The sequence below is a fragment of the Nicotiana tomentosiformis genome, chromosome 4 (genome assembly GCF_000390325.3).
Source record: "Nicotiana tomentosiformis chromosome 4, ASM39032v3, whole genome shotgun sequence".
NCBI lineage: Eukaryota > Viridiplantae > Streptophyta > Magnoliopsida > Solanales > Solanaceae > Nicotiana > Nicotiana tomentosiformis.
In genome coordinates, this window is record NC_090815.1 from 42378465 (window position 1) to 42450553 (window position 72089).

The 72089-nt window shown below is 40.6% G+C and overlaps 3 protein-coding genes, 1 long non-coding RNA gene and 1 other non-coding gene across 5 annotated transcripts; 3 read left to right on the forward strand and 2 right to left on the reverse strand.

Annotated features, from left to right (window-relative positions):
- Nucleotides 1-13739: 13739 nt before the first annotated feature.
- Nucleotides 13740-17670, reverse strand: LOC104119034 (transcription termination factor MTERF4, chloroplastic). The gene is made up of 2 exons (XM_009630428.4): nt 17524-17670; nt 13740-15499 (listed from the first exon to the last, which is right to left on the reverse strand). Exon 2 carries the CDS (start codon nt 15484-15486, stop codon nt 13906-13908), a length of 1581 nt encoding a protein of 526 aa, XP_009628723.1. The 5' UTR covers nt 15487-15499; nt 17524-17670; the 3' UTR covers nt 13740-13905.
- LOC117273149 (U6 spliceosomal RNA) lies at nt 15823-15926 on the forward strand. Its single transcript, XR_004503107.1, has one exon. It is a non-coding gene; the product is annotated as a U6 spliceosomal RNA (small nuclear RNA).
- A 1125-nt stretch (nt 17671-18795) lies between the features above and the next one.
- LOC117273148 (uncharacterized) lies at nt 18796-19423 on the forward strand. The gene is made up of 2 exons (XR_004503106.2): nt 18796-19060; nt 19166-19423. It is a non-coding gene; the product is annotated as an uncharacterized lncRNA (long non-coding RNA).
- Nucleotides 19424-21768: 2345 nt separating this feature from the next.
- On the forward strand, nt 21769-22263 carry LOC138909567 (uncharacterized). The gene has a single exon (XM_070200773.1). The coding sequence runs from the start codon at nt 21769-21771 to the stop codon at nt 22261-22263; it is 495 nt and encodes a 164-aa protein (XP_070056874.1).
- A 39833-nt stretch (nt 22264-62096) lies between these two features.
- On the reverse strand, nt 62097-65342 carry LOC104119035 (cyclic dof factor 1-like). Its single transcript, XM_009630429.4, has 2 exons — nt 64922-65342; nt 62097-63758 (listed from the first exon to the last, which is right to left on the reverse strand). The coding sequence occupies exons 1-2, from the start codon at nt 65036-65038 to the stop codon at nt 62487-62489; spliced, it is 1389 nt and encodes a 462-aa protein (XP_009628724.1). The 5' UTR covers nt 65039-65342; the 3' UTR covers nt 62097-62486.
- Between the last annotated feature and the right edge of the window lie 6747 nt (nt 65343-72089).

Consider the following 72089-nt stretch of genomic DNA (forward strand, 5'->3'; position numbering starts at 1 on the left):
CAGTGAATGAGAAACAAAATACACAGAAACCAATATAGGGAATCGTACTCAACATCTCACTGTTGCGGCGTACAACCCGATCCGACATGACACTGTTGCGGCGCGCAACCCGATCCAAATAGTATATACCCGAATATCGACCACAAGCACGCCAAGTGTATAATACAAATACCGGGGAGACGGATAGCGCCACACGCTACGAAACTCAAGCACAACTAAGGCGCGATAATGACCTGCATCTCGAGAGCCATTCTGCTCACATTACACTATAAGTTCCACGAAACCTCATACCGATTCTGATCGTATCATACTGTGCCAATATCCGTCCAAATATCCACAATAACCTTTTTCCATGACACACAATAACAGCCATTAAATCTGGAACAAACACCATGCAGTCCACAACCCAAGGAATAGAAAGCCTCTCTGGCATAAACTCACACGTTAGGGGCATCACCAAAATCTCCATACTTAGTTTCAATCTATAACAATCAAGTGACTTCCATGCCACTCCGATACAAATCTCCCAGTGGGGTATGCTCCCATAACCATTCTGCACCATGTGGCAACGACTGCATTCCCATACCATCGATCGTGTTAATCTGTAAGGTAAATCACAATCCGTAAACCAATACACAATGTCTCTCCCACCGAACACCATTCTCAGGCGACACTAAGATAACGCATGCTTACTCTAAACATCTGAATTCTTCCCTACTCATCTGAGCCTATGACATTTTTGACAACACCGGATCGCGACCTTGATCCCTAACTCAATTTTTCCATGTCACTCCTTGCACTTAAAATGCCGCTATGCGAAAATACCAGAATTCATCATAACTCCTGAACTACTAGTAGAATGAACATTTCGTTGTCTAGAAAACCCTTCGTTCATCTCATTTTAGAAGGATCAATGCAACACGCAGCTGGACCCCAACCCGCAGAAAATACAAACCTCAAGTTGTGGTCTAAACCATCGCAACTCTTCCAGAGATCCATTACACCTCAAAGCCATTTGAATCAAATACTCTCCTAATTCAAACAAGTTGTGGTGACGCTCAAACCCATGCATACAACCACAAACCACTTATATGGCTTCACGTTGAAGGGGCTAATCACTGTCACAGTCATGCAGATTCAACCATTACTAACCGACCCAATTCCTTTAAATTTACTCTTGACTTGCCTTGGAAATAATAACAGCTCCAATCAAAGCATAATGAACTAAATCCGCCCTCAACTCATCCTGAGTAACTCGAATCACGAGACTACATCATCTCAATACCCATAAATCACCTTATACCTTCATCATGTGCACAATGGCGTCTCCAACTGGTATACCCATGCCACAAGACTTCCCACAATTTTCGAAACTGTTTATTCCTTTTCCCTAATACTGCACCGCTTACAAAGTAACAACATAGAACAATTTAAGTCCCATTTGCAATCCACTGCAGAACTCAATCCTTAACCATACAACAGACCCGAAATCCTTAAGTACCTGACTTAAATTCTTGAAATCACTAAATCGTTGTGAAGAGTCACCCACTCTGACCTGGTCTCGAATGTAACCAACTTCAACGCTCTGCTAACACATGAACACACTCTCCAATAAGCAACCAGCTGAATTTGTTTCCTTGTACATTACATCCGCAAGAAGCATAAACTCAGAGTCTTCCCAAATCCTGCACCTCAATCGATAAGGCGGAATATAGAACACATTTATCAATTTCTCTACTCGAATTACCCCCTGATGTTTCCTTTTATTAGTCACAAATAATCCACCAATGCACCGATAACCAGAAGCAGCATAAGCTGACAACCACTCGATCCAATCGTGGACGGTGGGGCTCCCCCACTTAGCTTTAAGCTAATATTGAGCCCACAATGATTCCTTCTTCTCGATTACCATGATCTCGCTCTGTTGTCCCGCCAAATTTCTCTAAGTGTTTTGTTAAATCTCATCATGAACATTCTGAATCATCAGCCACAATCTCCTATCCGACCTCTTTCTACGATGTTGTATAGGTCTGTTCCTTCCTCACTAACATCAATTGAGAGTTCAACAATATCATCCGAACTTAAGTCATACTGCATCTGTAATGATAGTCAAATCTTCACACCCCTCTTCATCCCAAGCAAACTCCTTTCTGCCTTATTCACTCTTTCTCCTTACGGTAACCATCATTCTAAGAAAATACGTATACCAAATCAACTTCCATCACGATTCCCAAACTATTCTACACTTTCTTAAGGTACGTGGATATTCCACCACCGAATCCATATGCTACTCTGCCTCTCCCACTTCAGTCAAACCATCTCCTTTAAGCAACTTCCCAACTTCCGCTTCTCATACTTGGCCTACTAGTAAGTTAACCACCGCAAAACACCTCCCCGTGTCCTTCCTCATTCTTCATTACCCAAATGTTGTATCAAATCAAAATCCATCTTTGTAGAACTTGAACTAACAAATTACTACCAATTCTAAGTCTCCTAAGATATCATCTTTTTCGAGCCATCAACATTGGAATTACCCATTCGATCTTGAACCGCTGCACACCGTTATTTTCGCTGCACACTGCTATCTGACAACCGTCCCTCAAGAACAATTTCACAACACCCTGCTACGAAGGCAAAATCAAAGAAGATCATAACACCGACAAACCATAATGCGTTCAAATAAGGACGACGTCGCCGCATAACAATGAAAATTCCACCACGCTCAAAAATACCAAGTCTCGTTACTCTACCAACCCAACCTGTACATTCGTAGTCCGATTGCTTTTCCTTTGCTGGAATCAAATATTGAACCTCTGAAGTACACACTGAGATAAATCTCCATTCAAGTCATTCATTGCGTCGACACATAAATGAGCACCTTACCATTACACCAACATCGTGCATAGCCTCAAAACCGTAGGAATTACCAATACTGAGCTGAAATGACAAAACCTCCTTTCGCAAGAAGATGACAATAACTTGTTTGAATGCGCATGGAGAAACATCCTGCTCCACGTCTGTAGTACCACTGAAACTCTTCGATTCCCAATTGACACGAGTGCTCAACATCGTATAAGAATGAGTAGAAGGGAAATAAAGGCACAAGCCTTAAGGGAATCAAACCGCACGATAAAAGAATCAAGAAGGGAAATGCTCCTAACAGCCCTGTAGCCTCTCAAAGATACGTACATATGTCTCTGTACCGATCCACAAGACTCTACTAGACTTGCTCATGACATGTGAGACCAAAGTGAACCTAGGGCTCTGATACCATATTGTCACGACCCAAAATCCATTAAGGGTCGTGGTGGCGCCTTACGCTGCTGCCAGGCAAGCCAACAATTAAATAATTAACTTCATTACTCATTTTAGTACTTTTGAAATCATAATTTCCTTCGATTAATAAGTAAGAGATGAAATTTACAAGTGAGTGGCAATATTTTTACAACTTTAATAAAGAACAACTCAAAAGCATCCCCAAAACCCGGTGTCATGAGTGCATAAGCATCAACTAGGAAGTAAAATAAAATACAGCATCTGTCCGGAATACAAATAGGACAGAAAAAAATACAAATAACTCTGGAGGAGACTATACTGGCTGCGGATCGTAACCTGAAATGCAGCTCACGGCAAGTCCCCCGCATCATCCGTGCCTCCGTGCCCAAAGGACCACCGGACATAAAGGTACCTGCACCAAAATGTGCAGCAAGTGTAGTATGAGTACGAAAATCCACGTGTACCCAGTAAGTATCTAGCCTAACCCCGGAGGAGTAGTGACGAGGGGTCGACATCGACATTCACTAGTGGTCCAATAGTATTAGGTACAGTAAGGAGGTGAACAAATATGAGGCAGAGTAAATAAATAAAATAAACAAGTGTAAACATGTGATACAATTATCCTCCTTACAATAAACTCAAGCTCTTAATTAGCAAACTCCTCCTCAACCGAAGCATATATATATATATATATATATATATATATATATATATATATATATATATATATATATATATATATATATATATATATATATGTATGTATGTATGTATGTATAATGGACCTCACCAAATAGGTTATTATAATTCAAATCAGGAAAAAACTCACAGATACTCTGGCTTCTTGTCAATTATTACGCACGATTCCATGAGAATATTTTTATAAAAATGTTGAGGCGTACGGCCCGATCCAACATAAGAATTTAAATCGTGCACTGCCGAAAGTCGAACGGCACGAACCATAGATGCATCTATTAAACTGTCGAGGCGAACGGCCCGCTCCCATGAGAGTGTGGTACATAAGTCCTGCCGAGGCGAATGGCCCAATCCCATAAGAAGTAAAATACATAATCCTGCCGAGGCGAACGGCCCGATCCCATTAGAATAAGAGGCTTTGACGGGTCCTTGACCCCACTCACAAATAAACGTGTGAGTTATAATTTCTTTAATAAAAATCTTTCAATGAAACATATATATATATATCCCGAAAATATGCCGTAAGAGGAGTAACATTATTCGGTGACTAATCATGAACTCGTGAAGTCTCTACAAAAGCAATTCTAGTCTCAAGTAGTAATGTAAAACAGAGCAATTTAATAGGCGAGAAACTGCTCAAATAGTACAGTTATAGCATGATGTGAACCTATGTCTACCCGGACAATAACATGAATCTAACTACGTACGGACTCTCGTTACCTCGTGCGTACGTAGTCCCCACAATAAGTTGCACACATTAAATATATCACCTAGGGGTAGTTTTCCCCTCACAGAGCTAGACAGGAGACTTACCTCGCTTAAAATTTACATAACCGGCTCCAAAGCCCTCTAACACCTCAAACCGATGCCCGTCCCTCCAAAACTAGTCAAACAATGTGCAAATCAATAAAGATATACTCTAATACTCATAACAAATCAATTTCGACAAATTCCCAACTCCGTTCGATAAGCCGATAAAGCAACCCTCGGGCCCACGTGCCTGAATTCTGAAACTTTTCGAAGATAAACATTACCCATAATATTACGAACTCAAATATATGATTTATTCTCAATTCCATGCCCAATTCGTGGTCAAAATCCAAGAATATCAATTTTTAGGTTTTCTACCAAAACCCCAAATTTTCCACAATTTTTCCATGAATTTCCATGTTAAAATCTATATAAAATTCAAGTATTTAACTTGCAATAGGTAGGAATCACTTACCTTGATATAGATGATGAAGATGGAGCTCCAAAATTTCTCCAAGGTCAGCTCCTATGGTGGAAATGAGATGAAATGAGCCAAACCCATTTTTCCAAACTTATACAGTGCCCAGACGACCCTTCTTCGCGTTTGCGAGCCCCCCCATCGTGTTCGCAATTAAAAAAATTCTCAAAAGCCATTTTCAAACTCTTCTCAGACAACCTCTAGTATAATAGTCATAACAGATTCTACAAAACTCCAAATTACAAAAGGTTTGACTTTCTAGATACTAGACATCAAGGACTATGACTTTCATATGTTGATCATCTCCCAATTTATTGTATATTGCGAGATATAAGCTTCCAAAGTAAGCCATGTGCAATAGAGATTTCCAAACTCTTCCCAAACAGTCTGTAGTATATCCACCATAACCTTTTATACACAAATCAAAATGATAAATGGTTTATTTTTATGAAAACTAGACACCAAGGTATACAACTTTCATTTTTAGATCATCTCCAGATTCATTATAGATTGAGAGATATAAGCTTCCGAAGTCTGACGACGGACAATAGAAATTCCCTCTTCGCGAACGCGAGAGCCTATTAGCGAACGCGAAGAACAAAGTCCCAGCAGCAAAATCCTTCTTCGAGAACGCGAGAGGCTCCTCGCGAACGCGAAGAACAACACCAGAACCAGCAACCAGTAGCATCAAAACACCCAAACTTGGTCCGGAACTACCCCAAATCACACCTGAGGCCCCCGGGACCCCGTTCAATCGTACCAACCAGTCCCAATACATAACACGAACCTGCTCGAGGCCTCAAATCACATCAAACAACAACAAAACCACGAATCTCACCCCAATTCAAGCTTTTATGAACTTTAAACTTTAAACTTCTACATTCGATGCCGAAACCTATCAAATCAAATCCGATTGACCTCGAATTTTGCACACAAGTCATAATTGACATTACAGACCTACTCCCACTTCCGGAATCAGAATCTGACCCCGATATCAAAAAGTCCACTCCCGGTCAAACTTCCCCAAAACCTTCAATTTTTCAACTTTCGCCAAATGACCCCGAAATGACCTACGGACCTCCAAATCCACATCAAGATGTGCCCCTAAGACCAGAATCACTATGCGGAGATATTTCCAGGCTCGGAATCCCAAACGGACATCGATAATATCAAAATACACTTCAACCCAAAATTAGAAAATTCTTAAACTTTTAAAAATGCCAACCTTCAGTAATAGGCGTTGAAATACTCCCGGGCCACCCGATACTCGATCCGAATATACGCCCAAGTCCTAAATCATCATACGGGCCTATTGGAACCTTCAAATCCCGATTCTGAGGTCGTTTACTAAAACTCCAAACCTTAGTCAATTCTTCCAACTTAAAGCTTCTGAATTTAGAATTTTCTTCCCAAATCAATTCCAAACCTCCCGAAATTTGATTCCGGCCACATGTACAAGTCATAATACCTGAAGTGAAGTTACTCAAGGCCTAAACCCGCCGATGACGCGCTAGGCTCAAAACAACTGGTCGGGTCGTTACAAGAAGAGTCCAAAATTACATGCTCACTTAGCTGAGTCCCCTGAGCCGTAGCTGCAGTCCATACCTGGAAACGAGTCCTAAAACTGGCCTACACCCATTCATGGGAGAACATCTCGCATCCCATAGACAACAACATCACAAGCAGTCAGTGCCTAACTGATAACGTGTTCTCATCAACGCATATGAACGAATAGAAAAAAATTAAAGATTTAGACTTCTAGCTGAAATAAAGTCGCACAATAAGGAAAGAAAGAGAAATTTCCTAGATGCATTGTAGACTCTCGAAGATAAGTATAAACATCATTATACCAATTTTCAAGACTCAACTGGTATTTGCTCAGGACTCATAGAACCTATAAACCTATAGCTCTAATATTAATTTGTCACAATCCAAATCCTACCATGATCGTGATGGTGCATAACCGATGTTGGGACCAAGGCACACGTAAGTATACGCAGTCGACAAGTAATAAAGTGATAAAAGGTATCGTTCCCATGAGGACTTATGATCAATTATCATCTAAAATAATTAATAACGAGTTATTTGCTCGAGTGATTTTTCGGAAGATGATTGTCATTTTATTTAACTAAAATTAATACAAAAACCAATAAGCAAGAAGGAGAACAAGAATGCACATAAAGCACACGAACAACTTAGAAGCAGCTTCAATAAGATGGGGATATTCCGGGGTTATGGGATTAAAGAATCTTATTGAGCTTTCTGATTGATTTAACTACTTGATATATCTAATTTGTTGATTAACAAGTTTTATGTAACGACCCGACCGATCGTTTTGAGAATTAGCGTTCCATTCGATGGCTTAAGGTCTCGAGCAGTTTCGTATTGTGTATATTGACTTGCGTGTGTGGCCGGGTTCGGTTTTCGAATAATTCGGGATTGATTTGGAAGAATGATTCTTGTTTTAGAAGCTTAAGTAGCAAGAGTTGACTGGAGTTTGACCTTTATATAAACGACTCCGAAATGGTGTTTTGATGATTCCAGTAGCTAGACCCATATCAGAATGGGTGTTCGGATTTTGTGACATTTGTCGGGTTTCGAGGTGCGATCCCCGGGTTGAACTTTTGGGTTGACCTTTTAGTTTTCATTAAAGATCGAAGCTTTATTATCCAGAATTATTTCCTATGATTTTTATTTATGATATTGAGTTATTTTGGCTAGATTTGAGCCGTCCGGAGGTTTGTTTCACACTAGAAGGTCATTTTAGAGTATTGATTTGGCTTCTTTGAAGTAAATACCTTGCCTAACTTTGCATGGGGGAACTACTCCTTAGGATTTGAGTTGTTTGTGTTATTTGTGTTATGATAAAGCTGTATACGCGAGGTGACGAGTGCGTACTCGGGCTTATATGTGAAAATTGACCGGTTTAGATTCTTAGGCTTCTTTCATATATTTGTTTGAAATTGTTAGCACATGTTATATCTTTTATTTATGGTGTTTACTCTCACATGATTTATTTGAAGTTGTTAGCACATGTCATATTCTTTACTTAGCAGGTTTACTCTTATATGCTTATTTGAAGTTGCTACCTCTTTTATCATTACGTGACTTCCTTTATTGTTGAGTTCTTCTTAATTGAAATTGTTGTTACATGATAGCCTTTTGGTGTCGGGTTACTCTCATGTATTTAGACGTAGTTTCTAGTCCATGCCATCTCTTTCATTGTTAAGCTTATGTCATACACTAGAAACAAAAGTTTGCCATTTCAGGGAAATACCTTCATTATCGAGTTTATCCTTAAGCAATTAATTGAAGTTGAAATTATTGAAAGTCATTAATCTATTTGAATTGAAGTTGTGTTTAAAGGGGGTGTTGTTCATTGTTGAATTACTTTCCCGTTCATTTTGTTGATACTGAGATTCTATACACATTATGTTTGAGCCGTGGGCTAATTATTTTGGAAATATTAATATTGTTAGTTCTTTTGGAAAGGGCCTATGGGCACTTATGGTACGAGTTGATATGTTGTGTTGTTGTGATGTTAGCACATGTGAATTATTGTGTGGATTGGTTGTTGTTATGCGGAGCAAAAGGGTGACACCTTGCTGTTGTTGATTATGCAAAGTGATACAGGTGACTATCGGAGTGATACGGGTGGCTAATGATATTGTCATGGCAGAGTAATACGGGTGGCTATCGGAGAGATAGGGGTGGCAATGTCAGGGATGATGTGTGATGGCCTAGGGGCATTATGTTGATGATATTCATGTGATAGTGTAATTCTCTTTGTGAATGGCATGCACCTTACATGATTTGTTGTGTTTCTTTCAATGAGCTACTCGATGTCTTTGATATTACTTGTTGACTTGGGATGTAATAGCACACTCGCACAAGCATACACGTAGCATGCCACTTATACTCGTTCAGGAGTACGAAACTTAATATTTATTGATCATGCCCATGTATTCTTGTATTATATGCTTTCATGTTGATATTGAGCATGTGACCATGCGGGGCGCATTGCGATATTGAGCATGTGACCATGCTGGGCGGATTGTGATAGTGAGCATGTGACCGCGCCGGGCGGATTGATATATTGGCACGTGAGTTGTCCGTGCGGTTGTGATTAGAAATATGGGCATAAGGTGCCGTGAGCATATGATTTGTGGGTTGAGACTCGTGACTTGTGATTATGAGATGAGGTATCTCGGAGTAATTTCATTGCAAAACATGTGTTAGAACAGCTTGATTAATTGGTTGTTATTTATCTTCCTTATTTGGTTTCAATGGTACTTTCACATTGTTCTTATTACTTTACTGTTTATATCACATGTTGATTATTGTTGCCACTTACTGATTTCTGCTTTCATTATTAGCTTTATACTTCTTTATGGAACAAGTTATTTTGACTAGTAGGTGTCTTGACTTGTACCTCGTCACTACTCCACCGAGGTTAGTCTTGATACTTACTGGGTATCGACCGTGGTGTACTCATAGTACACTTCTGTACATTTTTGTGCAGATTCAGGTATTGGAGATATCGGACCCAGGCATAGTTATCTTATTGATCGCGAGAATTCAAGGTAGAGCTTCTTGGTCATCACAGTCCGTTGGATTCCTTTCCTTACATTGTACTGTCAGCTTGTTATTTGAACATTATTGTATTTCGATCTTTGAGATCTTTCCATTTATTCAGCTAGAGTTCGTGACTTTGTATAACCTAGTCTTGGGAGGTTGTTATGATTATTGTCGCATAGGCTCGTTTCGCTTTTGTTTCGGTAATCATATTAAACTCTGTTTTAAATTATCATTGTCAAACTGGCTTAATTATTGAAAGTAATCGGCTTACCTAGTCTTAGAGACTAGGTTCCATCACGACGCCTATGGTGGGATATTGGGTCGTGACAGTTTATTTTGCTCGCGAGGTTCTTTTGACGCCTTGCTCGCCTATTCAACCCAACCTAATACTATACGTCTATAAAATCAAGTTAATTATAATGCATGTATGTCTCTTGCGATTGTAGTCAAGTAAGGTAGTTAGAATATGTCTATCCGAATCACAAATCTATTCTCCGATGCCTGGATTCAAGAACTTACTCTATTTAATCTTATATGCAATCTTTAGTTCCCAATTTTGAGTGCAACTAAAGATTTGCAGATAGTATTCTACTGTTAGCTGCAGTAAAATAATTAAGCACAGGATTGAATAAACAAATCAATATGATTAAATCAAGTAATCTCAACAACCGCCCAACATCAATATTCAAGAACAACCCATAACCCCATAAACAAGAGGGGTTTTAGCCACTCATGATCATATAAACAATCAAAATATTGTTGTGAATCATAAGAACTACAAATACTACATTAAGGATAATATGAGATGATTTCGTGCTCCGTTTGTGTTCCTTAGACCTCCTTTCCTTCAAAAAAATGTCCAACCCCCTCTTAGACACGTTTACGGGGTATTTATAGGTTAGGGCAGAAGTCTCCAAGTTCAAAATCAATAGGGAAACAATCTTCTCTCTGACAGGACACCCACATAAGGCCTGGTGTGGGGTGAGGCTGGACTCCTCGCGAGGCCAAGTGAGAGGCGAGGTCCTACACCTCGCGAGGCCAGGTCAAACGCGAGCTTGAACTCGCCCTAGGCCAAGTGGGGAGCAGTTCAGGGCCTGGTCTCCTCCGTGTCTTGCACTGATTTTCCTTTCGCGCTCTTTCATTGTATTTTCAACATCATTATGTGAAATTTTCTTTCGACTTTGTGTTCAAATGGTCCTACACATAAAATCAACCCAATTAAGCTTAAACGTTGCACAATTTATCATTAAAATACCAAAATATAAGGTAAATAATGTAATAAAAATATAGCATGATTGTTCCATCTCCGGAATAATAGAATGTAGAACAAAATTGATGAATTTACATTCAGCTTTCCTTAGAGAAAAATATGAGGAACTTCTAATAAATATATATATTTGAAAAGCAAAAGACCAAACAATTAAAGAGCTGTAACTGAAATAGTAGTACTTCAAGTCTAACTTAGTTCGGTGAATGAGGGATTTTGTGAAAAAGAAAGGAAAGTTTTCGTGCAAGATTAGGATCTGAAGGCACTATTTTGTTTTTTATTTTATTTTTTCAAAAGTCCACCGTTGGTGGATTGTGAGGTTTAGGCTTGACCCCGACATGTAGATTATCAAAAAATATTAGTACATGGAGGAGGACATATACCATAACCTCCAAACTACACTGAAGAGTGATATTAATCACACTTATGATCATCTGAAAGTAAGAAGATTTCCTAACTTGGGAGATTATCTTCATTAAATTGTGATTGCAATAAGCTTCACAAAGGATGCTATTATACATACAGTTACCACCACTATACATTTGTCAGAACTATCTATTGTTAGCATCATTAAAAATAAAAATGGTTCTTCCTTGGTTTTATTTTGAAATTTGGAATGCCCTCTTTATCCAATCTTACTATTGACTTCACTATTTCCGGTAAAAATCAACTTCCATCAAAAGTAAATTGATCTTTCATGCATTTCCCATAATTAACGAGGTGATCAGCAGCCATATGCCTTCTCTGTAAATATGGACAAACTCAAAGTTAGCAGTACTAGAGAGCTGGATAATCTGATCAATAATATTCTAGATCTGCCAAGGTGATTTCATTTTGTTGTTAATCACGTCGATAATCAATTGGGAGTCAGATTCCACAACCACATAGAGAAAACCTCTGCTACTGCACAACCATACCATATAACAAGGCTTTTGCCTCAACCAAGTTGTTACTCTCATGGCCATAATATTCAGCATAAGCCAGAACACAAACTCCACCCCCTCCTTTAGAACTTCCCGGATTGCCTTTACAACAACCATCAATATTCAACTTCAACCATCCAATATCAGGCTTCTTCCATATAACAATTTATGATTGATTGCTTTGCATTTTCAACTGCATAACAAAGCTCATTCCAAGCTAGAGGTAATTCCAGTCTAGGGAATTTGATATTTAGTAATATTCTCATGACCTTACAAACCTGTTGTATGATTATTCTACCAGACATACGAATATTCTCATATCTTGCTGCACACCTACTCTTCCAAATTTTCCAACATATAATTTATTGAAAGGCACTGAAATACCACAGCATGGACACCATTTTTAGCCTTAGTTAACCACCAAAACATAAGAGTCTGCGTAATGTTACCATGTCTAATAACAATAGCACAGCTTTGAACAAAAAAAGACCATACATGTACCGCAATTCGGCTTTGACAAAAGAAGTGCAAAATAGTCTCATCCTGAAGGTTAGAGCAACAAGAACACCAGGAAGGCATCATTATATTAAATTTTTGAATAGCTTCATTAACTGGTAGATATCGATATTTTATGAACTATATATCTATATGTTGTTCTATTTATGTAACGTTTGCACCATTTTTGATAATTATTCTAATTAAACTGAAAAAAATCAATGACATAATAATTAAGGACTAACTGAACAGGTGATAAATGAACGAAAAAATAAAAACAAGAGTTCCAATTTGCTATTTAAGTAACTGTTCAGTATCTTGAGTTTGCTGTTTAGTGATCTTAAATCAGAAGTAAAACAGTTGCACATTATTAATCAGAAACACAAGAAAATCACGAATTTAGATATTGTCATTTCATTTTTCCACCAATTATACTCTTTCTATTATTTCTTTCATTGGCGTTTGGACCAATAATTGGTTGAAATTGAAAGAAATAGTATTTTAAGTTGAGTTGAAAAGAATATTTGGAAGTTGAGCGTGTTTGACCAAATTTTTAAAACGCTTATTTTGAAAAATATTTTGGTCAAAAATATCTTTTCAAAGAAGTAGTTTTGAAGATAAGTTAAACCAATTCATTTGAAAGGTACTTTTTAAGTATTTCATAAACGGTTAAGTGACAAAGGAACTTGGACAAATGTCTAGCATGATTAGAAGCCACTCCCATTCCTATAAATAGGCTAGTCATGACACCATCAAGAAAATATCAAAAACATTTAATAATATCTCTCCGTGAAATTTCGCTACTATTCTCTTATTTCACTAACTATTCTGTTATTTTATAACGTGTTATCAGCAAAGCAAAGAGCCTCTAATTTTCAGTCCTAACATCAAATTTAGTTCAGTTTCATTCTCTCATCAGGTATATTATCATTGTCTCTTAGGCAGTGCAAAATAGTATTAACTGCCACGGTGCTACAGGAAGGTTTTTCTTCAACATCTTAGTGTAATATTATTCTGAAACGTAATTCTGATTTCTTGCCACTTATATTGTTTAAGTTACACTGACGCCCCTATACATGAAGACGGCTAATGGCTATGATAAAAAAAAGATGGTTAAGTGCCAAATCAGGAGGTAATGGTTAAATTCTTCTGTTGCTTTCCTATCACCTTAATATGATTGGGTTGTGAAGACCTTTTTTAAACTTCTTGGTCTTTTGTTGTACATAATCACTACTGTCTTTTGTTAAATTCTTCTGTTACCGTTTCGAAGAAAAAGTGAAATTGTGCATCACTGTTGGCTACTAGAGTTCTAAGGTTCATTTCAGAAATTATATGGGCCAATTAATACCTCTTGTAGTAAAGCTCTCCTTCCTATATTCAATCTGATAAAGCATTTACATACTCTTGGGGTGAGCCGTGAGGAGACAATCTACTGCAATAGTCTATAGATTATCGTCTTCACTGTAATCTTCGTCGTAATCAGAGGCCGATTCATCATTTCTGGGCTCCAGTAGAGTATTCATGTCAAAGGACGATTCACCTGCTTCCATTTCTTCCATGTCAATAAAGTCATAACTCATCCGCTGATTAAATTTCTCATCGGTACAATTAAGAAGCCATGCAAGGGAACACTTTAAGCCCTTTTCTGCAATCCTTTTATGTCTTGGTTTTATTGTGGACTCCAGACCATAAGTGAAGAAAGCTGGGAAAGCCACCAAATCTTCTAACGGTCTTGCCATTGTGGTTTTGAAATACTCAAAACTCTGCTTCATAATGTCTAGATTTAGAGCAAGCACCTGAGGACATCCCACAACCATTTCTCGCACTTGTTCAGAGGAAAATCCACATCCCTTGAGGAAATCAACATGCTTCACTACAGGTGCTTTACTGAGGCTGATGATCTGCGGCATCTTTTCCACAACTCTGCCAAAATCTTCAGGACTTGATTCGATTACTGAATTGAGAAATCCTTGTTGACTTGGAAGTCTTGCCTCCAGGTCCATTCCTAACATCTCTGGGTATTGTGCAATTACTGAAGGAAGTGCAGTTTCCCGCACGTTAAACTGTAAAAGAGATGTTATATTTGGTTTCACCCTTTCTTTCAGTCCAAATCCAAGAATGTGCGGATGCTTTTCGATCAATCTGGCCACAGCTAGCCGCGGAATTCCCAAGATTTCCAGATATTCTACGAATGGTTTAATTACCCGACCTACCCGCATCCCTAATATCTCAGGATATCTAGTCAGAACCCCACCAATTTCTCTTCTTGCCACCCCAATTCCTACCAAATAAGCAACTGAAGTACTCATTGTGCCCTCAAGCTTGAATCCCAGTACTTCAGGATACTTCTCCACTACTCGAGGGATATCATTTGGTTTAATATCCATGCCTTGAAGATATTTCACAACCGGAGCAAGGTCTACCACCACACTTGCATGGAGAACTTGTGGGTAACGCCGCAAAAAGTCTGTCAAAGTGGATTTTCTAACACCCAAGTTGCCCAGATAATCAAGCACAGGGATCATGTTTTTCTTCACACTGCATCCTAGAATAAGAGGATAGTTGTTAATATCTTCAATTGTGAGTCCCAATTTGTGAAGAAAGTTCACCCGTTCTCTCATGACCTCCACAGTTACAGGAAGCTCTAATCCATCGAGCTCGTCAGGTACAATGCCGATGCCCCTCAAGAATTCATAAACACGTTCACGGATGGCTGCCTTCTCATTCCTCATCTCTAATAAACTAGGATGAGTGTAGAAAGATGATCTCTTTTCTTTCCTACTGCCACTGTAAGTGTCCGTCATAACTGAAGATGAATCCAAAGAGCTTGATGAAAGAGCAGCTCTCATAGCAAAGCAACAGGGTAATCTCATTATCAGGTCCTTTTTCTTCTCATTGAAACTCGAAATACTTGGAGCTGAAGCAGATATTAACCGGGGTCGATGGAAAGTGTTGGAGGGCAAGTCGTGATTTATGAGCAAAAAACTGGGATTAATGATGCGATTATGACTAATGATCTTCATATTCTTAAGATACCTGCACCAGACAAAGATGTAATTGTCAAAATAAAGCCTTCAGACTCACAATGTCATCAGGAAATAAGTTGAACAATTAATATCATTCTTTCTCTCCTGTTTTTAGTACATAATGAGTTAAGGATGATGTGGAAAGTAAGTCCTTTCAAGTATAGTAATGTTGCACAAAAAAAAAAGAGTAAGGCTTGGGAAAGTTGATTAGTAAGTGGGCAACATTAAACCATTGGATTTAAAACATGAAGTAGAAATGGCAGAAGTAGGCAAGTGACCTTCCTTCTCAACCACAAAGCAGAACCAAGTAGTAATAATTTTAAGCTTTAATTGATTCAGTTATAAGAGAAGAATCTAAAATTGGAACGATACCAAGAAGATTGGCATGGCCCCTCGCAAGGATGACATGCAGAAATCAAGAAATGGTTCAAAAAAGTAATAAAAGAAGAGTCTAATGTGTAGAAAACTTGTTTACTAGACTGAGAAAGTATGATAATTTCTCTCATGCTTAAAGGGCACAAGGACACGTTACCACAGCAGTACTGTTAGTCTCTGGATGTAAAGTTATAAACCTTCCAATTGAGATTGATTAATAGGTAATGGGATAGCAATAGCCAGCCTCCTTTATGTTCAACAATCCAAGCACCCATGAGAAACTACTCCTAGTGTTTTCTTTTTCCTGTATTCAGTACACCAATCCCACCCTTATCCCACTCCCCAAATTGACTCTTTTATGAAACTTTTTTTTTTTAAATGATTAACACTTCCATAAGTTTTTTATGAAAGATGTTACAGATCATTAAACAGCTCTACAGGGAGTAGACCTTAAGAAAGTAAAATATTTGGGCAAAGGTCCGCACTGTACACATGTTAGTTTGGGAATTACAAACAGAGATGAAAATTTTAGAAAGATTTTTTGATAAGGATCATTAATCTTTTGAAGGGAAGCCTTGGAGCAACGGTCAAGTTGTCTTTGTGTGACCTATAGGGTCACGGGTTCGAGCCATGAAATTAGAGCTTGCATTAGGGTAGGCTACCTACATCACACCCCTTTTGAGGTGCGGCCCTTCCCCGGACCCTGCCTGAATGCGGGATGATTTTTGCACCGGGCTGCCCTTTTCTTCGATCATTAATCTTTTGAAATTCTTAAAAAGACAAGGACATAAACTATAAAACAAAAGAGACTTGTAAAGTTCGCCGAGTTACTCTTTTAACATTCCCAATTCGGACATTGTTGAAAGAGTGCCATGTCTAGTTTTCTTCCAGGGAACTCTGCTTCTCAAATCAAATAGGCATAGCCATACACAATCTGCTACACCACCTAACTGGGTTACTTATTTTCAGTAAGAAGAAGGGTGCCCAGATATTTCCCCCTAACTACACATACCAAGTGAATCACCAAGCCTTCCCAATAGCAGATGTATCATTTGTACCTTCTAAGCTGCTTAATTGACGACAAAACAATCAAAATAGTCACTTCTTTCAAGAACTGAACACATCGCACTAGTTATGAACAGGTAGCATCTATCAGTGAACCCTATAAAAAGATTAACTTGACGCCAGCATAGCCAGGTCAACCATTACCTAATTGAAACACTAAATAGGGACTCTACAAATGTTTCATACTTAGCTACATTTCCAGGTAAAGAATTACCCAAAGAAGAGAATGTCTCCAGTAGACATTTCTTATCGCTCCTAGGGCTTTATAGATCATGGTAAAGAAACTACAAAGGGAGATAATGTTACTCTTTTTGGAAAATTATAATTCTCGTCAGTTGTCAGTAGCCATCTATATAATCGCAATGAGATCTTACTCTTAAGCACTAAAAGGATCTACTCTACAGTTCATTATCTTCGTTCACTGAGTTGCTGACAAGGTTTAACTACAATGAGTCTACACTTTAAAAATAGCTTCTCCAGACTCCAATTAACTGTATCTTACAGTATAGGAAATGAAAGCTAAGAGGGACGAAACAATTACTACTCTAAAGGAAACATACACCAAAATCAAATGGGGTATCTGAATAAACTTACCAGAAAAGAAAAATAAAAGGAATAAAGCCGACGGATTTTTCCTCCAGGTGAAGAACTAGAAGGGCGCAAGTCAGGTGTGTAAAAAGAGAAAACAGAGAAGATAATGGAATAGAATGAGCACAAACAAAAGCAAAGGAATGAGTTTGGGCTTTTTCTTGCTGGGCATGTGTGGGCTACAAGAGTGGATATTAGGTCTGGTTATCATAGGCCGTAAATCGTGGGCATTGCTTGGGAACTTTACATAACTACGCAATTTTAAGGGTAATTTGCACAAAAAGGATTTTTTTGCGCTGCAAGCCTGCAACTTATATATTATCCATACTTGTGCGAAAATTGGCCTTAAGAAGTATAATAAAAGGAATTCTGAATTAGAATACCCTAAGTTGAGCGTGAATGTGAAATACACAAATTGGTAGGACTTTATACTATACTTAACCTAGCTATTCTATTGGATAGCTCACAAAATTACCGGATTGGTATGACTTTCTTGTTCAATTGTTCACCAAATTCTACTAGACTAACATCACTTTTTGTTATCTTCATTTGATCTTTCATATAAATTATTCACAAATTAATTTGCATGATTTGTTTGTGTCATTCCATAAGGAATTTTGTTAATTTTACAATTAAATTTCGATCAAACCACCCCAAATCTACTCCAAATAATCTTAAATTTGAAAGAAAGTCTCCAAATACCACCACAAAACAATCATCAATCACCATTTTAGTCAAACAACGCTAAATCAAGAAGACCTATTTTGTCCTCTTTAACACTTTGTGAAGATTAACGATGGAGTTTTGGAAATTTTTAAGGCAAATCATAAAATCCGTGTTTGAACTAAAAATTTAAGTACAAAATAATCAATATTTCAATACTTTTAATTATCAACCGTCAACTTTGAAATTTCATCTCTAAATAAGAATTTCAAGTTGTTTTCAAAATTGAAGAACTATAATATTCGTGGTCAAGAAGAAGGCATGGATAAAAAGCGCAAGAGTGGAAAGACAAAAGGTTATTAAAACACATGAACAAAAACAGGAACACTCCGTGTTATGATTTTAAAAGACTCGTTACAAAATTTTAGCATTAATATTCTCTCATTTACATTCCATCGCATATCCCAATCAATAAAAGGAATCTCAGCTGGTACCACACCAATCCTTTCCTTTTTTCTAGCTAAAAGAATATTCTCCTCCTAGATTTTCTTCCTACTAAATTAGCTATAACGGTAAAAAAAAAAAAGCCCCTTAATCAATTTTTCTTTTATTTTTCATATTCCTAATGGCTATTCTTTCATTTCTTCCTCTTTATAAGTTCCTCCATTGAAGCGTAACAATTGTTCTTTCTTTTTGTATGATTCTAGATTTTCTTCTTTAATTGTTAAAGTCCTTAGTCATATTCTTGGTTTCCTTCCTAGTTTTCTCCAAGATATTGAAGATGAACCCACTTTGTAAATGTGGGTATCCATCACATTTGAAAATTTCATGCTCAAATGACAATCCTGGAAGAAGATTTTTTGGTTGTAAAACATATAAGGTATGATAAAGTAATGTGTAGAAGATTTAAATTGATTATAATTTATGTTGGGTTTGTTCTAGGTTTTTTCATAAAAACAAATTGATAGTTGTGCTTTTTGTACAGGTTAAAGATCGTAAGGTTTGTAATTGTTTTGAGTAGTACGAACCGAAATTTCCAAAACAAGCTAATGTTGTCATTTTGGGTTTGTTGAAAAAGAGAAATAAAAAAGAGCAAGAGCTGAAGTGGAGAAGAAATAGAAGATTTCTATGTAAATACAAGTGAAATTGGGAGCGACATTTGAGAGATTTTTTAATAGAGTTCTGCTGGACATAGAGAGAGAAATGTTTAGAGAAAAATGAAATATTTATGTTTTACTTCTAACGTTTTGCCTTTTACCTTTTCTTCATTTTTTTCTTTAGTAATTAGTATAAAAATTTAATATCATTTTATTTTGCCTATGTGGAGTACAAATCAGATAAATTGTCCAAATGTATCTGTATGGGAAAAAATCTACCCAAGAATATTTAGGGTAATATAACATTAAGGGAAGAGTCAGCCGAGGTCGGCCAGGGAGCAGCAAGATTCGTGGTCGAGACGTCAATAATGACCGAGGTCGAGCACCACTGACAGAGCAGTAACGGCTAATTTTTGAAATAGGATATTAAAGAGAATATTCTAGTGAATATCACTTGTACCATTAGGGTTTTGTTAGAGATATGTCTCAAATAAATAAGAAAAAAGAAGGAAAAAAGGCAGGTAATATTCACTTGATAAGAACACTTTTCAGAAGAAGATTCCTTATCTTGTAAAGATATAAAGATTACCTTTTTATCAAGATTCTTGCCCATATTATTCCACACTTTTCCACCAGATCCGAGAATAGTTCAAACAAACCTTGGATTTATATGTCATTCATCATTGTCAGGAGGAACATTCGTCCAATCCATCCTTTATTGGGTAAATCATTCCTCTTATTTACTTAAATGCCATTTATTGTTATTATTGCTAGTTACACCTCCATTATTGCTCATTCTTTATGAACATTTTGTGCCTACCATTGTCAACATCCCACTGGATTTACCCCATCTCACGCACGTTTTTAAGATTCGCATATAGAGTTATTATCTTTAACTAGATTTAACCCATTATTACATATATTTAATAGTTTAGTCGAAAGTTACACTTTTTGGTCAAATAATTTGGCGCTGTATGTGGGGATTATCTAGTTAACTCTTTTAGTTTCTTCTAGATCTACAACTGACACATGTTACTAACGTTAAAAAAAACAAGAACAAGAATATTTTTCCCCTCTGCATACATAGATCTAATATGGCAGGTAACAGAGAAGAAAGAATGAGAATAATAAGTGACCTCTCAAACAACCTTATGAACATTATCTATGAGAGCTCTGAAGCAGTGGACGAGGACACAACACTCAATGCCTCCCCCAAGCGAGGTGGGTCACCCTCTCCCCATTGCAATATCACAAAATCTCTTGGTAAGACAGCCTCCACATCCGCGGTGGAGGAGGCGCCGCCAGCAATAAAGAATCTCCTTGAGGCCTGGCTAACTGATACGCTGACTAGTGTCCTCCATAAGCCCGTTTGGGTATACGGCTACAGAAAACGCAAGAACCTGTGTTGTACCACCAGTGGACGGGCAACATGATCAACCTCATCCTCCTCCTCCTCCTCCTCCTCCTCCTCATGATCAGTGGATGGGCACCATAACGACAAGTATTACTCATAATGTTGTTAGCAATACAGGTGACGACGCTCTCACCTCCATTCTGAAAAGGATGGAGGAAATGGATAATGAGAACAAGGTACTTCAAGACCAAATGAGAGAACACCAAGAAAGGGTCGATAAAATATCGAGCGCTCCTAAGCTCTTGCCGAAAAAAGATGTCGGTCGATTCGTCGAGCAGCTGTACAATGACAGTACTTCCCCACATGCCATACCAAAGACCTTTAAAATGCCGCCATATCTGAAAATATACGATGGTACAACCGACCCTGAAGATCACGTGACTCACTACGTCACCGCCATAAAAGGCAATGACCTCACCAAGGAACAAGTGTCCTCCATTATACTAAAAAAACTCGGCGAGACCCTCACAAGAGACGCGTTGACCGGGTATTCACAACTGCATGCACGTTCCATTGAACCTTCAAGGAAATGATCGATAAGTTCGTAACGGCCCATGTCGGGGCCAAGAAGGTTGCTATTAAACAGTCTCCGGGAGAAGGGATGAGGGACTTCCTCGCCCGTTTTAACCGATTAAGAATGACCTTACCAAACGTATCGGAAGGAATAGCGGGGCAGCTTTTCAAAATGAGCTGAGCAGAAATGGTTCAAGGGCGACAAGAAAGTTATTAAGTCGGCTTATGAAGTATCCTCCAATGACTTGAGACGAAATACATAACGCATATTACGCCGAAGTTCGAGCAGACGAGGACTATCTTAATGAGCCGACCTATCTACTGACCTCGGAGCAAGCATAATCCAGGAAAGATAGAAGAAATGATGTTACAAGAAATCCCGCGACCTCACGACCAAACCGGGAACGACATCTCCCATATGTTAGAACCACCGTTGCGTCCTCATCCCGCCATGAAGAAGGCCCACCCCGATCAAGAACAGGGACTCATCAGAACGAGAGAGGTATGCCCATTTTACTATCCGCTCACAATTTTTGTGTGTCGCCTACAGAGATAGTCTAAAAGATGAGGTCAGACCCAAATACCAGAAAATCAGATGCCCTCTACGAGTTCCATCAAGAGCGGGGACACAAAACTGAAGATTGCATCCCCCTAAGACAGGAGGTCATAAACATGCTGCGACAGGGACACCTTAAAGAATTGCTGAGCGATCGGGGAAGGACCAACTTTGCTAGAGGACGTGAACAATATCAAGGACTGCCGAAACTGCCCTCGCCAGCCTGCAACATCCACATGATCATCAGTGGTGGGGACGACGCTTCCAACAACAGTGTGAAGTTCACCACAACCCACAAGCTCAAACGGTCGATCACCCACGAACGGTATGATGAACTCAAAGAAAGTATCATCTTCGATAAGTCAGATACCAACGGTTTGGCTTTACCTCACTATGATGCTCTTGTTATCACTTTACAAATTTTCGATACCGACGTGAGACGGATTATAGTAGACGATGGGAGGGGCCATGTATTATCCATCCTCGAGTACTTGCACAAATGAAACTCGAGGACAAGATAGCGCCATGCTGCATCACACTAACAGGTTTTAACAATGCAGTTGAGCGAACATCTAGCGAGATCACACTCCCCGTCCTAGCAGGTGGCGTCACTCTGGAAACCACATTCTATATCATGGACCAGGACACAACATACAACACCATAATATGGCGACCATGGATACACACCATGAGAGCTATCCTTTCCAGCCTATACCAAGTCATCAAATTCCCAACTCGGTGGGGAATATTCAGTATACGAAGGGAGCAACGCACGTCCCAGGAATGCTAACGTATCGCCTTAGAGTGTACAACCACCCAACAAATAAAGGATAAAGAAAAAAAGTCATAGCAATCAGGGACCCCGATATTATTGAGGCCGCAGGATCGACCGTAGAGGACCTCGACCCCATTCAGTTAGACAGCGACGACCACAGCAAGAAAGCTTACATCGGTCGCAAACTTCAGGAACCGGGTAAGTTTCGTGAATTTTTAACTGGTAATGCAGATTTGTTTGCTTTTAGCCATGCATATATGCCAGGTATCCCAAAGGAGAACGCCATGCACAAATTGAATATCGATCCACTCTACCCTTCTCCTATTCCACCCCCCGATGAGGCAGGTTAGGCGTAAGTTCAACTCCGCAATTAATGACGCAGTATGCGAAAAAATAGAAAAATTGTTGGAAAATGGCTCCGTCAGGGAGTAGAAGTACCCCCAATGGGTCGCCAATGTAGTCATGGTAAAAAAGAAGAACGTCAAATGTCGGATATGCACAGCTTTCACCGACCTGAACAAAGCATGCCCCAAGTATTCATTTCCATTATCCCATATCGACCAACTCATCGACGCAACGGTTGGGCACGAGCTACTAAACTTCTTGGATGCCTACTCGATCTATAATCAGATCCTCATGGAGTAAGAGGATGAGGAAAAAAGTACCTTCATCACCCACCAGGGGACGTACTGCTCATGCCCTTCGGACTCAAAAATACGGGGGCAACTTATCAAAGGTTGGTGACGAAGATGTTCAAAGACCAACTCGGTAAAACGATGAAGGTCTACATAGACGACATGCTGGTCAAATCCAAAAGGAAAGAAGATCATATCGACCACTTAAGGGAAGCCTTTGGTATACTCAGGCAATACGATATGAAATTGAACCCCGAAAAATGTGCATTCGGCGTAGCCTCAGGAAAAGTCTTGGGTTTTGTAGTGTCACAGCGAGGTATGAAGGTCAATCCCGATCAAATCAAGGCCATCAAGGGGATACCAGAGTACTTGACCACCAAAAAACAAGTCCAGAGGTTGACTGGCCGTATCGCCGCCCTTTCGAGGTTTATTTCACGATCCTCTGATAGGTGCCATAAGTTCTTTGGCGTACTCAAAAAGGAAAATGGCCTCCAATGGACCCCTGAATGCATCCAAGCCCTGAAGGAGTTAAAGGTGTACTTGTCATCGCCACCGTTTCTTTCAAAACTAGAGCCGGGAAAGCCCCTCCTCGTCTATCTCGCGGTGTCCGAAGTAGTCATAAGCACGGTTCTAGTCCGAGAAAACAAGGTACGCAATTCCCCATCTATTATATTAGCAAAACACTAGTCGACACCGAGACAAGATACCCACATCTCAAAAAACTGGATCTGGCCTTAGTCGTAGCTTCACAGAAGCTTAGACCATATTTCCAATGCCACCTTGTCTCGGTCATCACGACTTTCCCCTTAAGAAGAATCTTGCATAAATCTGAGCTATCGGGCAGGTTGGCCAAATAGGCCATCAAACTGAGCGAGCACGATATTACATATCGACCACGAATGGCGATAAAGTCACATGCCCTCGCAGACTCCGTCGCTGACTTCAGTGCAAGAATAATACCCGAAGTCAAAAAGGAAGCCGTCCACGCTTCTCCCCAAACACAAGACCTCTGGATCCTGTTCACTGATGGCATGTCTAATGCGTCAGTATCTGGGATGGGACTCGTACTCGAAGTCCCAACAGACAAAGTGATTCGCCAGTCCATAAGATACTCGTACATGACTAACAACGAGGCCGAGTATGAGGTTGTAATTGCAGGACTAAGACTAGCACTCAAATTGTCACGACCCAATTTCCCCTCCGTGTGACGTCATGACGGCACCTAGTCTCTACAACTAGGTAAGCCTAACATTTTGCGGAATATTGAAATAAAAATATAAATTTTACCAATTATTCAAAAATACACAACAAATTCCAAAATCCGGAACATCGTGAATCACAAACTACAGAAGAAAAAATCTAGTGTCTCTATGCATCACAATCTAACAAGGAAAAATATAGAAGATAATGGACATGAGAAAGAGTATAAGGGGACTCCGAGGTCTGCGGATGCGGCAGATATACCTTGAAGTCTCCCAAGCTATCCCGGCTCACTGATAGTGCGGCTGATAAGGTGCACCTGGATCTGCACACGAAAAACATGTGCAGAGAGTAGTATGAGTACACCATAATCGGTACCCAGTAAGTGCCAAACCTAGCCTCGGTCGAGTAGTGACAAGGTCAGGTCAAGGCCCTACTGGTAAATATATAATAAAATAATATAGAGTATAATACCGCAATAAAATAAAGGCTGAAATTTAACAACAATGAAATCATAGAAGGTAACAGCTTAGTACACAGAAACACAACAGGGGATTTACCAAGATACCGTCTCGTAGTCCCAAACGTAAATGTGCAGGGGGATCTCCCGAAATACCGTTCTGTAGTCCCAAAGTAAATGTGTAGGGGGATTTCCCGGAATACCGTTCCATAGTTCCAAAGTAAATATGCAGGGGATCTCCCGGAATACCGTTCCGTCATCCCAAAGTAAATATGCAAGATAGGGGGATCTCCCGGAATACCGTTCCGTAGTCCCAAAGTAAATATGCAAGACAGGGGGATCTCCCAGAATATCGTTCCGTATTCCCAAAGTAAATATGCAGCACGAATGATAGAAATACAACTACATCACGAAGTTCTTACAATTTAGACTAAGTACCAGTCAGGGAAGAAGCAGGAAATTCACTAAGCATGTTGCACATAATTCACATTAAGCAGTTAAGACACGTAGACATATTGTATAGACTAAACATGATAGCTACACATATTGAAATAACTCAATTAAGAATGAAAATAGATTAGTACTCATTAAAATGGTATAACTCAAAATAATAGTAAAACATGTTGTTGCTCAGTAAGAAAATCAGGTTTTACCACAACTAGCCCATGTACGTACTCGTCACCTCACGAACATGACGCTCACATATCACAATAGTTCCAAATCTTAAGGGGATTTTCCACATACAAAGCTAGGCAAGCCACTTACCTCGAACCAAGCTCAATCAATCGGTCACAATGCCTTTCCCACGAATATTCGGCTCTGAATGGCCCAAATCTAGCCTAAAGCAATTACATATCATAAATACAACAATAATAGACTCATCTAATTAACAAAATTAACATTTTAACGAAAATTCCGAAATTAACTCAAAAATCGCTTGTGGGGCTCACGTCTCGGAATCAGGTAAAAGTTATAAAATACAAAAGCTCGTTCACTCACGAGTCTAACCATATCAAATTTACTAAAATCCGACACCAAATGGTCCTCCAAATCTACAAATCAAACTTCCAAATCCCTAGCCTCCAATTCCCAATTTTCACCTTAAATACAAACTAACTAGGTGGGAAAATACGTGGGGAAGCAAGATTATTGATCAAAAATAAGCTTAAGGGACTTACCTCAGGAAATGCCTTGAAAATGCTCTCAAAAATCGCCCTAAACCGAGTTTAAAAAGTCAAAAATGACAAAAATCACGAAGCCCTTCGGTTTTAACCACTGCCCAGGTATTTCCGCACCTGCGGAACCTGGGCTCGCACCTGCGGGTGTGCTTGTGCGGATATTGTGTGCATCTGTGCAATTTTCTTGCCCCCTCTGCCATCGCACCTGCGATGAAAGGGCCGCATCTGCGTGTGCGCGCCTGCAAAATTCCCTTTCACTTCTGTGAACCTTGCACACCTGCGAAGACCCCTAACGCATCTGCGAGCATCGCAGATGCGGAAAACACCTCACACCTGCGACCCCTGGCACTCCTCCATTTTCCCGCTTTTGCGCCAATTTGCTCGCACCTGCGGGCAGCCTTGCGCAGGTGCGATTATAGCAGAACCAGCAAAAGCACCAGATTTTCCTAAGTCTAATTTCATTCCATTAAGCATCTGAAACACACATGAGGCCCCCGGGACCTCAACCGAACCTACCAACCAATCTTATAACACCATACGAACTTAGTCGAGCCTTCAAACCATATCGAACAACACCACATCGAACAACACAAATGATGCTGAACCACATCAAATCTAGTCTGAATTACCTCAAATTTTACACACAGGTCACAAATGACACTACGAACCTACAACCACTTTCGGAAATCCATTCCGAGCTCTATATCAAAATTTCCATTATCAGCTGAAATCGCCGAAAAATCTAACTTTCGCCAATCCAAGCCTAAATCTACTACAGACCTCCAAAACACATTCCGGACATGCTCCTAAGCTCAAAATTACTCAACGGAGCTAATGGAGTCAAAGAAATTCCATTCCGGATCTGTCTTTACACAGTTCCAACTACAGTCCAATTTTTAAGGCTTAAACTTACAACTAAGGACTAAGTGTCCCAAAACTCCCCGAATTCCATAACCAATCACTCCGGAAATTCCCAAAAGTAGAAACAAATGTGGGGAAAGCAGATATTAGGGGATCGAGGCTCTAATTCTCAAAACGACTAGTCGGGTCGTTATATCCTCCCCCTCTTAAAATAATTATTCGTCCTCGAACGAGTATAAAGACATACCTGAAACTGTGAAAAGATTAGGGTACTGGCTGCGCATATCCTGCTCGGCCTCCCAAGTTGCCTCCTCGACTGATTGTCCCCTCCATTGAACCTTCACGGAAGAAATGTTCTTTGACCTTAGCCTTCTGACCTGCCTGTCTAAAATAGCCACTAGCTCCTCAACATAGGATAGATCCTTGTCCAATTGAACTGTGCTGAAATCCAACACATGGGACGGTTTGCCGTGATACTTTCGGAGCATAGAAACATGGAATACCGGATGAACTCCTGCTAGACTGGGAGGCAAGGCAAGCTCATAAGCAACCTCCCCAACTCGACGCAACACCTCAAATGGACCAATGAACCTTGGGCTCAGCTTGCCCTTCTTTCCAAACCTCATAACACCCTTCATAGGCAAAACCCGGAGCAAGACTCGCTCTCTAACCATGAATGCCACATCGCGAACCTTCCGGTTCGCATAACTCTTCTGTATGGACTGGGCTGTGCGAAGTCTATCTTGTATCACCTTTACGTTTTCCAAGGCATCCTGAACCAAGTCTGTACCCAATAATCTGGCCTCACTAGGTTCAAACCAACCCATTGGGGACTGACACCGCCTACCACACAGAGCCTCATACGGTGCCATCTGAATACTGGACTGATAACTGTTATTGTAAGCAAACTGTGCAAGTGGAAAGAACTGGTCCCAAGCACCCCCAAATTCCATTACACACGCACGGAGCATATCCTCTAATATCCGAATAGTGCGCTCGGACTGCCCGTCCGTCTGAGGGTGAAATGTTATTCTTAACTCAACCCTAGTACCTAACTCATGTTATACAGCTCTCCAGAACCGTGATGTAAACTGCATACCCCGATCAGAGATAATAGATACCAGTACGCTATGAAGCATGACAATCTCACGGATGTAGATTCGAGCTAGCTAATCGAAAGAATAGGTAGTCATTACAGGAATGAAATGAGCTGACTTGGTCAAACTATCCACAATCACCCAAACTGCATCAAACTTCCGCTGAGTCCGTGGGAGACCAACAACGAAGTCCATAGTGATCCGCTCCCATTTCTACTCCGGAATCTCTATCTTCTGAAGCAACCCAGCTGGTCGCTGATGCTCATACTTCACCTGCTGGCAATTTAGACATCTAGCCACATACTCTACTATGTCTTTCTTCATCCTCCTCCACTAATAATATTGCCTCAGGTCTTGATACATCTTCGCTGCACCCAGATGAATGGAGTACCGCAAGCTATGAGCCTCCTGAAGAATCAACTCACGCAAACCATCTACATTGGGCACACATAGCTTGCCATGCATCCTTAATACACCATTATCTCCAATAGTAACCTCCTTAGCATCACCGTGCTGGACCGTGTCCTTAAGGACAAGCAGATGGGGGTCATCATACTGACGCTCCCTGATACGATTATAAAGAGAAGACCGAGAGACCACACAAGCCAATACTCGACTCGGCTCAGAAATATCCAATCTCACAAACTGGCTGGCTAAGGCCTGAACATCTAACGCCAGTTGCCTCTCTGCTGTTGGTAGATATGTTAAACTCCCCAAACTCTCTACCCGGTGACTCAAAGCATCGGCCACCACATTGGCCTTCCCAGGGTGGTACAAAATAATGATACCATAATCCTTAAGTAGCTCCAACCACCTCCGCTGATGTAAGTTAAGATCTTTGTGCTTAAATAGATGCTACGAACTCCGATGATCGGTGTAAATCTCACAAGGAACACCGTACAAATAATGCCGCCATAACTTCAAGGCATGAACAATAGCTACTAACTCAAGATCGTGGACATGATAGTTCTTTTCGTGCACCTTCAGATGTTTGGACGCGTAGGCAATTACCCTACCGTCCTGCATCAACACCGCGCCGAGACGAATCCGTGATGCATCACAATATACAATATAAGACCCCAAACCTGCAGGTAATACCAATACTGGGGTGTAGTCAAAGTTATCTTGAGCTTCTGAAAGCTCTCCTAATATTCCTCTGTCTACCTGAATGGAGCACCCTTCTGGGTCAGCCTGGCCATAGGTGCTGCAATAGATGAGAATCCCTCTACAAAACGACGGTAATATCCCGCCAAACCAAGAAAACTTCGGATCTCTGTAGTTGAGGACGGTCTGGGCCAACTCAGCACTGCTTCAATCTTTTTTGGATCCACCTGGATCCCCTCACTCTATATTATATGACCCAATAATGCCATTGAGTCTCGCCAAAACTCACACTTTGAAAATTTTGCATATAACTTCTTTTCTCTCAAGGTCTGAAGTGCAGTCCTCAGGTGCTGCTCATGATCCTCCCGACTCCGGGAGTATACCAGAATGTCGTCAATAAACACAATGATGAATGAGTCAAGATAGGGCCAGAACACACTGTGCATCAAGTGCAAAAAAGATGCTGGGGCATTGGTCAGCCCAAAAGACATCACAAGAAACTCATAGTGACCATATCTGGTCTTGAAAGCAGTTTTTGGGATATCCGGCTCCCGAATCTTCAACTGATGATAACCTGAACATAAGTCAATCTAGGTAAACACTCTGGTACCCTGTAACTGATCAAATAAGTCATCAATACGAGGCAATGGTTACTTGTTCTTCACTGTGACTTTGTTTAACTGGCGGTAATCAATACACATCCGCATAGAACCATCCTTCTTCTTCCCAAATAAAACAGGAGCACCCCAAGGTGACACACTGGGCCGAATGAAGCCTTTATCAAGCAATTCTTGTAACTGCTCTTTCAACTACTTCAATTCAGGAAGAGCTATACAATATGGAGGAATAGAGATGGGCTGAGTGCCAGGCAACAAATCAATGCCAAAATCAATATCTCTGTCTGGCAGTATGCCCGAAAGATCAGCTGGAAACACATCTAGAAAGTCCCTCACTACTGGAACTGACTCAACTGTAGGGGTATCAATACTAACATCTCTCACATAAGCTAGATACGCATCACACCCCTTCTCAACCATTCGTTGAGCTTTAAGAAAATAAATAATTCTGCTGGGAGTATACTCTAAGGTACCTCTCCACTCTAATCGCGGTAAACCTAGCATAGCCAGCGTCACGGTTTTAGCATGACAATCAAGAATAGCATAATGGGGCGACAACCAGTCCATACCCAAAATAATATCAAAGTCCACCATGCTGAGCAATAATAAATCGGCTCTGGTCTCAAAATCACTAAGAGAAATCAAACACGACTGATACACGCGGTCCACAATAAGAGAATCTCCTGCAGGAGTAGATACATAAATAGGGGAACTCAAAGAATCCTGAGGTACACCCAATACGGAGCAAAATAAGAGGACACATAAGAATATGTAGAGCCTGGGTCAAATAATACCGACGCATCTCTATGACAGACCGGAACAATACCTGTAATGATAGAATCAGAAGCAGCTACCTCTGTACGAGCAGGAAGTGCATAATATCTGGCCTGGCCTCCCCCTCTAGGGCGAACTCTACCTCCCCGACCTCCACCTCGAGCTGGTTGAGCAGGTGGGGTGGCAGCTGGTACTGTAATCATAGCCTGAGGACCCGGTGGAGCACGTTATGGCTGAAAAGTCTGTGGAGGTACACCCCTCCTAATCCTGGGGCAATCAACAAGAGAATCTCCCACAGGAGTAGATACATAAATAGGGGAACTCAAAGAATCCTGAGGTACGCCCAAATACATAGCAAAATAAGAGGACACATAAGAATATGTACAGCCTGGGTCAAATAATACCGACGCATCTCTATGACAGACCGGAACAATACCTGTAATGACAGAATCAAAAGCAGCTACCTCTGTACGAGCAGGAAGTGCATAATATCTGGCTTGTCCTCCCCCTCTAGGGCGAACTCTACCTCCCCGACCTCCACCTCGAGCTGGTTGAGCAGGTGGGGTGGCAGCTGGTGCTGTAATCATAGCCTGAGGACCCGGTGGAGCACGTTATGGCTGAAAAGTCTATGGAGGTACACCCCTCCTAATCCTGGGGCAATCCCTCACCATGTGGCGAGTGTCACCACACTCAAAACAAGCTCTGGGAGGGCGTGGCTATTGTGACTGGCTCGGTCCAGGTCTGCTGGACTGACCACTAGGAACACCCCGTGTAGGAGGCACACTAGATACTGGCGGTGCATAATAAGGCTCCTGGGGTCAAGAAGGAGCTGGAACACCGCTAGAGGATGGAAGAGCGGAATGAACGGGGTGGCTCACAAAACCACTACCATGGCGAGCTGCAGGGGCACGAGCTCCAGAATAATAACCAGCCTCTCGAGACCTCTTGGCCTCCCTCTCCTCTCTATCCAGGGAAAACATGCCCTCGAATCTCCTGGCAATACCCACAACTTGCTGATAAGAAATATCCATCTCCAATTCCTTGGCCATACTACTCCGGATGCTAGGATGGAGACCCTCAATAAACCATTGAACCCTCTCTAGAACTGTGGCAACTAAGGCCGGTGCGTGTCGGGCAAATCACTGAAGCGAACTGCATACTCTGACACAATCATAGCACCCTGGTGCAGCTGCACAAAATCCACGTGCCATGAGTCCCTAAGGCTCTGAGGGACATACTCTCTCAAAAACATGTACGAGAACTGAGTCCATATAAGTGAAGCTGCCTCAGCCGGACTACTCAACTCATAAGCACGCCACCACTGATAGGCTGCTCCTCTAAGCTGGAATGTGGTAAAAGAAACCCTACTCATCTCCGCTATGCCCATAGTACGGAGAATACGATGACACTCCTCCAAAAAACCCTTAGCATCATCTGAAGCCAATCCGCTGAAAGTAGGTGGGTGGTACTTCTTGTACCTCTCAAGTCTGAGTTGCTCCTCCTCAGAAGCTGCTGCCCTAACCTCGGGCTGAGCTGGAGCTACCAGCTGCATTGGTACAATCTCTGGAACCTGGTCGACCTGAATCCATTGCTCTGGAGTACCGTCGATGGGAGTCTGTACTCCTCCCCCGGCCTGAGATATGGTAGGAGCAAGTGGAATCAATCCAGCCTAAACTAAGGTGCTGAACATGCTCAGAAACTGGGTTAGAGTCTCCTGGAGGGCTGGTGTAACAACAGGTATCTCAAGTGTCTTCCCTCCAGATTGAGCTACTGGGGAACTCTTCTGTAGCAGCTCGTGCGGGTGCTCTGGCTGCACCACATGGATGTCCTCGGCCTTTACCCCGGCCCCGGCCTCTCACGGCTCTAGCAGGGGGCGCAGGTGCCTGTTCATCAGTTCCGCTTGTACGTGTCCACACCATCTGTGAGAGAATAGAATACAGAAATTTAGAATCTCTGAAGTCAACAATTTTCGCACAACAAGGAATCAAAGTAGTGAAATTTTCCTAATAGTTCCATAGCCTCCCGAAGATAAGTACAGACGTCTCCGTACCGATCGTGAGACTCTACTAAAGCGGTTTGTGACTTATGATACCTACGAACCTAGAGATCTGATACCAACTTGTCACGACCCAATTTCCCCTCCGTGTGATATCATGACAGCACCTAGTCTCTACAACTAGGTAAGCCTAACATTTTGCGGAATATTGAAATAAAAATATATATTTAACCAATTATTCAAAAATACACAACAAATCCCAAAATCTGAAACATCGTGAATCACAAACTACAGAAGGAAAAATCTAGTGTCTCTATACATCAGAATCTAACAAGGAAATATACATAAGATAATAGACATAAGAAAGAGTAGAAGGGAACTCCGAGGTCTACGGACGCGGCAGAAATACCTTGAAGTCTCTCAAGCTGTCCCGGCTCACTGATAGTGCGGCTGATAAGGTGCACCTGGATCTGCACACGAAAAACATGTGCAGAGAGTAGCATGAGTACACCACAATCGGTACCCAGTAAGTGCCAAGCCTAGCCTCGGTCGAGTAGTGACGAGGTCAGGTCAAGGCCCTACTGGTAAATATATAATAAAATAATATAGAGTGTAATACCGCAATAAAATAAAGGCTAAAATTTAACAACAATGAAATCATATAAGGTAACAGCTTAGTACACAGAAACATAACAGGGGATTTCCCGAGATACCGTCTCGTAGTCCCAAACGTAAATGTGCAGGGGGATCTCTCAGAGTACCGTTCTGTAGTCCCAAAGTAAATGTGCAGGGGGATCTCCCGGAATACCGTTCCGTAGTTCCAAAGTAAATGTGCAGGGGATCTCCCGGAATACCGTTCCGTCGTCCCAAAGTAAATATGCAAGATAGGGGGATCTCCCGGAATACCGTTCCGTAGTCCCAAAGTAAATATGCAGAGCGAATGATAGAAATACAACTACATCACGAAGTTCTTACAATTTAGACTAAGTACCAGTCAGGGAAGAAGCAAGAAATTCACTAAGCATGTTGCACATAATTCACATTAAATAGTTAAGACACGTAGACATGTTGTATAGACTAAACATGATAGCTACACATATTGGAATAACTCAATTAAGAATGAAAATAGATTAGTACCCATTAAAATGGTATAACTCAAAATAAAAGAAAAACATGTTGCTGCTCAGTAAGAAAATTGGGTTTTACCTCAACTATCCCGTGTACGTACTTGTCACCTCACGTACATAGCGCTCACATATCACAATAGTTCCAAATCTTAATGGGATTTCCCCCACACAAAGCTAGGCAAGCCACTTACCTCGAACCAAGCTCAATCAATCGGTCACAATGCCTTTCCCACGAATATCCGGCTCTGAATGGCCCAAATCTAGCTAAAAGCAATTACATATCATAAATACAACAATAATAGACTCATCTAATTAATGAAATCAACATTTTAACGAAAATTCTGAAATTAACTCAAAAATCGCTTATAGGGCCCACGTCTCGGAATCGGGTAAAAGTCATAAAATATGAAAGCCCGTTCACTCACGAGTCTTACTATATCAAATTTACTAAACTCCGACACCAAATGGTCCTCCAAATCCACAAATTAAACTTCCAATCCCTAGCCTCCAATTCCTAATTTCCCCCTTAAATACACTCTAACTAGGTGGGAAAATACATGGGGAAGCAAGATTATTCATCAAAAATAAGCACAAGGGACTTACCTCAAGAAATGCCTCGAAAATGCTCTCAAAATTCGCCCTAAACCGAGTTTGCAAAGTCAAAAATGAAAAAAATCACGAAGCCCTTTGGTTTTAACCACTGCCCAGGTATTTCTGCACCTGCGAAACCTGGACTCGCACCTGCGGGTGCGCTTGTGCGGAAATTGTGCGCATCTGCGCAATTTTCTTGCCCCCTCTGCCATCGTACCTGCGATGAAAGGGTTGCATCTGCGCGTGCGCACCTGCGAAGTTCCCTTTCGCTTCTGTGGACCTTTCACACTTGCGAAGACCCCTAACGCTCGCAGATGCGGGAAACACCTCGCACCTGCGACCCCTGGTACTCCTCCATTTTCCCGCTTCTGCGCCAATTTGCTCGCACCTGCGGGCAGCCTTGCGCAGGTGCAATTACAACAGAACCAGCAAAAGCACCAGATTTTCCTAAGTCCAATTTCATTCTGTTAAGCATCCGAAACATACCCGAAGCCCCCGGGACCTCAACCAAACCTACCAACCAATCCTATAACACCATACGACTTAGTCGAGCCTTCAAACAACATTGAACAACACCACATCGAACAACACAAACGACGCCGGACCACGTCAAATCTAGTCCGAATTACCTCAAATTTTACATACATGTCACAAATGACACTACGAACCTACAGCCACTTTCAGAAATCCATTCCGAGCTCGATATAAAAATTTCCACTATCGGCCGAAATCGCCGAAAATCTAACTTTCGCCAATTCAAGCTTAAATCTACTACAGACCTCCAAAACACATTTTGGACATGCTCCTAAGCTCAAAATCACTCAACGGAGCTAACGGAGTCGACGAAATTCCATTCCGGATCCCTTTTTACACAGTTCTGACTACAGTCCAATTTCTAAGGCTTAAACTCACAACTAGGGACTAAGTGTCCCAAAACTCCCCGAATTCCATAACCAATCACTCCGGAAATTCCCAAAAGTAGAAACAAATGTGGGGAAAGCAGATATTAGGGGATCAGGTCTCTAATTCTCAAAACGATCGGCCGGGTCATTACATAATTACAGGGCGAAGTGTCTAAAGCTGCGTTGCGATTCTGAATTCGTGGTCAACCAAGTCACAGGGACTATCCAAATGAAGGAGCAAAGGTTCCAAAAGTACCAGACCGAAATCTGCAAGCTGCTACCCGAGTTCGACAAATGTCAACCCGACCAGATCCCCCGAGCACAGAACACCGAGGCGGACGACCTCAATGCCACTAAAAATATTACAACCGAAGAAAGAAATGTTGTCCACATCCTCAACTCATCGATAGATCCAATCGAGGTATGAACCATAAACTGGACTTGGGACTGGTGCAACCATATTGTTACATATTTGCAGGATGGCGTACTCCCCAACGATAAAAAAGAGGCTAAGAAACTGTGAATGCAAGCAGCCAGATACAACATCATTCACAACGACCTGTACAAGAGGACATATGGTGGCCCTCTAGCGAAATACTTAGGCCCAAATCAGACAAAGCGTATCCTTGAAGAAGTACACGAAGTCACTGTGGAGCTCACTCTGACAATCAAGTTTTGGTCAGATGCCTCATACAGGCAGGGTATTACTGGACCACAATGAAAAAAGAGGCCGCAAATTTCGTGAAAAAAATGCGAGCAATGCCAGAAGTATGCCCCAATGATCAACCAAGTAGGCGAACACCTACACTCAGTAACTTCCCCTTGGCCGTTCATCAAATAGGGAATGGATATCGTGGGCCCCCTCCCACCAGGACGAGGTAACATACGATTTCTTTTAGTTTTAACTGACTATTTCTAATGGGTAGAAGCAGGAGCATTCGCCCAAATACGCAAACAAGAAGTGATCACCTTCATATGGAAAAACATCATATGTCGTTTCGGTCTCCCCAAAGAGATCAGTTGCGACAACGGCCTCCAGTTCACAGGAAAAAAAGGTAGCTGAGTTTTTTGAAAAATGGCACATCAAAAGAATACTCTCAATGCCATACCACCCCGTGGACAACCGGCAAGCAAAATCCTCCAATAAGTCGATACTGAACATCATGAAGAAGAAACTCGAAGATGCCAAAGGATTATGGCCGGAAATACTACCAGAAGTACTCTGACCTACCGAACAACGCCAAAGACGAGCACATGAGAGACGACATACTCATTAGTCTATGGTACTGATGTAGTAATACCAGTCGAGGTCGGGGAGCCCAACCTAAGATACACCCATGAAAGCGGACCCCAGAACGACGACAGCAGAAGGAAAGAGCTCGACAAAGTCGAGGAACGAAGAGATATGGCCTACGTAAGAATGAGTCTCCCAAAAGAAACAAGATGAACGCTATTATAAAAAAAGACAAAGATCAGGCCAGTCAAAGTCGGGGACTATGTGCTTAAAGCTAAAACACAAGCGAGCAAAGACCCACGGGAAGGCAAACTAGGAACAAATTGGGATGGCCTGTACAAAATCACGGAAACGGCAAACAAAGGTCATTCCAACTAGAAACGATGGAAGGAAAGCGACTACCAAACAACATGAATATTACACACCTCAAGTACTTCAACTTCTAAAAGACGAAGCGCCCCCAAAGTCGTACTCTTTTCTCCCTCACTTGGGTTTTGTCCCAATTGGGTTTTCTCGAGGAGGTTTTCAACGAGGCGATGAAGGTAACACTTCAAGATTGAAGGAAGTGCGCAATGACTAGTTCATTGCTCGACCTCTCAATACCTCTCCAGGTCGACCAATGGAGGGACTAGATAGATTGGGACTGGGACGTAAATGCCAGCCAATGCCCGAAAAATATGTAAACTTTTTCAAGTGTATGAACAAAGCACAAATACATGAAGTTTATTTCTATCTTCTCCAAAGGCACAGCCAAAGCAACGTTGCCTTAAAATCATATCACTGACTAATTAACGCCTAATCGGCTCTCGGCCATAACTAAGCATAGGTTACATTCGACCTCATTTGAATTAACGCCTAATCGGACCTCGACAATAACTAAGCATAGGTTACATTCGACCCCGTTCAAAGTAATGCCTAATCATCCCTCGGCCATAACTAAGCATAGGTTATATTTGACCTCGTTCGAATAATGCCTAACTAGTCCTTGGCCATAACTAAGCATAGGTTACATTCGACCTCGTTTGAATCAACACCTAATCGGCCCTCGTCCATAACTAAGTATATGTTACATTCGACCTCGTTCGAATCAACACCTAATCAGCCATCAGTCATAAATAAACACACGATATGTTCAACCTCGTTCGAACTAATGTCCACTGGCCCCCGACCATGATCAAACCTAAGTTTGTTTCGACCTCGTTTGACCCCACTCGAGCTAAATCATTACGACTAAGAAACCCAAGGCAACCATGAAACAAAATCAAAAAGCATACAAACCCAAATAGAAGAAAAAAGGATTAGGTACAAATAACGAAACTGGTATTTCATACTTAGAATATATTTTTTACAAAGGCTCGAGAAGACGCCCACAAAAAAGCGCACAAGTCTGTGGCAACACAAAAGAAGGAAAAGAAAAGCTACTAATTGGCGCCTAGCCCAACCGCACCATCGGCCTGGCCACCTAGACCATTGTCATCCGCCCCTTCACTATCACCATCGCTATCGCCATCGCCATCAGGATACTCATCTTCATACCAGGCATCCTCTTCAATCTGGTCCACGCCCGCATCCTCCTCCTCGTCACCGGCCTCCGGTGTAGAAGGATCGTAGCCACATGCGACCCAAGCTTCACGTGCCTTAACATGAGCATCCTCGAGGACGGCTTTCGAAATAGTTCCCGCCTTCATCAAATCTCTAAATATATCCAGCTGGGCCTCGGTGTGAATCCACTCCTCGTATAAATCTCGAAGAATATCAGGGAAGTTAGAAACATGGGAAGAAGATGGTCGAGCCAATAATTGTGCCTTCTCGGCCTCTAGAGCGGCGACTCGTTCACAAAGGCCAGAAGCCTCTTTCTCCAATTCTCTAATCTGTTCATCAAGCCACTCTTCTTTAAGTATGGCCATCTCTAAGGCATTCTCTCGCTCGGATTGGAGAACACGGATGACGATCTCCAAAGCCTCCATCTTCCTCATAGCCCCCGATCGAGCTAACTTCTCCTTTTCGAGATCCGCTGTCTTCTCAGCTACCTCGCCCCTTAAAGCATCGGCTTTGAATTCACACCTCTCGATCTCGACGCGCAGCAAGAGCACCTGGGATTGGAATCACCGCACTGGGCTTCGACCCCTCTACTAACCTCCAGTTCCTCCTCTTTGTCCCTTAGCGCCCTCTCGAGAACACTGCATTTTTCGATGACCTTCACCAGCTCGTCTCTGAGATCTCGAAAGTTGCCGCCTTCGCCAAAATGCCTACAAATCTCGTGATACTTACTGCGGTACTCGCGGTATTTTCTCTCCATCTTCAGAAAAATAGCTTTATGCCTCTCTTCTCTTCAGGCGCTTTCAATCTCCAAAATCACAGTCTGAAAGAAAGAGGAAAAGAAAATGAAGATTAAGAACGAAACAAACTTTGAACTCGACAAACAAAAATAAGAGGGATCGAAAAGCTTACCCTAAGAGCGAGGCCGGCTATGCTCCTGGATAAGGTAGCATACTTTAGCTTTTCGAGGGTTTTACCCTCCACATCAGAGTAGAGAGGACTGAGAGAAGGGACCACATCCTCCGTGTCGACCAACAAATATCGATCCATGGGGATCGCAATAGTCCATGTGAACCCCTCCAACCTTACTTCGAGTCGGGTAAATCCCTCCCCCATCATCCTCACCTCATCGGCATCCACGTCACAGCCCGTCTCGTAACCATCCTCGACTATGCACTTTCCTTTCATGTCAGCCATCAAAGACGGATCTTAGGCCAGTCGCAAGGCTGATGGCTCATCCCGCCGCAAGCTATTCGGGACTCTCGCTGACGGCCCTTCAGCTTCCATCGTGGTTTCAAGAAGAGACATATCCTTTGCAGCTTCAGTCGATGGCAGAACCACGAGCGATAACTCGGGATCATCTTCAAGCTCTATAGTCATCATTTCTCGGATGACAAAATCGCTCGTCACTGAATCCACCGCTCGAACAACCCCTTCGTTGACGTCCACCGATCTCCTCTTGCGGGGAACCAAATTACCACCACGGGGAAACAATTCCTCTTCCTCATCCTCATCCTCATCCTCATCCACTAGATGAAACAAAGGAGAAGTCAGAAACTCCGTTGTCGATATATCTACGGGCATAGAAGAAGATGGTACGGAAGCAAAGTAGGTATGGTCGATGAACGAGTAGGCCTGGCCGCAGCAGAAGAACGAACAGAGGCAGATGAACGAGCAGGCCTAGATGCAGTCATAGCAGGATCATACTCCAAAGCATAAGCGGCTTTCCTCTTGCGAAATGCAGGAGGAGGAGCCATCGTCCTCCTCGAAGACCCTCGAACTGAAACAGAGTAAGTTTCGTCACCACCAATAATGAACAATACCATGCAAGCAATCATGTGGTCAAAAGAGAATTAAAAATAATAGACGAACTCACCGTCCAAGGAAGAAGCAGGACTGAACCTTTTGAGAAAGCCCGGCCACTTACGAATCCCCATCGTGTGAGGAAGAATCCGGCGAACCCAGTAGAAAATATCCCCGACCAAAGGAGGAGGCGTGACTTTGGTTGTACAGGGAAGAGAGAATGTTAGAACCTACGACGAGAAACAAACAAATCAAATACCTCTAACAAAAGACAGGTACTTACGAGCGCGATTCCAGGTCTCAGGAAAGCCGTCTGCATTGGCTACCACGTCCCCGGTTTTGAAGAAGAAGTAGTTGTGATGACCCAAAATTTTATCTTTAAATTTGATAATTAATTATGTGTTCTAAGACCTTGAAAAAAACTATTTATCACTCCTCGACTTGCGTGCGAAGTCCGTACAATTTTTCGGAAAGTGTTTACGTGAAAAATGGATTAAAAGGTGAAATAGAGCTTTAAAACTCAACTGAACTTACTTTGGTCAACATTTTGAGCAAACAGACTCGGATAAGTATTTTGACAATTTCGGTGGGTCTGTATCGTGATTTGAGACTTGGACGTATGCCCGGAATCGAATTTCAAGGTCCCTAGCCCGAGATATAGAATTTTGATGAAACATTAAAAGATGAAAGCTTAATGATTTTTAAGAAGTTACTGATGTAGGATTTATTGACACCGAGTGCATATTTTGGTTCTGAAGCCCGATATAGGTCCGCTATAATATTTATGACTTGTCTGCCGAATTTGGTGAGAATCGGAGTTAATTTGACGTGATTCGGATGTCCGATTGTAAAAATATAAGTTTTAAAGTTTTCTTGAAAATTTCTTTTGATTTAGTGTCCGATTCGTAGTTCTAGGTGTTATTTTAGCGACTTGATCGCGCTAGCAAGTTCGTATGATATTTTAAGACTAGGCTCGGGTGAGTTTCGGATAGGCTACGGGATGATTTTGAACTTAGAAAATCTGGTTTTTGAGCTTCTTCTGTCATCTGGTGCATTGTGCTTCGCGATCGCGAAGCCATTCCTGCGATCACAGAGAGGAAATTGTAAGTAGTGAGTTTTACTCTTCGCGTTCACGAATATAGGCACGCGGTCGCGGAAGGTAAACTCCCAGTGTATTGGGAATGTGAGGGACTAGCTACGATCGCGTAGAAGGAAGGAGGGCAAAAGCTAGGCACGTCAATTGTGCTACGCGATCACACAAGTAAGTACGCGATCGCGTAAGGATGACAAAAGGTACTCCGCGATCGCATGACCATTTACTCGATCGCGTAGAGTTAAAAGTCTGGGCAGCCAAAATGTGCTTTGCGATCGCGAAGCCATTCTCGTGATCGCGAAGAGTAAAATAAACCTCGACAAAAGTTGTTCTACGCGATTGCGAACGAATTTCTGCGATCGCGATGAATAAAAATCTGAAAAACAGAACTTAAGTTCTGGAAATGGGGTTTCGACCCATTTTCTACCATTTCCAATTTTTGAGCTCGGGTAAGGCGATTTTCACGGAAAAATATTGGGGTAAGTGTTACTTATCCTATATTGATTATATTTCATGATTCCATACTCATTTACATCATGAATCCGTGAATTTATAGAAGAAAAATCAGATTTTTATAAAATCTTCCAAAAACGAAAATTTAAGATTTGAAGGTCCATTTGATATCGGAATTGGATAATTTTTGTATGGTTGAACTCGTAGCAAAACGGGTGTTCGTATTTTGTGAGTTTTTCCGAGATTTGAGACATGGGTCCCACTGTCGAATATTTAAATGAATTTTGGATTTTATCCAGAAAGTTAGTAAATTCGTAAGGAATTAATTCCTATGATTTGTATGGAGTATATCGAATTGTTTGTGAATTAGATTTGACACTTTTGAAGACAAATTCGAAAGGAAAAGTTGTGGTCGAATAATTTATTGGAATTTGCAAAGCGAGGTAAGTGTGGTGGTTAACTTTGACTTGAGGGAATAGAACCGTTAAACAATTTGTTATGTGAAATGCATGTGAACGACGTATAGGCGAGGTGAAGAGTGTCTATACGTCATCAAATTAATTATTTGCATAATTACTTGAAAAATCATAAATTATTTTAAATCATGAATTAATTATTATAATAATTGTTTCTCTCCTATTCTTTGTCAAATATTAATTCTTGAACTCCTGCATTAATTGTTACATGTTATTTGAATTATGTTTCTTAATTGTTATTTGACATTTAGCATATTAAATATTAAACTGCCTATTTTCTCCCTGATTTCCATAATAACTTGCTATTTGTCATCGTTTGTTTCATAATTAAATCATAATTATTGTACGCTTGTTCTCTTATAATTTTATATTAATTGTTGCATTTATTGGGAAAATTTCTTTTATAAGAATTGGTAAATGAATATATTGGAGGAGCGGGTTGCACGCCGCAACAGAATTGATTGAAATGAACAATATTGGGGGGGATCTGGTTGCACGCCGCAACAGACTTATTAAAAAGTCCATATTAGGGAATCGGGTTGCACGCCGCAACAAACTTACTAAAAAAAGTCCATATTGGGGGATCGGATTGCATGCCGTAATAGACTTATTTAGAAGTCAATATATACTTGATTAAAATAATTATATGAGAGAATTGAAAATGAATCTATTGTGGAAGCGGTTTACACGCTATAACGGAAATTGGTTGAAATAATAATGGATTATGACTGCTGAGTTGGCTTCAATTATTATAAATGAGTTACCTGATTTATTTCTATTATTTGTTGTTGTTACTAATATTGTGTACAGGTTAATGTAAGTGGTCCGCCTTAGCCTCGTCACTACTTCATCGAGGTTAGGCTCAGCACTTACCAGTATATAGGGTTGGTTGTACTGATACTACACTCTGCACTTCTTGTGCAGATTTCAGAGTTGGTCCCAATGGCGTACCATAGACTTGCTCGAATTTCAGCTACTCACACGAGACTTCAGGTATAACTGCATGGCATCCGCAGTTCTAAAGTCCCCGTCTACTTTACTTTAGATGTGTGTTTATTTCCAGACAGCTTTATTGTATTCAGACCCTTGTTTGTATTATTCTAGAAGCTCGTGCACTGGTGACACCAATTCTAGGATGGTATTTTGACACCGTTATTTTTATGGATTATTCACTACATTTCAGACTTTACTTCCGCATTTGTTCTTTGTTATTAATAAATTTAAAAATTATTTTAAAAATGGATAATATTATTCTAACGTTATCTTGCCTAGCAAGTGAAATGTTAGGCGCCATCATGGTCCGAATGTGAGAATTTTGGGTCGTGACAGTTGGTATCATAACACTAGGTTACATAGGTCTCACGATTCACGAGCAAGCTTAGTAGAGTCTGAAGGATCAGTACAGAAACGTCTGTACTTATCTCTCAGAGGCTATGAAGTTTAGGAGCAATATCACTTCTTTCATTCCTTATCGTGCAGCATTGATTTAGCTTGAAACATATATCTCGTATTCCTTTGTATCCACTCGTGTATGACATTGCGCACTCGGTATCAATTGTGCATCAACGGTTCGTGATGCCGAAGATGGACTACGAGAGAGCCAAAGATGCTCAAACATTGCCTCAACGTGTGGTTCCCACTGAAGATGGGGGCACATTAAGAGACCACCCAGTGAATCATGTGGGGGGGTGCGACAGACCTTGACATCTGGTTGATTTATATGAGTTGTGAAGGTTAATATTATGGATCATCGGGCGTGGTGAACTATGACTTCATGTCGAGTGGGGGAGTCCACTACCAATGGATGGATTGCGGGGTCATGTGTTATGTCAGTTTTGGCCTGAAATGTATATATGTGGTACTGAAAGGTTCTCCAAAATTTACACATGTTTAAGGCCTGAGATTTTGTAGAGGATAAGGTTGGGACTTGCAGTATGTCCTCCTACTTAATAATCCTATACTTCAGTACCAAAGGAGTTAGAGAAACAACTTTAACTTTACTGAAGATTTACTCAGCGTGGACGTCATGGTTGCAAATTTTGGGATGCTTCGTAGGAAGTACAGTGGTTGACGAGATTCTGGACTATGTGGTTCGTGCCAAGATTTGTCTGTATGGAGCTCTACTTTTGTGATCATTGTGTATAAATAGGGGTAAGGGTTACCTCTAAGAAGAATCGAAGAGTATGCTAAGAAATGGGTCAGCTCAATAGTATTGAGTCAGCATAACAAAAGAAGAAATTGGCCTTGGGAAAGATAATTCTCCACAGGTGTCCGTGGCAAGCCTATGAAGAGGGCAGACCAGCCAATGCAACATTGCCAACTTGGCTCAGTTCTCAAAATCGCTTTTGAAAGAGTTTGTTCCCGGACTCTCCGTAATACGTGGCGCATAGTGTTTGAACGGTTGCGTCAGGTCACCAAGACGGTGTCATAATATGCCATCAGGTTCAATAAGTTAGCCCGTCATATTCCTACTTTGCTTCCTACAACCAGAGAGCGAGTCCACAGACTCATTGAAGGACCCAATTATAATTGTAAAATTTGGTACGACTCGGGAGCTACAGGCTAAAACTTTATTTCCGCTAGTGGTAGAAATTGCCAAGATATTGGAACGTGTTCGGGAAGGAAACTAAGGAGACCAAGATATCTCGAGGTTATGGGGGATTCTGTGGATTCTACTCTGCAAGTATAAATCATTATGGTGAGGGTTCGGCCAGTCGGCCAGCCTAGTCCGCACATCGAATTACCCGGGGTGCTCTAGTAAGTTCTTTTAATGCACCACCGACATGAGTTCCTACAAATGGTTATTCCAGTTATCTGGCACAAACTCAATATGAGCAGCCAAACCCGTAAAGAGGTTGTTTTGAATATGGTGATACCAGGCACATCATGAGAAAATTATCCCAAACTTGGGAGAGATATATTTCATCAAAGCACTCAGGCTACGTGCCCCATTGCAGTTACTACACCATCCACACGATCAGTTAGGGGTGGAGGACAGGCGGGTAGAAGGCGTCTTAGAGGTGGAGACCCAGCCGTTGTTATATTTGATTTATGGTATGGCTGAGGTCGCTACATTAGATGGTGTCGTTACAGGTACGACTTCGATTTAATATAAAGGAATAATTTCCTTAACTTGATTCAGTTCTGAGTATCGAAATGAGTCCTGCTATTGTACTCCACTTATGAGTGAGCTTCGTGATTCTATAATCTACTTATGTGTTTACTCCTGTTGGGAGATTCTATAAAGATAACTACGCCTATTATTCCATGTTTGTCACTAATAAGAGCTGTGAGGCTAAAGGTGGCTTTCTGTTACCCATTTCGGTAAGTTTTTATATAATTTCCAGATAATTAATTACAAATTGTGAATTATATGCCCTACCAGTGTGGGGTTCATTATGTGTTGTGATTTGGTGTAACCAAAATTATTTAAAAAACAAAAATGGAAATTTTTGATTGGCACGATGTGCATATTATTTGTGATTCAGAACTGAGGACGAGATCCTCACACTTTAATATAAATTGATATGTTTAAACCGGGCTACGAGCTGCGGTGGAAGTTATATAAGGACAAGATCCTTGTGAGAAAAATTATTATGTTTAAGTTCTCCCTTGTGAAATTAAAGTTATACTATAGCAATAATAGGAAGTCATTCCTGTTAGGCTTAATTGAAATTCTTGTATGAAATTCTCTGTGCATACTTGCCAAATTTGTGTTGTAATTATTGAGTTTTAACCTACGAGATAGGTGCCCACCTATGTAGCGTTAAATGTGACTCATTAATTTGGTTAAATAATTATGAGGTCTGGTTACCATCAGTTGAATATTAGGGCATCTTATGTCCCTAAGACATCTTTACGAACTCGGTATGGGCATTACGAATTCCTAGTGATGTCATTTGAGTTGACAAATGCCCCAACAACATTTATGGATTTGATGAATCGGGTGTTCAAGCCCTATTTGGATTCTTTTGTGGTTGTATTCATTGATGATATCTTTATTTACTCCAGCAGTCGAGAGGAGCATGAGCAGCATCTTCGGAGTGTGCTTCATACTTTGAGGAATAATCAATTATATGCCAAATTTTCAAAATGTGAGTTTTGGTTAGACTCAGTTGCCTTTTTGGGGCATGTTGTATCGACAGAAGGCATAAAGGTAGATCCTAAAAAGATTGAGGTTGTTCAGGATTGGCCTAGACCTACTTCAGTTACAGAGATCCGGAGTTTCCTAGGTTTGGCAGGTTATTATCGTCGGTTCGTGGAAGGGTTTTCATCTATAGCAAGCCCACTGACCTGACTGACCCAGAAAGGTGTCCCATTCAGATGGTCAAATGAGTGTGAGTTCAGCTTTCAGAAGCTCAAGACTGCTTTGACTATGGCGCCAGTGTTGGTATTACCCACGGGTTTAGGATCGTATACAGTGTATTGTGATGCGTCTCACATTTAGCTTGAAACAGTATTAATGCAAGATGGCAAGGTGATTGTATATGCGTCGCGTTAGTTGAAGGTTCACGAGAAGAATTATCCTATTCATGACTTAGAACTGGCAGCCATTGTTCATGCGCTGAAGATTTGGACGCATTACCTCTATGGTGTCTCGTGTGGGGTATTTACTAATCATCGTAGCCTCCAGTATCTGTTCAATTAAAAAGATCTTAATTTAAGGCAGAGAACATGGTTGGAGTTGTTGAAAGACTATGATATCACCATTTTGTATCACCCCGGAAAGTCCAATGTGGTGGCCGATGCTTTGAGTAGAAAGGCTGTGAGTATGGGTAGTCTTGCGTATATTCCAGTTAGTGAGAGGCCATTAGCTGCAGATGTTCAGACTTTGGCCAATCAGTTCGTGAGGTTAGATATTTTAGAACCCAGTCGGGTTCTAGGTTGTACAGTCGCTCGGTCTTCTTTATATGAGCGTATCAGAGAGAGGCAGTATGATGATCCTCATTTACTTGTCCTTAAGGACACGGTGATGCCAAACAGGTTGCTGTGGGGGAAGATGGAGTTCTGCGAATGCAGGGTCGTATTTGTGTGCCTATTGTGGATGGGCTCCGTTAATTAATCCTTGAAGAGGCACACAGTTCCAGGTATTCTATTCATCTAGGTGCCTCTAAAATGTATCAATATTTACGGCTACATTATTGGTGGAGGAGAATGAAGAAGGATATTGTTGCATATGTAGCTTGGTATCTAAATTGTCAGCAAGTTAAATACGAGCATCAAAGACCTGGTGGTTTGCTTTAGAAGTTAGAAATTACTGAGTAGAAGTGGGAGCATATCACTATGGATTTTGTTGTTGGTCTCCCACGGACTCAGAGAAAATTTGATGCAGCTTGGGTCATTGTGAGGTTGACCAAGTCAGCACATTTCATTCCAGTGGCAAATACATATTCTTCAGAGAGGTTAGCTGAAATTTACATTCGTGAGATTGTCCGCCTTCACGGTGTGCCCGTATCTATTATTTCAGATCGAGGTACACAGTTTACCTCACACTTCTGGAGGGTTGTACAACGTGAGTTAGGCACGTTGGTTGAGTTGAATATAACATTTCATCCATAGACAGACAGACAGACAGTCAGAGCGCACCATTCAGATATTGGAAGATATGTTTCGCGCTTGTATTATAGACTTTGGAGGTTCTTGGGATTAGTTCTTGCCACTTGCGGAATCTGCTTATAATAATAGCTATCGGTCGAGCATTCAAATAGCTCCATATGAGGCATTATACGGAAGGAGATGCCGATCGCCAGTTGGTTGGTTTGAACCGGGATAGGCTCGGTTGTTGGGTACCGATTTGGTACAGGATGCTTTGGCTAAGGTCAAAGTTATTCAGGATCGACTTCGTACAGCTCAGTCTAGGCAAAAGAGTTATGCCGACCGTAAGGTTTGTGATATTATATTCACGGTTGGAGAAAGAATATTGCTCCGGGTTTCACCTATGAAAGGTGTAATGAGGTTCGGAAAGAAGGGCAAGTTGAGCCCTAGGTATATTGGACCCTTTGAAATTCTTGAAAGGGTGGGTAAAGTAGCCTACAGGCTTGCATTACCACCTAGTTTATCAGCGGTTCATCCGATGTTCCATGTTTCTATGCTCCGAAAATATCATGGTGATCCGTCCCACGTGTTAAATTTCATCTCAGTCCAATTGGACAAAGATTTGACTTACGAAGAGGAGCCGGTGGCTATTCTAGCCTAGCAGGTCCAACAGTTGAGGTCTAAGAGTTATCCTTCAGTTCGGGTGCAATGGAGAGGTCAGCTTGTAGAGGCATCTATCTGGTAGTCCGAGTTGGACATGCGGAGTAAATATCCACACCTTTTCTCCAGCTCAAGTACTTTTTCTAACTCCGTTCGGGGACGAACGTTTGTTTTAGAGGTGGAGAATGTGATGACCCAAAATGTCATCTTTAAATTTGATAATTAATTATGCATTCTAAGACCTCGAAAAGCACTATTTATCACTCCTCGACTTGCGTGCGCAGTCCATACGATATTCCGGAACATTTTTACGTGAAAAATGGATTAAAAGGTGAAATAGAGCTTTAAAACTCAACTGAGTAACATTTTGAGCAAACGGACCCGGATCAGTGTTTTGACAATTCCAGTAGGCCCGTATAGTGATTTGAGACTTGGGCTTATCCCGGAATCGAATTTCGAGGTCCCTAGCCCGAGATATGGAATTTTGATGAAAAATTAAAAGATGAAAGCTTAATGATTTTTAACAAGTTACTGATGTTGGATTTATTGATACCGGGTCCGTATTTTGGTTCCAGAACTCGGTATAGGTCTACTATAATATTTATGACTTGTCTGTCGAATTTGGTGAGAATCAGAGTTGATTTGACGTGATTCGGATGTCCGGTTGTAAAAATATAAGTTTTAAAGTTTTCTTGAAAATTCCCTTTGATTTGGTGTCCGATTCGTAGTTCTAGGTGTTATTTTGGTGATTTGATCGCACGATCAAGTTCGTATGATGTTTTAGGACTTGTGTGCATGATTGGTTTGTAGCCTTGAGGGCTCGGGTGAGTTTCGGATAGGCTACGGGATGATTTTGAACTTAGAAAATCTAGTTTTTGAGCTTCTGCTGTCATTTAATGTATTGTGCTTCGCGATCGCGAAGCCATTCCTGTGATCGCGAAGAGGAAATTGTAAGTAGTGAGTTTTACCCTTCGCGTTCGCGAAGATAGGCACGCGATCGCGGAAGGTAAACTCCCAGTGCACTGCGAACGCGAGGGACCAGCTGCGATTGCGTAGAAGGGTGGAGGGCAGAAGCTAGGCACGTCAATTGTGCTACGCGGTCGCACAAGTAAGTACGTGATCGCGTAAGGTTGAGAAAAGGTATTCCGCGATCGCATGACCATTTACGCGATCGCGTAGAGTTAAAAGTCTGGGCAGCCAAAATGTGCTTCGCGATCGCGAAGCCATTCCCGCGATCGCGAAGAGTAAAAGGAACCTGGGCAAAGATTGTTCTACACGATCGCGGACGAATTCCCTCGATCGCGATGAATAAAAATCTGAAAAATAGAACTTAAGTTCTAGAAATGGGGTTTCGACCCATTTTCAACCATTTCTAATTTTTGAGCTCGGGTAAGGCGAGTTTTGGGCGATTTTCACGGAAAAATATTGGGGTAAGTGTTACTTATCTTATATTGATTATATTTCATGATTCCATACTCATTTACATCATGAATCCGTGAATTTACAGTAGAGAAAATAGATTTTTATAAAATCTTCAAAAAACAAAAATTTAGGATTTGAAGGTCCATTTGATATCGGAATTGGATAATATTTGTAAGGTTGAACTCGTAGCGTAAAGGGTGCTTAAGATTTCGCGAGTTTTTTTCGGTATTTGAGACGTGAGTCCCACTGTCGAATATTTAAATAAATTTTAGAATTTATTCGAAAAATTAGTAAAGTCATATGGAATTAATTCCTATGATTCGTATTGAGTATATCGAATTGTTTGTGAATATATTTGTCACTTTTGAAGACAAATTCGAAAGGAAAAGCTATGGTCGAATAATTTATTGGAATTTGCAAAGTGAGGTAAGTGTCGTGGTTAACCTTGACTTGAGCAAATAAAACTCTTAAACTATTTGTATGTGAAATGCATGTGAACGACGTATAGGCGAGGTGACGAGTGTCTATACGTCGTCAAATTAATTGTTTGCATAATTACTTGAAAAATCATAAATCATTTTAAATCATCAATTAATTATTGTAATAATTGTTTCTCTCATATTCTTTGTCAAATATTAATTCTTGAACTCCTGCATTAATTGTTACATGCTATTTGAATTATGTATCTTAATTGTTATTTGACATTTAGCATATTAAATATTAAACTTCCTATTTTCTCCATGATTTCCATAATAACTTACTATTTGTCATTGTTTGTTTCATAATTAAATCATAATTATTGTATGCTTGTTGTCTTATAATTTTATACTAATTGTTGCATTTATTGGGAAATTTCTTCTATAAGAATTGGTAAATGAATATATTGGAGGAGCGGGTTGCACGCCGCAACAGAATTGATTGAAATGAACAATATTGGGGGATTGGGTTGCACGGCGCAACAGAGTTATTAAAAAGTCCATATTGGGTGATCGGGTTGCACGCCGCAACAGACTTATTAAAAGTCCATATTGGGGAATCGGGTTGCACGCCACAACAGACTTACTAAAATAAAGTCCATATTGGGGGATCGGATTGCATGCCGTAATAGACTTATTTAAAAGTCAATATATACTTGATTAAAATAATTATATAAGAGAATTGAAAATGCATATATTGTGGAAGCAGTTTGCACGCTATAACGGAAATTGGTTGAAATAATAATGGATTATGACAGTTGAGTTGGCTTCAATTATTATAAATAAGTTACCTGATTTATTTCTATTATTTATTGTTGTTACTTATATTGCGTACAGGTTAATGTAAGTGACCCGCCTTAGCCTCATCACTACTTCGTCGAGGTTAGGCTCAGCACTTACCAGTACATGGGGTCGGTTGTACTGATACTACACTATGCACTTCTTGTGTAGATTTCGGAGTTGGTCCCAGCGGCGTACCATAGACTTTCTCGGATTTCAGCTACTCAGAGGAGACCTGAGGTATAACTGCACGACGTTCGCAATTCTAAAGTCCCCGTCTAATTTACTTTAGCTGTGTGTTTATTTCCAGACAACTTTATTTTATTCATACCCTTATTTGTATTATTCTAGAAGCTCGTGCACTGGTGACACCAATTCTGGGATGGTATTTAGGCATCGTTATTTTTATGGATTATTCATTACATTTCAGACTTTACTTCTGCATTTGTTCTTTGTTATTAATAAATTTAAAAATTATTTTAAAAATGGATAATATTATTCTAACGTTTGCTTGCCTAGCAAGTGAAATGTTAGGCGCCATCACGGTCCGAATGTGGGAATTTCAGGTCGTGACAGTTGGTATCAGAGCACTAGGTTACATAGGTCTCACGAGTTATGAGCAAGCTTAGTAGAGTCTGAAGGATCAGTACGGAGACGTCTGTACTTATCTCTCAGAGACTATGAAGTTTAGGAGCAATATCACTTCTTTCATTCCTTATCGTGCGGCATTGATTTAGCGTGAAACATATATCTCGTATTCCTTTGTATCCACTCGTGTATGACATTGTGCACTCGGTATCAGTTGTGCGTCAACGGTTCGTGAAGCAGATGGACTACGAGAGAGCCAGAGATGCTCAAACATTGACTCAACGTGTGGTTCCCACTGAAGATGGGGGCGCATTGAGACACCACCCAGTGAATCATGTGGGGGTGCGACGGACCTTGGCATCTGGTTGATTTATACGAGTTGTGAAGGTTAATATTATGGATCATCGGGTGTGGTGAACTATGACTTCACGTCGAGTGGGGGAGTCCACTATCAATGGATGGATTGCGGGGTCATGTGTTATATCAGTTTTGGCCTGAAATGTATATATGTGGTACTGAAAGGTTCCCCAAAATTTACACATGTTTAAGGCCTGAGATTTTGTAGAGGATAAGGTTGGGACTTGCGGTATGTCCGCCTGCTTAATAATCCTATACTTCAGTACCAAAGGGGTTAGAGAAACAACTTTAAATTTACAGAAGATCTACTCAGCGTGGACATCATGGTTGCGGATTTTGGGATGCTTCGGAGGAAGTATAGTGGTTGACGAGATTCTGGACTATGTGGTTCGTGCCAAGATTTGTCTGTATGGAGCTCTACTTTTGTGATAGTTGTGTATAAATAAGGGTAAGGGTTAACTCTGAGAAGAATCGAAGAGTATGTTAAGAAATAGGTTAGCTCAACAGTGTTGAGTCAGCATAACAAAAGAAGAAATTGGCCTTGGGAGAGAGAATTCTCCACAGGTGTCCATGGAAAGCCTATGAAGAGGGCAGACCAGCCAATGCAACACCGCCCACTTGGCTCAGTTCTCGAAAACGCTTTTGAAAGAGTTTGTTCCCGGATTCTTCATAATATGAGGTGTATAGTGTTTGAACGGTTGCGTCATGTCACCAAGACGGTGTCATAATATGCCATCAGGTTCAATAAGTTAGCCTGTCATATTCCTACTTTACTTCCTACAACCAGAGAGCGAGTCCACAGACTCATTGAATGACCTAATTATAATTGTAAATTTTGGTACGACTCGGGAGCTATAGGCTAATACTTTATTTCCGCTAGTGGTAGAAATTGCCAAGATATTAGAACGTGTTCAGGAAGGAAACTAAGAAGACCAAGACATCTCGAGGTTCTGGGGGATTCAGTGGATTCTACTCTGCAAGTATAAATCATTGTGGCGGGGGCTAGGGCATTCGGCCAGCCCAGTCCGTACATCGGATTACCCGGGGTGCTCCAGTAAGTTCTTTTAATGCACCACCGATATGAGTTCTTACAAATGGTTATTCCAGTTATCTGGCACAAACTCAATATGAGCAGCCAAACCCGCAAATGGGTTGTTATGAATACGGTGATACCAGGCACATCATGAGAAAATTGTCCCAAACTTGGGAGAGATATATTTCATCAAAGCACTCAGGCTACGTGCCCCATTGCAGTTACTACACCACCCACACGGTCAGTTAGGGGTGGAGGACAGGCGGGTAGAAGGCGTCTTAGAGGTGGAGACCCAGCCGTTGTTATAATTTTTTTATGGTATTGCTGAGGTCGCTACATCAGATGGTGTCGTTATAGGTACAACTTCGATTTAATATAAAGGAATAATTTCCTTAACTTAATTCGGTTCTGAGTATCGAAACGAGTCATGCTATTGTGCTCCACTTATGAGTGAGCTTCGTAATTCTATAATCTACTTATGTGTTTCCTCCTGTTGGGAGATTCTATGGAGATAACTACGCCTATTATTCCATGTTGGTCACTAATAAGAGCTGTGAGGCTAAAGGTGGCTTTCTGTTACCCATTTCGGTAAGTTTTGATGTAATTTCCGGATAATTAATTACAAATTGTGAATTTTATGCCCTGCCAGTGTGGGGTTCATTATGTGTTGTGATTTGGTGTAACCGAAATTATTTAAAAGAAGAAAATGGAAATTTTTGATTGGAACGATGTGCATATTATTTGTGATTCAGAACTGAGGACGAGATCCTCACACTTTAATATAAATTGATATGTTTAAACCAAGCTACAAGCTGCGGTGGAAGTTATATAAGGACGAGATCCTTGTGAGGAAAATCCTTGTGTTTAAGTTCTCCCTTGTGAAATTAAAGTTGTACTATAGCAATAATAGGGAGTCATGCCTGTTAGGCTTAATTGAAATTCTTGTATGAAATTATCTGTGCATACTATCCAAATTTGTGTTGTAATTTGAATTTTAACCTACGAGATAGGTGCCCGCCCAGGTGGCGTTAAATATGACTCGTTAATTCAGGTAAATAAGTATGAGGTCTGGTTACCATCAGTTGAAGATTAGGGCATCTGATGTCCCTAAGACAGCTTTTCGGACTCGGTATGGGCATTACGAATTCCTAGTAATGTCATTTGAGTTGACAAATGCCCCAGAAGCATTTATGGATTTGATGAATCGGGTGTTCAAGGCCTATTTGAATTCTTTTGTGGTTGTATTCATTGATGATATCTTGATTTACTCCAGCAGTCAAGAAGAGCATGAGCAGCATCTTCGAAGTGTGCTTCATACTTTGAGGAATAATCAATTATATGCCAAATTTTCTAAATGTGAGTTTTGGTTAGACTCAGTTACCTTTTGGGGCATGTTGTATCGGCAGAAGGCATAAAGGTGGATCCTAAAAAGATTGAGGTTGTTCAGGATTGGCCTAGACCTACTTCAATTACATAGATCCGGAGTTTCCTGGGTTTGGCAGGTTATTATCATCGGTTCGTGGAAGGGTTTTCATCTACAGCAAGCCCACTGACCAGATTGACCAAGAAAGGTGTCCCATTTAGATGGTCAAAGGAGTGTGAGTTGAGCTTTAAGAAGCTCAAGACTGCTTTGACTATGGCGCCAGTGTTGGTATTACCCACAGGTTCAAGATCATATACAGTATATTGTGATGCATCTCACATTGGGCTTGAAGCAGTATTAATGCAAGATGGCAAGGTGATTGCATATGCGTCGCGGCAGTTGAAGGTTCACGAGAAGAATTATCATGTTCATGACTTAGAACTGGCAGCCATTGTTCATGTACTGACGATTTGGAGGCATTACCTCTACGGTGTCTTGTGTGAGGTATTTACTAATCATCGTAGCCTCCAGTATCTGTTCAAGCAAAAAGATCTTAATTTGAGGCAGAGAAGATGGTTGGAGTTGTTGAAAGACTATGATATCACCATTTTGTATCACCCCGGAAAGGCCAATATGGTGGTCGATGCTTTGAGTAGAAAGGCTATGAGTGTGGGCAATCTTGCGTATATTTCGGTTGGTGAGAGGCCATTAGCTGCAGATGTTCAGACTTTGGCCAATCAGTTCGTGAGGTTAGATGTTTCAGAACCCAGTCGGGTTCTAGCTTGCATAATCGCTCGGTCTTCTTTATATGAGCGCATCATAGAGAGGCAGTATTATGATCCTCATTCACTTGTCCTTAAGGACACGGTACGACACGGTGATGCCAAACAGGTTGCTGCGGGGAAAGATGGAGTTCTGCGAATGCAGGGTCGTATTTGTGTGCCTATTGTGGATGGGCTTCGTTAATTAATCCTTGAAGAGGCACACAGTTTGAGGTATTCTATTCATCTAGGTGCCACTAAAATGTATCAAGATTTACAGAAACATTATTGGTGGAGGAGAATGAAGAAGGATATAGTTGCATATGTAGCTCGGTGTCTGAATTGTCAGCAAGTTAAATACGAGCATCAAAGACCTGGTGGTTTTCTTCAGAAGTTAGAAATTCCTGAGTGGAAGTGGGAGCGTATCACTATGGATTTTGTTATTGGGCTCCCACGGACTCAGAGAAAATTTGACGCAGTTTGGGTCATTGTGAGGTTGACCAAGTCAGCACATTTCATTCCAGTGGTAGTTACCTATTCTTCAGAGAGGTTAGCTGAAATTTACCTTCGTGAGATTGTCCGCTATCACGGTGTGCCCGTGTCTATTATTTCAGATCGAGGTACACATTTTACCTCACACTTCTAGAGGGCTGTACATCATGAGTTAGGCACGCGGGTTGAGTTGAGTACAACATTTCATCAACAGGCAGACGGACAGTCAGAGCGCACCATTAAGATATTGGAAGATATGCTTCGCGCTTGTGTTATAGACTTTGGAGGTTCTTGGGATCAGTTCTTGCCACTTGCGGAGTTTGCTATAATAATAGCTACCAGTCGAGCATTCAAATGGCTCCATATGAGGCATTATACGGAAGGCGATACCGATCGCCAGTTGGTTGGTTTGAACCGAGATAGGCTCGATTGTTGGGTACCGATTTGGTACAGGATGTTTTGGATAAGGTCAAAGTTATTCAGGATCGACTTCGTACAACTCAGTCTAGGAAAAAGAGTTATGTCGATCGTAAGGTTCATAATATTGCATTCAAGGTTGGAGAAAGCATATTGCTCCGTGTTTCACCTATGAAAGGTGTAATGAGGTTCGAAAAGAAGGTCAAGTTGAGCCCTAGGTATATTGGACCCTTTGAAATTCTTGAAAGGGTGGGTGAAGTATCCTATAGGCTTGCATTACCACCTAGTTTATTAGCGGTTCATCCGATGTTCCATGTGTCTATGCTACGGAAATATCATGGTGATCCGTCCCATTTGTTAAATTTCAGCTCAGTCCAATTGGACAAAGATTTGACTTACGAAGAGGAGCGGTGGCTATTCTAGCCCGGCAGGTCCGACAGTTGAGGTCTAAGAGTTATCCTTCAGTTCGGGTACAATGGAGAGGTCAGCCAGTAGAGGCATCTACCTGGGAGTCCGAGTCGGACATACGAAGTAAATATCCACACCTTTTGTCTAGCTCAGGTACTTGTCTGTCAAATTTGGTGAGAATTGGAGTTGATTTGATGTGATTCGGACGTCCGGTTGTAAAAATATAAGTTTTAAAGTTTTCTTTAAATTTTCCTTTGATTTGGTGTCTGATTCGTCATTTTAGGTGTTATTTTGGTGATTTGATCGCGCGGTCAAGTTCGTATGATGTTTTAGGACTTGTGTGCATGTTTGGTTTGGAGCCCCGAGGGCTCGGGTGAGTTTCGGATAGGCTACAGGATGATTTTGAACTTAGAAAATCTAGTTTTTGAGCTTCTGCTGTCATTTAGTGCATTATGCTTCGCGATCGCGAAGCCATTCCTGCGATCGCGAAGAGGAAATTATAAGTAGAGAGTTTTACCCTTCGCGTTCGTGGAAGGAAAACTCCCAGTGCACTGCGAACGTGAGGGACCAGCTGCGATCGCGTAGAAGGAAGGAAGGCAGAAGCTAGGCACGTCAACTGTGCTATGCGATCGCACAAGTAAGTACGCGATCGCGTAAGGCTGAGAAAAGGTACTCCGTGATCGCATGACCATTTACGCGATCGCGTAGAGTTAAAAGTCTGGGCAGCCAAAATGCCCGCGATTGCCAAGAGTAAAATGAACCTGGGCAAAAGTTGTTCTACGCGATCGCGAATGAATTTTCGCGATCGCGATGAATAAAAATCTGAATAACAGAACTTAAGTTCTGGAAATGCGGTTTCGACCCATTTTCAACCATTTCCAATTTTTGAGCTCGGGTAAGGCGATTCTTGGGCGATGTTCGCGGGAAAACATTTGGGTAAGTGTTACTTATCCTATATTGATTATATTTCATGATTCTATACTCATTTATATCATGAATCCCTGAATTTATGGAAGAAAAATTAGATTTTTATAAAATCTTCCAAAAATAAAAATTTAAGATTTGAAGGTCCATTTGATATCGGAATTGGATAATTTTTGTATAGTTGAACTCGTAGCGGAACGGGTGTTCGGATTTCGCAAGTTTTTCCGGAATTTGAGACGTGGGTCCCACTGTCGAATATGTAAATAAATTTTGGATTTTATCCGAAAAATTAGTAAATTCATATGGAATTAATTCCTATGATTCGTATTGAGTATATCGAATTGTTTGTGAATAGATTTGACGCTTTTGGAGACAAATTCGAAAGGAAAAGCTGTGGTCGAATAATTTATTGGAATTTGCAAAGCGAGGTAAGTGTCGTGGTTAACCTTGACTTGAGGGAATAGAACCCTTAAACTATTTGTTATGTGAAATGTATGTGAACGACGTATAGGCGAGGTGACGAGTGTCTATACGTCGTCAAATTAATTGTTTGCATAATTACTTGAAAAATCATAAATCCTTTTAAATCATGAATTAATTATTATAATAATTGTTTCTCCCCTATTCTTTGTCAAATATTAATTCTTGAACTCCTGCATTAATTGTTACATGATATTTGAATTATGTGTCTTAATTGTTATTTGACATTTAGTATATTAAATATTAAACTGCCTATTTTCTCCCTGATTTCCATAATAACTTGCTATTTGTCATTGTTTGTTTCATAATTAAATCATAATTATTGTACGCTTGTTGTCTTATAATTTTATATTAATTATTGCATTTATTGGAAAAATTTCTTCTATAAGAATTGGTAAATGAATATATTGGAGGAGTGGATTGCACGCTGCAACAGAATTGATTGAAATGAACAATATTGGGGGATCGGGTTGCACGCCGCAACATACTTATTAAAAAGTCCATATTGGGGGATCGGATTGCACACCGCAACAGACTTACTAAACAAAAGTCTATATTGGGGGATCGGATTGCACGCCATAATAGACTTATTTAAAAGTCAATATATACTTGATTAAAATAATTATATGAGAGGATTGAAAATGAATATATTGTAGAAGCGGTTTGAACGCTATAATGGAAATTGGTTGAAATAATAATGGATTATGACTGATGAGTTGGCTTCAATTATTGTAAATGAGTTACCTGATTTATTTCTATTATTTGTTGTTGTTGCTAATATTGCGTACAGGTTAATGTAAGTGGCCCGCCTTAGCCTCGTCACTACTTCGTCGATGTTAGGTTTAACACTTACCAGTACATGGGGTCGGTTGTACTGATACTATACTCTGCACTTCTTATGCAAATTTCGGAGTTGGTCCCAGCGGCGTACCATAGACTTGCTCGAATTTCAGCTACTCAGAGGAGACTTGAGGTATAACTGCACGGCGTCTGCAGTTCTGAAGTCCTCGTCTACTTTACTTTAGCTGTGTGTTTATTTCCAGACAGATTTATTTTATTCAGACCCTTATTTGTATTATTCTAGAAGCTCGTGCACTGGTGACACCAATTCTGGGATGGTATTTAGACACCGTTATTTTTATGGATTATTCACTACATTTCAGACTTTACTTCCGCACTTGTTCTTTGTTATTAATAAATTTAAAATTATTTTAAAAATAGATAATATTATTCTAACATTGTCTTGCCTAGCAAGTGAAATATTAGGCGTCATCACGGTCCGAAGGTGGGAATTTCGGGCCGTGACAGTAGTTGAGTCAGAACTGATGATTCGCTTTATCGTCCATCTTCACCACCAATCATTTACTTTCTTGATGGCGAAGATGCAACATCGTCCCCCTATAAAAGCTAGGGGCGAAGAGATGCATCAGATGGCGGAGTGTGACCTCGACTCCGGCCAACTCGGCAAATTTTGAGAGCATCCTGATAAGCTTATAAATATACGGAGAGAGTTCGACCGAGCAGACACCGTAATAGCAGAAAAATTCCTCTGCCAATGGGAGAAGGGGGTGAGTATAGCCGACCTAGAAAGGATACACGCAAAACGCGCAATATCTGTGACGGTGGATTTGCATCACGTCGCGCCCAGCTGAGATCAGATCAATATGGGCAGGGATATTTAATTTTGCCCTAAGTTCGGCCTGATCGGCCTCTCCCATCGCGGACTCCGAGGTTTCAGGCTCACCTTCGGGCGCGTTCGAGAAATCAGACCTAACTTTCTCACTACGAGGGATTATTTCCTCCACCGTAGGAAAGTTCTCTTCCTCTATGGTGACAGATACCCTGTCATCATGAGGGGGTATAAGCACCGCCAAAGGGACAGGATCAGTTGCCATACTAGAAACAGAGGACATACTAGTAATGTTGATTAAGGGAGGGTATTCAAGCAATGAAGTGTTAGAAGCAGCGAGAATCGCTAAAACCGGTAAGAAAATACACGACAATGAAGGGAGAAGAAGAAGATAGAACTCTTTGATGCAAAGGTTTCATAAAAATTATTACACACACATCCCTATTTATAAAAGATCAAGCGTCAAAACCAAGGAATTAATCACCATTACCTGGCGCTGTAACCGAAGTGGCAGACTCAATCAGGAGACGCACGCAAAACGAAGCAATGTCTCGAGAAATTGCGCCATAATGACGTCAGTCGCCATGACGTCATCCTGATTCGTGGGACTTACAACCCTAGAAATTACGGCTCACAAAAGGACACGTTACCAACTCGCCCCAATTATCACGGCCCGTTCAAGTCGTCCAAATGCTTCAACCACATTATACAATGTCCGCTCATCGAGCCTGCTTGAGGCCTGCCTCAATAAACGAAGGGACTAACTGTATGGGACAAAAGCTACCCTAGAATATTTAGGATAATATAACATTAAGGGAAGAGTCAGTCGAGGTTGGCCAGGGAGCAGCAAGATTCGTGGTCGAGACGTCAATAATAACCGAGATCGAGCACCGCTGACAGAACAGTAACATTAAAGAGAATATTCTCTACACTTGTACCATTAGGGTTTATTAGAGATATGTCTCAAATAAATAAGAAAAGAGAGGGAAAAAAGGCAAGTAATATTCACTTGATAAGAACACTTTTTAGAAGAAGATTCTCTCTTGTAAAGATACAAAGATTACTTTTTTATCAAGATTCTTGCCCATATTATTCCATACTTTTCCACCAGATCCAAGAATAGTTCGAACAAACCTTGGATTTATGTGTCGTTCATCATTGTCAGGAGAAACATTCGTCCAATCCATCCTTTATTGGGTGAATCATTCCTCTTATTTACTTAAATGTCATTTATTGTTATTTATTGCTAGTTACACCTCCATTATTGCTCATTCTTTATGAACGTTTTGTGCCTATCATTGTCAACATTCCACTGGATCTGTCCCATCTCACGCACATTTTTAAGATTCATATCTAGAGTTATTATCTTTAACTAGATTTAACTCATTATTATATAAATTTAATAGTTTAGCCGAAAATTATACTTTTTGGTCAAACAATGTCGTGCGTGCATACACTTAACTAGGTGTATGAGACCCGGAGGGTTTTTAAATTCACTTATCCTAGTAAAGGGGGTAATTCGAATCCAAGATATTTTGGGGAGGAAACTAATAATTCGCGACAAGTTTAGGGAGCTTTAAGGCATTTTGCCGAGAAGAAATGAATGAACAATGAATATTAAAATTAGCTAAGTTTAATTCCTGAAAATAGACAATTTGTGATATGGATGAAAACATCAGCATCATAATTTAACTTGATAGTAGTTGATTCCTTCGGGAAGAACAAAAGCAAAACAAATAAGTTAACAACATAAAAAGACACATAATTGTTTAATGCAAGCTTTCATGGCAATAAATGTACTGGGGTCAGGGTCCCATAAACAACTCGTTATTATATAAAGAAATCTGTGGTATTCCAGTTCTTGATGTCAACACTTAAATATCTTGTTGTCTCTCATTTGGAAGATCTGCCAGGAAAACAGATAGAAGCAAACTTGAATTGGGAATCAGTAGGTTCAGAATTGATGTAATTTGTTATGAGTATATTTTTCAAAATTATTAACATATATATACATCCATAAACTTAGTGAAAAATAAGGCGTAATGAAAGAAAAAGATCTAAATGGGCTATCCAAATTATATAATTGGGAATATATTTTAGCCATGTTAGCATGTATATACTAGTAATAAACATAGAGAACAAATACCTTTATTTTAATTTTCATTATGTACATTATTGATATGAGATTGGGCTTAAATGGAGTGACATGGTTGTGTATTTACATATGTATACATGGTTGATGGGTTGGAGCGGAAAGCAGGAGGTTCAACCCACAAAACCCGCTCTAGATCCGAAGATCGGTTGAATTTTCAATATTTAATGCACTGCGTGTGTCTATGAATTCATCCTGATGGAAATCTACCATGTTCTCAGCTGATGCGGCATATTATATCAGAAGAAAGGGAACAAAAAAGGAAATCTACCATGTTCTCATAAAGGATCTTCAAATGAGAAAAGGCCATATCCGAGGTTCTCATAAACCTCTAATCTCTTTTTTGCCCAAGAAGTCTCTCTCTCTCTTCCAATTTAGGTGAATCTGTTTGATTGAACATGAAATTTAAGAAAAAATAAATACTTTTAAAATTTGTGGTCCTAAACAATTCAAGAAGGGGCGCAGAGTATTTGTGTGGTTATAAAAGCTTCTCATTAAGGGCAGAATTGTAAGAAAATTATTTCCAAATTTAGAAATGGATCATTCTTTTTGGAACGGACTAAAAAGGAAATAGGTTCACGTAAACTAGAACGGAGGAAGTATAACTTTTTACGTGTGGCCCCATTATACTCTTGACTAATAAGTTCATAGGAATTGTTTTAGACAAGGAACTTGAGTTTAGAAAAGTTACTATAATAACTTTTTGGAAACGCTATGCTATAGCGTGTGATCGAATCCTTGGGAGTACCTATTGATGGAAGGGGGACTCTAAGCGAACACGTATCAAAGTGAAAGCCCCTGGGATTATTGGACGTAAATCTGTGCACGAGATGTAATAGGCTCCGGAACAGTTCAATTCCGTTGCCAAAAAAAAAAAAAAAAATTTTCTAAATGAGCAAACAACAAAAGGATCTTCAAATGAAACAGAGAGGGCTAAAGTTAATTGAACTTTCAATATCTAGTCAGTAAAAGATTCATAAATAGACTCTCAAAAAAAGGATGATATTCCAGATTTACATCAACAGATTCTTCTGTAGCATACCTACATGCTTTCAAGAAAATCAAACTGCCGTACTATAAATGCTCATCCTGAAAGAAGTAACTTATACTGTTGCCAGATGGACAAATGACCAAAGGGGAAATAACCTATTATCTGCTTTTCTTCCTATCGACGCACAATTACATAAATTAGTTCCCATAACTTGTTGGGAACCAATATGTTGCAGCCAAGACAAGAGTTACAATTTTCAGCAATTGTGATCTAGGAGATGTAATTTACAGCTGATATCACCTCTACTTCAAAGGAAAGGAGTGACATGAGAACTCCATATTGTTACGTGCTCTCGTGGAAATTAAGCGATCTAGACAAGGCTGCAGGGTTAGCTTGTAGGACCAGAGAAGCGTCAGATTCATGGTTTCTCTGATCATCAACTTTAGAGTTAAACGCCTTGAAGAGCCTTGCGCCATTGGTTGAATCATTCTTCTCGTTCTGAATACCTAGTGTAGACCATATAGAGCTCTTAGCTGCTTCATCTGGATCATCAACTCTCAACGTCTTAGGAACTAGTACACTTCTCTCTCGATCTATGTCCTGCAAAGGATCTTCTTTCTCCGAGTTTGATGGATTAAGCGTGTGTTCATCCCGAGAATGTTTTCCTAAGGTTGGAGAAGTAGGAGTGGCGCTAAGGACTGAACAATCAGGAGAAGAGGCTGGTGGAGATACCCACGGGACATTCCAAGGACTTGCTACAGTACAACCCCAATAGGGCGGTGCAGGGTAAAATGGTACTGGAAACCGCGGAGCAAGGTTAGGTTGTGGCACTGCAGACGTCCACGGAGCAGCATTATACGAATAAGGCCAGGGATGCCCTGGAAAGTGATGTACTTGGGGAGGAAAGGCCTGAAAGTTCTTCCACGCTGAATCATGTGTTGAATTTGAGGCTGTGCTACAAGCTCCGCTTGATATTTCATTTCCAGTTTCTTTCCCTCTACAAGCAGAATGTGTTCTTTGTTCAGATCCGTTCTGCACAGAGTTCTGTGATTTTTCTGCAAGGTTCAATATAGAAGCCATGGAATCACAAAGGGGTTTATCCGATCCACATGCAAGGACAGTTCCATTTGCTCGGAGCATAGGAAGGTTCATCCCATGTGCTGCTTCAAACCGGGCTGCTTGAAGGGCATCCGACACCATTATATGACGGTAACCTGTTGTGGGAGAACTTTTGTTCTTGCGGCGACCAGAACCTACAGGCACATTTCTCATCGTTCCTCCAGCTGTCCAATATCTCTGACACTTCTTGCAAAAATGACGGGGCTGGTTGATGTTGTAATTATTATAGTAGCAGAACTTGGTTTCCATGCTATTACACCGCGGACATGGAAGTATTTTGTCTGGTTTTTTCAGTGCCTTCTCCTGAGTGACATTGGCCTCACTCGGGTCTTCTTTCTTGGTAGCTTTTGGGGACCATGTTTCTTTATCGGCATCCTCCTTCTTGGGATCATCACTTATACCAGATGATGTTTCTGTTTCAACCGCCTTGTCTGCACTTGAATTAGTAAAATCATCTCTGTTTTTACTCTGTGTAAGCTCTGCTTCGAAGGTGATCTGATCATTGGAGAGGAAAAGGTGAACTTTTAGCACTCTGTTAGAGTAATTTAATACGATTGTTTAGCATAAGCAATGAGGTTATGTTACACACTGTCAAACTATCGATCTCCTGACTCGTCGTTTTTGTGCTTATATTGACATGTAATACATGAACATGGGGTTATGCAATTTGATTTTACACATTGTTTCTTGATAGATAAAAGAACAGAATTTTTCATAAGATTTTGACCTAAATTTCTACCTATTAGAATTGTTAATAGTTCTACTTGATGAAGAATGAACATTGACAAGATACCAGAGCAACTATTGCAGGGAGTGTCAATGTTTATACATTCCAAGCAACAAAAAATTGGCATATTCACAACAGTAGACATTCAAGTTAACAAAGAACCAACCGACCAGGATCAAGATCTTGAAGCGAAAATGTGGGTTTGTAGGCTAATTTCAAGAAACGCTATCAAAAACAAGCTGAAAGATGATGATCTGAATTATAAGAAAGACTATATTGGGAGCAGACAGATATAAATGAAGTACCTTTGAAAATAAAAAGTATTCTCTGTACTAAGCAATTAGAGACTGACTTATAGCACTTTCTTTGGTTTGATTCTAAATTATTTTGAACTATTTCTCCTTTCATTTATATTTTCTTTAAAATGGAGGATTTTAAATCTCAAATATTGTTTTGTAAAATGTCAGAAGGCAGTACAGAACATTGAATTAGAATTGGATTGATAAGAAGGAAGACAAGAAAGGAAAAAATGGTAGAAAATGCAAAGTTAAGGTTCCAAAATGGTACAAAAAACTTTTGGAAACAATCATCGGCCACATCATAACTTTAAAAACCAAAGAACTCAAAAACCTGATAAGAAAAGGCCTAGTTTTGTATCGGAACCAAAAAAAAACATAAAAAAGAAAATTTTTGATGCTCAAATATAACTCCAAGATCCAAGATTTCCTATTCAACTCCAATATAGCAAATATTAATGTAGAAAATGAAATGATAAAAGAGGAAGGTTGTGGGTAGCGTAAAATTAGTCAAATTACACGAAACCTCATCTGTTGGCACTTGGCAGTCATCGTCACAGTACAATTGAAAATAGGGTAAAGCATACACATATAAAAGTGCATGTTTGTAGACAAAACAAACAAGAGTAAATTACCAGATCGTCATGTGAAGTAATGGTAGCAGAAGATGTTCGTTGATCAAGAAGATCATCAAGTGGCAAACGAATTGTCTTTCCAAATAATTTAATCGCCGGGTCTCTAACTTCCGACATTCTCTCTTCTTTTTCTAAGTTTACTCACTTTCTTTCTATGTAGTTGCAGGACAGAAGAAACTTCAACTCACTAAAACATAGTACTCAATTGGTTTTGTCGTATGGGGTTCTTTTCTTGATTTTTGCTGTACTTTAGTTGGACTTTGGAGAGAAGAAGGGGTTTTTAGTCAGTTGTGCCACGTCAGAAAAGGCAATGAATTCATAGCCACAAAATTCTGTGTGGCAGTGAGAAGATCTTTAAAAGGGTTTTTGAGGTCTGCTGTTTCATTTGCTGTTTTTTGATTCCATAGTCCATAGTCCATACCCGGCCACCCCACCACACAAACAAAAGTGTGTGTAAAAGGTAAGTGCTTTTTGTACTGTTTTTTCCCTTACTTTTTGGTCCAAGTCAGCAACACCTTTTCCCAATTTACTATGCTCCCATGGATTTGAAATACTCACTATTATTTCATCACCCTCTTAATAGATAGATAGAGTATGACTATGTTAAAGTAGTCGTACTACTAAACGCAGCTTTCTATGTGTTATCTATTCTAGTACTACATTTTTTACTTTTGACATGTGGCTCTTTCTGCTAACACAATAATGGCATCAACGAGCTAATAATTAATTTGGTTTCTTCAAACTAATGCAGTGTAATTTTGCGCTAAATAATAATTGAGCAAGAACCAACACAACAATGAGACAAATGATTATATTCCCCTTCTAGCTTGTGTTTATCTCCTAAAAAGATAACAATTAAATTTGTAAGTGATTTTAAGAATATGCAAATTAATTTGATACAAACGATAAATTGTGTTAAATTAAACAAATAAAGATATAATAAGTTCAAACCACGTGAGAAGGATAATTCCAGCCTTGCTGAAATATCCACCCTCGATCCGGACTTACAATGGCCAGCACTGATGAACGAAAATAAGAGCTTTCGATAACAGTGAAAATAATAGTATATTGCCTTGGTATGCGCGTGTTACTATGTGTTCAATGAATAATCAGACTCTCCTTTATATAGTATGAGAGTTTTACCCTAAGTACAATTCTATAAAACGTAAAAAAATCTTCTGTTTAACTGATCACCGATTCTCCATCGATACATGTCGAGATTCACACCGTGATATCCGACCGGCCATTGATATTACGACCTTCTGTTAGTCGTGCTTGGTTGCTGGACAACGTTCTCCGAAGTCCTTTGGGATTTGGACCGATCCCGGATCATAGCCCCGATATTCTCGAGGGTGGGCGCCATGCCCCCGGACTCTGACTCGATGAGACCCTTGCCTCGATTCCAGCCCTTGTCATTATATCTCTAGCTCGGTTTATCTTATCGGAAGTCAGGGTGTATCATGAGCTCGGTTTTACCCGTATACAGATAGTTCCCTCGTTTCTCGGAGAGTTGACGAGAAACGACATGAGATCCCCAATTCCTTCTTCAATACGCCATGACAGAAACGACAAACAAAACCCGAAACGTCTCGTCAATCATGTCATTATGACCTCAAATGCATGCCAGCCGTCGGTTGGCTGTCCCTGGACGCGAAACGTCGCGGAGCCCTTGTAAATATCCCCTCCTTCATTCATATTTTACTTTACGTCCAAACTTCTACCCTTGTGCCTTCAAGATTTCATTACCTTTTTTTATACTCTAGCATTTTTACCTCTGTTACTCAAGATTTCTCAGTATGTTGCAAATTGTTTACTCATTCTCTACTCAAGCCAACACATCTGAGCTTTCAACTTTCAACCTTTCTCTATCTTTTTCAAGATTTTCCAGATAACAATGGCCAAAACCTTCCAATCTATTCCCCAAAAGGTCGCTTCTACCTCCCAACCGACTGCCGAAATTAACGAAACCACTCCCGATGTGGTCGACCTCGAGAGGTCAGCTGCTAACGTGGTTACCGATGAACTGGCTGTTGAACCTCCCTTGAAAATGTTTATTTCCGGGGGTTGTTCGGTCACTGACGACTTCAAGGTTGAGAAGCCCTCTTCGGTGTAGGGTCGGCGTGAGGAGGCATCGAGATATATTTGCTCAATCACCGAAGATGACCTCCCCGGGGTTCGAAAGGACTGCAACTGGGCCGATAAGGAAATAGTGATCCCCGACTCCGAGGAGGCCATTACTACCCATGTTGAAGGATACCTAAGTGTTTACACTTATCCCTTCACACTGGGCCCGCTGGACCAGGTCATTATAGACTTCTGTAGGAGGTACGAGGTATGCCTCGGTCAGAACCACCCATCGTTGTGGAGGATCGTAATCCTCCTTCGATTTTTTTTTAACAAGATCGACTCCTGTCGGCTCACCGTGGATCATCTACTCCGTATGTACAGTCCCCGAATCTTTCGAGGGGTACTGATAAAGCTCGTGCGTCGGGCTAGTAAAGCCCCATTCTCAAGCATCGATGAAGATCGGGATCGAGGCTGGCAAGGACGCTTTGTCCGGGTGAGGACCTCGGACTTGATTCCAATCAAATTTAAGGCAATCCCCGAGAAGTGGAATGCATCACGTAAGTACAACTTTCCTTTGAATGTTGACTTCATGTTCATCAACCTTTTCCTCATTGGTATTCGCGGCGGTGCAGCTATTGCTCGAGGCCAAAAGGCTATCCCTCGGTTCAAGGAGTGGATCGAAGGCATTGTCTCACAGATGCCCTACTCCGAGCGCTCGTGGCGCAAACTCTCGAAGGGCCGTTGGGAGGCCCGTTCTCATGGTAAGATTTCTTTCCTGAATAAGTTGCGTTAGGCTTATTCTTCTAGCATCATGTTCTTATTTCTTTTATTTTATTTTTGCAGGTTTGCCTAACACTGTCGAGCTTAAGTGTGATAATCCAAAATGTCATCTTTAAATTTAATAAGTAATTATATATTCTAAGACCTTAAAAAGCACTATTTATCATTCTTCGATTTGCGTGCGCACTCCGTAAAATTTTCTGAAAAGATTTTATGTGAAAAATAGATTAAAATGTGAAATAGAGCCTTAAAACTCAACTGAGTTGACTTTGGTCAGCATTTTGAGCAAACGAACCCGGATCAGTATTTTGATAGTTCCGGTAGGTCCGTATCGTGATTTGGGACTTGGGCGTATGCCCGAAAATTAATTTGGAGGTCCCTAGCTCAAGTTATGACCATTTAACGAAAACTAGTAATTTAAAGGCTAAAGATTTTCAAGTTTGACCACGGGGTTGACTTTTTGATATCGGAGTCAGAATCCAGTTCCAAAAATTTTTATTGCTCCGTTATGTCATTTATAACTTGTGTGCAAAATTTGAGGTCAATCGGACTTGATTCGATAAGTTTCGACATCGAATGTAGAAGTTGGAAATTTCATAAGATTAAAGTTTCAAGTGAGTTCGCACAAGCGCTAACTTCAAATGAGCATAACTCTCATAATACGAAGTTTTACATATTTGAGTCTAATTTCTAACGCTTTAAACCGTTCGTCATTTGAAAATTCCTACAAGAAGTTATGACCAAATTACCAAAGGCTGACAGAATGCGATTCTGCGACCATTATGCGATTGCAAAATGGTTATGCGACCGCAAACTGGTCGCAAAAATGGTCCAGTACAGCCCAGTTCTGGGCAACAATTTGTGCGATCATTTTGCGACCCACACACCAATTGTGTGGTCCATTATGCGACCGCATACCTGTTTTCGGAGGGGTAATTTTTCTATTTTCATAACCCGGCCCCATTTTGATAAATAGGATTTGGGGTTTATTTTGGGGCATTTATTTGATGATTTTAGAGAGAAGTGAGAGTGTTCTAGCCTTGAAAACCAACAAGAAATTCCTCAAGTTCTTCATCAAAGAGGTAAGGTTCTAACCCCTAATCTTTAATTTCGAGTTTGGGTAATGATGGGTGATTAAGAGTATGATTCTTGGGGTAAGTGTTCCTTATCCTATATTGATTATATTTCATGATTCCATACTCATTTACATCATGAATCCGTGAATTTAGGGAACAAAAATCAGATTTTTATAAAATCTTTCAAAAACGAGAATTTAAGATTTGAAGGTCCATTTGATATTGGAATTGGATAATTTTTGTATGGTTGAACTTGTAGCGGAACGGGTGTTCAGAATTCACAATTTTTTCGGGATTTGAGAAGTGGGTCCCACTATCGAATATTTAAATAAATTTAAGATTTTTATCCGAAAATTAGTAAATTCATATGGAATTAATTCCTATGATTCGTATTGAATATATCGAATTGTTTGTGAATAAATTTGAAGATTTTGGAGAGAAATTTAAAAGGAAAAGCTGTGGTCGAGTAATAGATTGGAATTTACAAAACGAGGTAAGTGTCGTGGTTAATCTTGACTTGAGGGAATAGAACCCTTAAATTATTTATTATGTAAAATGCATGTGAATGATGTATAGGCAAGGTGATGAGTATCTATATGTCGTCAAATTAATTATTTGCCTGCTTACTTGAAAAATCCTAAATTATTTTAAATCATAAATTAATTATTATAATAATTATTTCTCTCCTATTCTTTGTCAAATATTAATTCTTGAATTCCTGAATTAATTATTACATGCTATTTGAATTATGTATTTTAATTGTTATTTTACATTTAGTATATTAAATATTAAACTGCCTATTTTCTCCCTGATTCCATAATAATTTGCTATTTGTCATTTTTTTTTCATAATTAAATCATAATTATTGTATGTTTGTTGTCTTATAATTTTATATTAATTATTGCATTTATTGAGAAAATTTCTTCAATAAGAATTGGTAAATGGATATATTGGAGGATCGGGTTGCACGCCGGAACAAAATTGATTGAAATGGATATATTGGAGGATTATGTTGCACGCCGCAACAGACTTATTAAAAAGTCCATATTGGAGAATCGGGTTGAACGCCGCAACAAACTTATTAAAAAGTTCATATTGGAGGATCGGGTTACACGGCGTAACAGACTTATTTAAAAGTCCATATTGGAGGATCGAGTGACATGCCGCAACAGACTTATTAAAAGTCAATATTGGGGGATCGGGTTGCACGCCGCAACAGACTTACTAAAAGTCAATAATGGGGGATTGGACTGCACGCCGGAACAGACTTATTTAAAAGTCTATATATACTTGATTGAAATAAATATATGACATACTTGATTAAAAAGAATATATTGAGAGAGCGGGTTGCACGCTGTAATAGAATTAAATGTGAATATGTTGTGAGAGCGGGTTGCACGCTGCAACAGAATTAATGGAAATGATAATTGGTTATGACTGCTGAGTTGGCTTCAATTATTATAAATGAGTTACCTGATTTATTCCTATTATTGTTGTCGTTACTAATATTGCATACAGGTAATGTAAGTGACCCGCCTTAGCCTCGTCACTACTTCGTCGAGGTTAGGCTCAACACTTACCAGTACATGGGGTCGGTTGTACTGATACTACACTCTACACTTCTTGTGCAGATTTTGGAGTTAGTCCCAGCGGCGTACCATAGACCTGCTCGGATTTCAGCAGGAGACTTGAGGTATAACTGCACCGCGTCCGCAGTTTTGAAGTCCCCGTCTATTTTACTTTAGCTGTGTGTTTGTTTTCAGACAACTTTATTTTTATTCAGACCTTTATTTATATTTATTCTAGAAGCTCGTGCACTTGTGACACCAATTCTGGAATGGTATTTAGACACCGTTATTTGTATGAATTATTCACTATATTTCAGAATTTACTTCCACAATTGTTCTTTGTTAGTAATAAATTTAAAAATTGTTTTAAAAATGGATAATATTATTCTAACGTTGGCTTGCCTAGCAAGTAAAATGTTAGGCACCATCACGGTCCGAAGGTGGGAATTTCGGATCGTGATAGTTGGTATCAGAGCACTAGGTTACATAGGTCTCACGAGTCACGGGCAAGATTAGTATAGTCTGAAGGATCGGTACGGAGACGTCTGTACTTATCTCTCAGAGGCTATGAAGTTTAGGAACAATATCACTTCTTTCTTATTCTGTAGTGCGATTTTATTCTATCATCGATGATTGAACCATTCTACTCTTATTCTCTCGCAAATGGTGAGAACACGTAATACCTTTACCGATGGTCAGGGACCAGAACCCCCGGTGGAAACTATGGCCAGGGGTAGAGTTCGAGGCCGAGGTCATGCTAGAGGCCGAGGCAGAGGCCGAGGTAGAGCTCAGTCTAGAGCTCGAGCAGCTGCACCTGTTGAAGAACCTCAGGTGGACCTTCAGGAGGAGGTTCCAGTTCAGAATGTACCAGTTGGACTAGTTTTGGTCCCGGAAGGATTCATAGCCACTCCAGTACTTCAAAACGCTCTAGTCCGTTTAGTAAGTCTTATGGAGGGCGTGGCCCAGAATGGTATATTTCCAGTGGCACCAGCCGTCTCACAGGCTGGAGGAGGAGCACAAACTCCTACTACTCTCGCTCCGGAGTAGATGGCTCCCCAGAATCAAGCTCCAGCAGCCCCGCCAGTTGGGGTAGTTCAGCCAGTTATTGCGGCACAGACCGGTGATAGACCCGCCATGTCTTTTGAGGCCTTATTGAGACTGGATAAGTTTACTAAGCTCCCAGTTCACTTCAGTGGTAGACCTTCTGAGGACCCACATGATTATCTTGAACGCTGCCACGAGGTGCTGCGGAACATGGGTATAGTTGAGACCAATGTGGTTGATTTTTCTATATTTCAGATGACGGTTTTTGCCAAGAGGTGGTGGAGAAATTATACATTGACCCGTTTAGTTGGATCGCCTGCACTTACCTGGGAGCAGTTCTCCCAGCTATTTCTGGAGAAATTCCTCCCTATCATACTGAGAGAGGAATTTCGCAAGCAATTTGAGCGTCTACAGCAGGGCAGTATGACTGTTACTCAGTATGAGTCCCGTTTTGTGGATTTGGCCCGTCATGCTCTCTTTTTACTACCTACTGAGGGAGAGAGAGTGAGGAGGTTTATTTAGGGACTCACTCACCCTATCAGGCTTCAAATGGCCAAAGAGACCGGAAGTGAAATTTCTTTTCAGGCGGCTGCTAATGTCGCGAGGAGGATCGAGATGGTTCTTGCACAAGAG

Coding starts and splice junctions, on each gene's coding strand:
- LOC104119034 (XM_009630428.4), bottom strand. CDS start 15,486: ATGAAGATCATTAGTCATAATCGCATCATTAATCCCAGTTTTTTGCTC.
- LOC138909567 (XM_070200773.1), top strand. CDS start 21,769: ATGAGGTCAGACCCAAATACCAGAAAATCAGATGCCCTCTACGAGTTC.
- LOC104119035 (XM_009630429.4), bottom strand. CDS start 65,038: ATGTCGGAAGTTAGAGACCCGGCGATTAAATTATTTGGAAAGACAATT. Junction 63,759..64,921: donor TTACTTCACATGACGATCTG/GTAATTTACTCT, acceptor TCCAATGATCAG/ATCACCTTCGAAGCAGAGCT.